The sequence below is a fragment of the Thermobia domestica genome, chromosome 9 (assembly GCF_964235325.1).
Source record: "Thermobia domestica chromosome 9, izTheDome1.hap1.1, whole genome shotgun sequence".
NCBI lineage: Eukaryota > Metazoa > Arthropoda > Insecta > Zygentoma > Lepismatidae > Thermobia > Thermobia domestica.
Window position 1 is genome coordinate 59,927,858 of NC_137462.1, and position 72,089 is coordinate 59,999,946.

At 36.3% G+C, this 72,089-nt stretch overlaps 1 protein-coding gene across 1 annotated transcript; it reads left to right on the forward strand.

Annotated features, from left to right (window-relative positions):
• The first annotated feature begins 11,979 nt into the window (after nucleotides 1–11,979).
• Nucleotides 11,980–59,765, forward strand: LOC145694683 (beta-glucuronidase-like). The gene is made up of 13 exons (XM_081771189.1): nucleotides 11,980–12,385; nucleotides 18,144–18,387; nucleotides 20,450–20,632; nucleotides 26,033–26,208; nucleotides 28,515–28,660; nucleotides 33,806–34,008; nucleotides 34,188–34,328; nucleotides 34,814–34,986; nucleotides 39,996–40,139; nucleotides 44,362–44,446; nucleotides 48,582–48,758; nucleotides 53,824–53,962; nucleotides 59,520–59,765. The coding sequence occupies exons 2-13, from the start codon at nucleotides 18,184–18,186 to the stop codon at nucleotides 59,669–59,671; spliced, it is 1,923 nt and encodes a 640-aa protein (XP_081627315.1). The 5' UTR covers nucleotides 11,980–12,385; nucleotides 18,144–18,183; the 3' UTR covers nucleotides 59,672–59,765.
• The last annotated feature ends 12,324 nt before the right edge of the window (nucleotides 59,766–72,089 follow it).

Sequence of the window (72,089 nt, forward strand, 5' to 3'; positions counted from 1 at the left end):
AGGGCAACTGCATAGGATCGAAACTGCGTACGGTCGAAACTGCGTAGCGTCGAAACTGCGTAGCGTCGAAACTGCGTACGATCGAAACTGCGTAGGATCGAAACAGGTTTTCAGCTGAATTTTTCGATCGTACGCAGTTTCGATGCTACGCAGTTTCGATCCTACGCCGCATTCCCGACTTTGATGACCCTAACAATGTTTGGTAAACCGTATAAATTATGTAGTTCCTCGTTATAAAGTTCCGCCATTCCCCATTCCCGTTCCTCTTGGGTCCGAATATTCGTCTCACGATCTTGTTCTCAAATACTTTCAGTCTATGTTCTTCCTTTAGAGTAAGCGACTATGTTTCGCAACCATACAGAACAACAGGTATGATTATCGTTTTATATATTTTAGACTTCAAATTCCTCGACAGAATTTGCGACGACATGAGATTTGAACCGAATAGTAACACGAATTTCCTGCTTTTAGTCGACATTTAATTTCTTCGTGAATATGATTTTCGTCTGTTAATATTGATCCTAGATATTTCAAACTATCCACTTTATCAAAAGGATTATTTAATATTTTAACGCATCCATAATTTATCGTATTACGGTCCCGACGCACTTCCATGTATTTAGTTTTCTCTGCATTTGCTTCTAAACCCATGCCCCTGCAAGCGTTTAACAATATCTCTGCATTTCTTTCTATTATTCTCCTCTCATCCCCTATTAAATTTACATCAGCATATGCTATAACCTGGTGAATACCGTTCAATTCTAGGCTCTGGTTGCTATCTTTGATTTTCCTATAGGGTATTCCAGCACAAAATTAAATAATAATGGCGACAACGCATCTCCTTGTTTCAGGCCATTTTCTACGTGAAAGCTCGTGGCCAAAAATTTTCCTACCCGGACTTTACCTTGGGATTTATTTAAACATGCCTTAATAGATCTAATTAGCTTTTTCGGTATTCCAAATTCTGTAAGAACGTTGTATAATGTTTCTGTCGTAACCGAGTCGTAAGCCTTTCTAAAAGCAATAAATAGTTGATGTATCGGGGTTTGTATTACCACTTCTTTTCGAGTATTTGGCGAAGGGTAAATATTTGGTCGATAGTTGATCGATTTCGTCTAAATCCACACTGATAATCTCCAATCATTTCATCTGCGTATGGGGTCAATCTTGCTAACAGAATATTTGAAAGGATTTTATAGGATGTTGACAGAAGAGAGATGCCTCGATGATTATTACAGTCAGTTTTGTCGCTTTTCTTGGGGATTGGAACAATGATTGATTCTTTCCACTCTTGTGGCAATTCTTCCTTGTTGTAGAGAAGGAGAATGAGTTTGTGTATCTTGTTCCACAATTTTTCGCCTCCAGCTAAAATTAACTCAGAGGGAATTTCGTTTACACAAGGATATTTGTGTTTCTTTAATTTCTTTATAGCGATTTCTCCTTCTATTCGGTTGGGTTCTGGAATATACGTTTCTGCGGTGTGTATCTCCCTTTCTCCACGCACATTAGTTTTTGCTGCGTGTTAAGTATATCGTTAAAGAAATCTTTTTATCTTTTTTAAAATGCTATCTGTATCAGTGAGAACTGTTCCATCGGTTTTCTTTAATATAAGCACGAGGTTGACAGCCTTTCTTAAATTCGTTGATCCCGTTATACATGTCCAGAATGTTTTTATTTTTAATATTATCTTCAAGTTCCTAAATTTTAACTTTCAAAAAATTGCGTTTCTTTGTTCTAAAAGTTTTGGAAGTTTCCCGCCTGATGTCTACGAAATTTTGTGTGGTTATTTCATTCGGATTTTGTAGCCAACGTAATTTTGCTTGTTTTCTCTTTTCTGCTTGTTCGAACCATGGTTTGTTCTTACGTATTTCCGCGTGTCCCAATTTTTCTTTTGAGAGAGGATGCTTCGTAAGCAAAGAAAAGAATTCAATTACTGAAATATTTTTCTCCAGAATCTTAAGGTTATATCTGTTACCTACAGAGTATATGACATGCGTTAGATTTCTGTAACGATTCCTTTAATATTATTGAAATCAAGGGGGCCGATCCTGGGAAGTCGGAGGCCTCCAAAAGCTCACGTGGATTCCCAGTATTTTTATGAATATGCATTTTTATATATATTTTCTCTTGTTATATGTATTGTTTTATGCATTTTTTATGACCCCCCCCCAAAGTTAAGAGAAATCGGCGTCCTTGATTGAGATTATCATAATTTTGTTTAAAGAGTATTGTTGCGTCATACATAATTGATATTCTTTCTTCATAGTTTTGGGGAAGTCATTATTTATATTATTATAAAACAATTTTAACGTGGATCTTTGTGGATGCCTAATTAGAAACATACCAATAATAAATATGCATGTGTTCAGATTTCAGAATGTGTTCACGGCAGTGATTTGTAATACTGATATGTACTACTACTTCATCTACATCACCTCATATATAATACATTCTACAACAGGTTCACCTCAGAAATCAGATTCATCTACCGTAATATGAGTTTCATCTCCCTTCTCTAAAATAAGCCTCAAATGTGCCCACCTCCCAATGTTGAAGACAACCAATGGCGTATTTAGGATTTTGTTTCGAGGGGCTATGCTCAACACAAGGAAGGAAGTGAGCAATTGCCCACCTGAGTTTGAGAATTAAATATAGTTTAATTTATGCATAAATTGAAGTTATAATGGCAAGAATTGCAGACCGATAAATCCTATGTGATATGATACAAAAATTTAGGAGTGAATCTAACCCTTTATTCTATTCATACAAGAAAAAGGAATCATCCTCTTGGCCTTCCTAATTTCCCGGGCTAATTATTCCCCCGTTTTGATTTTTTTAAATTCAAACATTTCCTTCTTTTAAAAATAACTAAACGATATAATTTTTCCTTTGTTATAATAAATTAAGTCCTGTCATGTTGATATCCGCGCAAGTTGGTGTGGAACACCAGTTTCGCTTATCAATTCCTCTTAGTTTTGGTGTTACTGATGACGGCCGACTTGAATCAGAACTGACAATGGTCGATAAAGTATGATAGACGAAATAAAAGAAACAGGAGCGTCATTTCAGATTTTGTTTGGAGGGGCAAGACCCCTTGATATATGTAAAATTTCGCGTTTTTCACTGATTTACTATTATTCTATTGATAAAATCTATATAGGGTCTATATTTGAAACTCAGGGGGGGGGCAAATGCCCCTTCCTGCCCCCCTGAATGACGCCCCTGGAAAGAAAGTAACGTCAAGAAAAAGAAACAGAAAAGTAGAAAGGACGAAAGAAAGAACAAAAGGACGCAGTTCTTACATGGAATGAAATTTGGCAAACACAGTATTATTTCTGAACAAAGAGCTTAAGAAAATGGAAAGTCAATGACATTCTTAGAAATGGTTAGAAGGATTATTGTTGTACGTGGAATGCGAAAAACTAACAAATTTATTTCAGGGGGAGCTTGAGCCCGATAGCCTCCTAAATACGCCACTGAAGACAATTCTGTCCCTTGATTCTTCACAGCATTGTTTTTCAACTTCATACATATTTTGAACATTGCGTACACACACACAACACACACACACACATACACACACACACACACACACACACACACATATATATATATATATATATATATATATATATATAAATATGGGAACGGTCTTACCCGTCCCCCCCAATGTTGAAGACAGATTTGCGCCGAATTCTATCACTGAGCCACAGTGTTCACCTTTTCATTTAAAACAAACAACTCTTTTGGCAATTGTTGATTTTGACCCAGAAGGAACAAAATAGATGGGATTGGAATTATTATTATTATAATGAGATGTTCTTATCTATCTAATATAAATAAAATAAAGAGTTTGTGTGTCTGTGTTCGGCTTGGGGACCAGATGAGTGGACCGAAAGTTACCAAATGTTGGTCACGGGTACCTTGGTTCAGGCTCCAGACCAAGACGAAGCGTTTTTTTTTTAATTCGAACCAGGAGATCTCAGGGGGGGTCGTTTACCGGGACATACAAAAAGTAGTAGAAAATGACCGATATTAGTGTCGAATCCACACTTTTCGCGGTTGCTCGTATCTATGGTGACACTTCCATTAGCGATGACTTTGAAAAATTCAGCTACCATTGTATGAGGGCCAGGGGTCACCTGCGGGCAAGGGGTACCGAGAGATGTAAAAACAATCCAAAATGGCCGATATTAGTGTCAAATTCATAGTTTTCGCGGTTGCTGAGGTGAATGGTGATACCACCACAGGCGTTGACTTCCAAATACAGCCTACATCGATTGGGGGCTAGATGCGTTTTCTTTTTAAATTTGAACCAGGGGTCTCCGGGGTCGTTTACCGGGATATGTAAAAGTAGTAGAAAATAACCGATACTTTTTCATTTCGTTGTTCAGTTTGTTTACATAGATATTTTTCTGACCCATGCGAAGAATGGATATTTCAGCTAGTATCATATATTCCTGCCCCTAGTCTAGTGGTTAACGCCAGTGCCTTTGGTAGACGAAGTATTGTGTGCGATGCCTTTAAAATTTGAACGTATTACGGTGGTTCGGATTTCACCTTAAAATGTTATTCTCATTTAGCCTCTGTGCTGAACAGATACTAGATTCTAACCAACCAACTAATATCCTTGAGGTTCGATACATGAAGTTTCGTATTAGGACCTTTTAAATAAAGTAATAACTAAGCACTTGTTTAAGCGTTTTTTGCTACTTGACTACAAGGGGAAAAAGGGGTAGGTGAGGGTGGTTCACTTATCTAGGTTAAGTATAAAAAGCTTCAAATAAAAATTTTAAACACCTAATTTTATGGACATATTATTGGGAATTCGATTTTTTTAAGGAATTGGAATTGGGAAGAGCAATTATTATAGTGAGATCTTCATGTGTTGGAGTTTCTGTAAGTCTGCCGATATTGCACGAAGTGTGTATCACGATTATCTACACATGTGAATATCTCCACGTATGAAGAAGGTAACTTCTGCTAGCACTGATAAAATGCGCCCTATAGACACTTTCGACTTCCGCATGTATCCAAATCTTTAACCTGCCTTAAAATACTGCACATCCTTTCTTAAAAGGACAAACAACTGTACTAACTACCACGGGCGCCGAGGAGGCAAGGACTCTGGAAAGTGTGCTTGAATCCTAGTATTTACTAGATATACAATAATTGCAAAGGAGCGAAGCGATCGACATTTATTGATTATTCATGTTTTTCGGTGATTATTTCTCAATGATATCTTCGATCTGGACATGTGACCCCTTACGACAATCAGTGCTCTCTCTCAAAACATCATGTCAAAGGGCATGGGTGGATAAGTATCGTGAAATGTCCTGAGATGAATCTTGGGGCGCCAAGTGGATGATATGTAGGTATTCCCCAGATACATTAATCCCTCACTTTCAAACGTCAACTCTGATTGGTTCATGAGAAATGGGGCAAAATCGGAAAAGTGTAATTAATTTATTTTTCAAGAATGGCTCGATCGATTTTGTTCAAACTTGGATATATGTATAGGAGTATACAAGGGCTTTGCCTGAAAAAAAAATAATAATAATAACAGCTTCAACACCCTCAAAAAATTTGATTCAATATTTTGAGCCCCTTTTGACCTATGATGGTCTGCGAGCACAATTATGAAAAAATAAATTTTAGACATCGCTTTAACCCTACAATCACATTTTCTCCAAAATTGTATCACAGGTATGCCAGGGTCAAAATTAGCCAAAACCAATCATACCACACCCATAAGGGAGCAAATACAAAAAGAACAGCTATTGAAGTAGTTTTAGCATATTTACTACGTGAATGAATGAGAAATCACACCTGATGTGCCATATTCACTGAGACCCTATTTAATGGCCTGTTGCGCCCTTATCCCTAGTTCGGGATACAGTGAAACTATTGATAATTAATAATTTATTTAGGAATAGCTACACACCGTTGTAACTTTAAAACAAACACGAAACACTGAATCTTTGTGATTGTGTGAATTTGTCGCGAAAAAAAGGAATACTGACAGCTAAGAGTGTCTGTTGTGATTTTTCTTGGGGGGGCAAGACCCCCCATCTACATAAGAATTGTACGTTTTATATTGGTAAATTAGTAGTGAATACATTAAAATATAGACCCTGTAAAACTTATATTGAGGATAAAGGTTTTGAAGTTCCTGTGCCTGCATTTAAAGGCAAAAAGTCACAATTGCCCACTGCAGAAACAAATGATACTAGATTTGTTACAAGAATATGTTTGGCAGTTGAAGCTACACATAGAATGCTGAAAGAAAAGTACCGTCTGTTGGATGAAATATTTGATCGAATTGCTAATTCTCCACACAATAAATTCTCGATACGTGTGACAAAAACAAAAACCACTTCGCAATCACTGCAATCATGAATTCTGTGAAAACTTTAGAAAATGAAAACGCCTTTGTTGAACAAAAGAAATTACGAACAAGAGAACTTCCATTTACATCTATTTCTTCACAGGGTCTTGAGGATTTTCCTCAAATGACCGAAAAATATTTGAAAGGATTGTTTGTGGAACCTCCCAATATAAACAAGCAATATATTATTTGCCTGAAATGCTGGATGAAAGTGGTAATATTAATATTCAGTATGTTAAAGATAACGACAAGATATTGAAAACGACAGTGCATTCAAGACATAAGAAAACCAAGACATACAAATGCTTCATCTAAAACCAAACACAGAAGTGTCATTAGCAGTGACGAAGCCAGAGGGGGGCAAGGGGGCGAGCTCCCCCCTAGTAGCTACTTCTGCCCCCCTGACTGACACCTAGACTGCCCCCCCAGACTCCTACAATCTTTAAACATTCTATATGTAGTATTTTATATTAGTATCATAACCAATCTCATTGTCAAGTTGTAGTCTACTTTCCATGCATTTACTATATGGCAGATTAGTCCTCAAGCTTTCTTCTTTGAGCGTCTGGGTATGCACGCATATTTCTGTTTTCTAATTTAGTGCCTTTTGAGGTAGATTTTGGTTATACTTCTTTCTTATAATTTTTAATTATTGTGCCTAGCGAACAATACTAGATTTGGTCGATTTGTTTTCTTCTCATTTGATCAACTTCGATTGGAAACAAAAGAAAGGTAAAACCAGTTACGTAACTTGTTTGTATTTATCCAGGTTTGAAGTTTTCAGTTTCATATTTTGTTTTATTTAAAGGTTCTATACTTCTTTTTTCTGAAACATTATTCTCGGCTTTCAGTATTCAGAGGATGTGTGTATAACAGCTTAGTTTGCAAATACCAGGGCTTAATTTTTTGAAGGTGATAAAAAGAGTTGTGTTTTCTCTTCCTGCAAATGATAATAATAAATTTATGGAATTAAGTTGATTCCCAATAAAACGTATTGTCAGAGTGCTGATCTTTCGTTAGTAATTGGTTTATACTAGTGTTCCCTTACTTATTTTGTTTCAAAGTACTGACGTAAAGTCTGCCATATTGACTAGAAACTGCAGAAAAATTCGTAGCCCAATCCAGGAGTGCACGTGGAATGGTGAAGTTTTACTTCTACACTTCCCTCGAGAGTTAATACACTTCCTTGTACAGTGCTCCAGTTTTTGCAGGGAAGTTAAAAAAATCTGAAGATTTCCTCGCACCACTGTTCGTAGCACTACCCCTATCAGATCTAAAATGGCGTCCTTTCAAGTGTTATTTATGTTTGGGAAATAAGTACACGTAATAGTTAGACGGAGCTAAATCTGCGGAATAAGAATGATGATCTAGACATTGAAATCCTAGATTATGCAATGTCAGTTGTGTTCGCAGGGGCTTGATGGACAGGTGTATTCTCCTGAAGGAACTGAATTCCTTTCTTTTCATTTTCCGCGGCATTGAACTTTGAAGTTTTCTTTCAGTTTTGTAAGTAATGTAAAGATTCTGGATTAGATATCTGACCATTGCGGAGGTAGTCTATGAGTACGATTCCATACTTATCCCAGAAGAATGTTGCAAACAGTTTCTCAACCTATTTCTGTGTCTTGAATTTCTTGGGGCGATGAAGAAATGAGTGCTACTACTCCATTGACTGTTGTTTCGATTCAGGATCATAGTGGTACAACCATATTTCATCTATGGTTACTATTCGTCAGCGAAATTGATCAGCATTACGGTCAAATTGGAAGAAGACTTCTCTTAATGCTGTTACTGTTTTATTCTCCTGACAGATTTTTTGGGAACCCATTATGTCGAGAACTTGAGCATACCCAAGCCATTCTGAATTATGCTACTGACGAGTTCCAAAGAAATGCCCAGAATCTCTGACACAAGTTTTGCTGAGAAGGTAAAAACTGAGAAAGGGGGGTGCAACCAAACCTCAGACTATAATATGTATATCGTGAGTTTATTATACACTTTAAAAACTATATAAATAACAGCTTAAATTATTTTTGTCACTCAAAAACTGGGGTGGCCCTCCGGCCCCGGGCTATATCCACCACTGGCTGAAATGCTGCAATTTTCAAGAATAATATCACAAATTGCATCAATGATTTCGGGAAGAGTCATTGCTTTTAGTCATCCTGGATGTAAAGCATAATTTGTTGAGAAATCGCCACGTTTATACTAAGCCACTTACTTCTTCATCACTGTATATAACGGAGGAGAGTCCGGTGGCGTTTCACTGATTTACTAATTAATTTACTTCGGTGACTTTCCTTGATGGAACAAAAATGTTGTAATAGTTCGTGAAATTATCTGTTTGGGCACGTAAAACGGTTGGCTCTTACTACATTTCATTTCATTTTTTCTGCCAATGGATTGCTAACAGTTGGCTCTTACTACATTGCTGCAGCCATTATTTATTACCTAAGTTATGCAAAATATTTGTCGAGGATCCCAAAACCAGCACAAATATCGAGCAAAATATTCGATCACGACATTTGTGTGGTCATAAATGAAAACAGTGACAAGGACTGAAGTACGTACTACAATGTTCCTTTCATCCTTATCTGTTTTACACATTGAAATACTTGTACTTCTTACATGTAACTTACTTTTCGTTTGCATTATATTTTCTTCTGTTTCTTGGATGAAAATACATTTTATTCAAATGTTTCAGTTTTCCACCACTCTACTTCTTATACCCATCCTCCTTCTCAGGACCTATGGGAGACACTACAACAAACGTTGCAACACATTATGTTGTTGATGGTTGGTTATTCTCTTTCCAGCTGAAGCTATTTCACTTTGATTGGACCTGTAGGTATAGGTAACATTGATTTTTTTATATGAACACTCACACTGAAACTTCAGGCATCCTCAAATCGGATACATACGGGGGTTTAATGGCAATTTTAACCTCATATTCATGTTCAGGCTGATTGATTCATATGAAATACACACCAATATCAAAAATTTTCACTTTCAAAATGGAGATGGGGATGCCACAGGCCATCAAATGGGACCCTGAGTTTGGCACTTTTCAATATGCGATTTTCCATTCATTCGCGTAGCAAATATGCTAAAGCTACATCAATAGCTGTTCTTTTTGCAATTGCTCCTTTATAGGTGTGGTATTACTGGTTTTGGCTAATTTTGACCATGGCGTACCTGGGATACAATTTTGGAAAAAATATATGTGATTGTGGGGTTAAAGTAACATCTAAAGTTTTGCTCCCAGTAGGTCAAAAGGGGCTCAAAATATTGAGTCAAATTTTTTGAGGGGGAAAATGATTGTTTTTTTTTTCAGACAAACCCTTGTATACACCTATACATACACCCAAGTTTGAACCAAATCGATCGAGCCATTCTTGAAAAATAAATTAATCCCACTTTTCCAATTTTGCCCCATTTTTCATGAACTAATGAGAGTTGAGGTTTGAAACGTGAGGTATTAATGTATCTTGGGAGTACCTACATACCACCTACTTGGCGCCATAAGATTCATCTGGGGCCATTTCACTATGCTTATCCAACCACGGCCTTTGGTGAAGAATGATTTAAGCCAGGGATGCAAATAACCACTCGCTCGGAGCGAGTGGTTCATCGGTGCGGGCGAGTATTTAATATAATACCGAAGGTAAGTAAATGTTTTCTATTGTGGGATGTAGGCTAGTAGCTTTTTTTTTTTACCTTGGGCTCGTAAAATTTGGTTGCTTATTTGCATCCGTGGTTCAGGCATTTCAGAGATCCAATTTTTCGGTGATTATTCCTCAGTGATACGTCCGATCGGGAAATGCTACCTCTTATGACACTTAGTGCTTGCTCTCGAATCATCATGTAAAATTTGGTTAAGAATGGTGCATCCGGAGGAGTATCCGGATAACCAAACACCTAAGTCGAATAAATAGGACCTTCGCTCCAATAAGAAAAAATTCTTGTTGATTTCTTGTAGACGATACATGATAACAAAACACATACCTGAATGAGTCTCTCCAAAGTTTTGCTGATTCCGTTTACATCCAAATTCAGCCCCTCAACTTGGGGGAGGAGGAGAGGAAGATACATAAAAATGATGAAAATCACAAACGGATGGAGATGGCCGTTCAGCTGACGATACCGCGGACTAGTCAATGTGTCTTCCAGAACAACCAGAAAGCCCATTCCATGCAAGGAAAATGCACCCCACACCATGACTGATACCCCACCGGCCTGCAGGCATGCAGGATCCATCGCTTCACGCGATCTGCGCCACACACAGTGTCTCCCATCAGCATAGTATAGTTGAAAACGTGACTCGTCGGACTATATGACGTTACGCCACTGTTGCAGTGTCCATCCGTGGTTATTTGTGGCAAATGCACTCCGGAGTGTCCGATGCCGCTGAATTAGCAGTGGCACACGTGTAGGGCAACGGCTTCCATTTTCGGGGACAAGCATGTTCCGACGGATTGTCCACTGTGAGACGTTTCTAGCACGGCCAGCGCTGAATTGGGCCGTGATTTGTTGCACAGTTGCTCTGCTGTCTCTGTTGACCACTCGTCCCAGGTGTCTCCCGTCTCGGTCATTGAGGGCCTATGGACACCCAGTATGGTGTCTGTTGTGGGCTGACACCTTCATTCACCCATTCTCGGTACACCCTGACACGGTTGAACGTGGGAAGCCGAATTCTTGCACCACCTCCGAAATCGAATGTCCCATGCGTCAGGCATCCACCACCATGCTACTTTGGAATACGGTCAACTCACGACGACGTTGCATTTTACTGGATCACTCCCACAGCCAGTTACCACAACGTTTTACACACATCTGAAGCTGTCGCGGAGCCCTGCAGGTAGCGTTGAGCACACGTGGTGTCCATCCGCGAATCAGTGACCTGCTATCCCATGAGTTTTGCTCAATCAGTGTATTTAACGGGTATTAAACACATGAGATAAGAAGATATGCATTTAAATTTTTTATTTTATCCCAGCGAAGCAGGTAATCGATGTTAGTAGTATATTATATAATCTTGTGATAACAAATGAAGAAACAAATTAGAGGACAAACACAAGAAGATTAAAAGTGAAAGAGCAGGGCTTGTAATAGCAGGACCAGAAGTCATTTTCTTTCTCGTGAATCTTTGAACTATTAAAAGTTGACATTCGCAAGGAGGAAGAAGTTAAGAACCACACGTTAAATTTATCCTGCCATTGTAACTTACAGCTAATCTTGACTGGCCATTAACTTCTCTGTATATCAGAAAGTCCATATAAATGGCAAAAAAGCTACAGCTTGCCACAACTAATTTTATAATACCTACTCGCAAAGTTTCTGTTAGCTGCGAATCAACATAAAATGCTGGAATCAGAGCCACTCTTTGCTGTGCTCTGATGACTTAGTGGTCCCAGTAGCAGATCTATGAATGAGGGACGGATTGGACTTCGGTGTTTCTTTCAGCTGCGAGATTTCGTAAGGAATGGATCTACAGCGTAACGTGGGATCCATCTCCGAAGTGACGGATTTCTACACGGAGGTTGGGCTATATTTTTTGCCTTATCTTGGAGTCAGGAATCACCTCCTAAACGTTGTCGCTGATCTTTTGTAACACCCTGTATACAGTTCAAAATATTAGTTTGCCGAATATTCGTGGTTTACCGTTAAATCGTAATATGAAAGAAACGACATGTAAATCAAGCGACATCTTTTGAGCGTGACCCAATCTGTATTACGAGTTTAAAGTTCAATCTCTTCTTTGCCAATAAACAAAAGACGCTCGAATCAAGTAGTCAACGAGAGTGTTGAGATAAGTGAAGCCCACTCCAAGTGTAATCTTATCAACTGAAATGGAAACAAACTACAATGCTACAACAAAGAAGAAATACTGTTTGTGTTTTGATTAGTTAAATTTTGTGTCAAGTGGTTTTAATTTCTGAAAACAATAATCCAATTTTGCTATTAGTATTCACTGAAATTCTCTCGAACACTAAACAGGTAAGTGAAATTGTTCGACGTTAACATACGGCATGAGTAGATTTAGTTCACGTAGAAAACAATATTCATATCTAAAAGATATTAAGATTTTAGGAGATTAATATTCAATGAAGCTGAATGAAATCTAATGAAAATTCTTTGCTAGAGTTGCAGTATTTTTAACATGAAGAGTCGGACACAGTTAGCGCGTAATGGAAAGAGTTACACAAAACAGTGTACGAGTGCATACAGCGGGAAAATACCGTTACTTATTATTTTTATTTAAATTTATATAAATTTCAATTTATAGTTAAATTTATATACATTTAAATTTGTATAAATTTCAAGTGCATACGTAAATTTACATGAATTTAAACTTATACATTTATTTACAGTTTTTATTGCATGTACCAGTTCCTGTTAGTTACGCACAAATCCTAAAATTTGAATACAGATCAGTTGATCATTATCAAGGGCCGCGGTGGTTCAATGGTAGAGCATTCACCTCTGCTACATGGGGTTCTTGCTTCGATTCCAGCTCGCGACAAGTGAGCTTTGTGGGAACAAACACCGCATGTGTGGGTTTTGTCCGGGTTCTCCCGTTTCCTCCCACTTTCATCATTCCACCATTTCATTCATTTCTCATCATCACCGTCTGTTTTAGCCTACACGGCAAAACCGTGGGACGTAAAACTTCTGATCATTATCAATTCATTTTATTACAGTGACCGGAAGTCTATTGCGCTCATCGACCCACAAAATTTGGTAATCGAAAAACGTTTATTCAACTACTATTGCGTTTTATTCCGCAACACAAATTCCACAATTTTAGACAGATTCGTTGCTTTACAAGATTTCGAAAAAAAAAAAAAAAACCGAAAAAGCACTTGTTGAGATCATAAATCCCGCATAAAATAAGATCTTATTCTTTGGATGGCGTTCGTGATGTATATTTTATTTATTATGGAAATTATGTATTTCATATCAAGATTTATCCATAGTAACCCAGGTGATAAATAGAGCAAAAAATGATAGCGAACATTTTAGGACAAGTGAGAATTGTTCCGTTGAAATCAGGTGATTGTTACGCGTTGGCCTTGACATCGAGCACATCGGATTACCTCTGCTTCACTTTTTGTAATTGGCAGGACCGTATTGATGCATGGGCTAAGAAAGGATACTGCACGGGTCGGCAACTTTTTTTCGGACTAGTTTTTTTTTTTCATACTCAACCTCTGGATACTGCAGAAATTTATTATACGCTCACACATTGATATGACACAAAATTTTAAAATTATATTATATATATATATTCATCTCTCGTGTTAATGCACTAATAAGGAACAAAAGCTGTCCAATATTGCCGAAGTTCCGATACTTAGTCTGCAGTGGTTAATTTTCACAATTAGATCACAAAAAAGAGAGAAATAATATAGCATTGCACTTTTAATCAGCTATCTAATCTTGGTTAATATTCATAATTACATCTCGAAAGAAAGAGGTATAATACAGTATTGTCCTTCCAATCAAACACGCTATCCAATCTTGGTTGATATTCACAATTACATCCCGAAAGATAGAGATAATAATACAATATTGTACTTTTAATCAAGCACACTAACCAATCTTGGTTAATATTCACAATTACATACCAAAAGAAAGACGTATAATACAGAATTGTACTTCAACTCAAGCACACTATCCAATCTTGGTTGATATTCACAATTACATCACGAAAGAAAGAGATATAATACAATATTGTACTTTTAATCAAGGACACTATTTAAATTTCGTTAATATTCACAAGTACATTACTAAAGAAAGAGGAATAATGCAGAATTGTACTTCAAATCAACCACACTGTCCAATCTTGGTTAATATTTACAATTACATCCCAAAAGAAAGATGTATAATTCAGTATTTGTACTGCTAATCAACCACGCTATCCAATCTTGGTTAACATTCATAATTACATCACGAAAGAAAGAGGAATAATACAATACTCTACTTTCAATCAAACATGCTATTCAATATGATAATGTATAATACTCGGTATACTGTAAATATACACTATCAACATTTTTATCTTAAAATAAGAACTGTTAAGAGACTTCTAGCTTCTAATAGAGACTTCTCGCTTCTAAGTGGGTGCAATGGGTTTAAAATCTATTGTGCAAATTTCTTTGTAGGAATAGCAATTACATACATATCATTCAGCAACACTGCGAGTAGCTGGTTATCTTAAACGAACTAAACCAAAAGAGGTATTCTTTTATGTAACAAAGTATTGTAAATGTGAAATTTAATTGCACATCTCATATATGCAATGACGTCAGAAAGCTTTGCAGAATCACAAGACCATATCTATTTCTGTGTTTCGTGCGTACGTATGATCATTGTTAGTATTCGAAAGAATGTGTTAAGTTGTTCAGTTCTTCAGTTTAGATTACTTTTTTTTCGCCTTTCGTTAATAAATTGGTACATAGCCTGCTGAATAAGTTAGGTTGACTTGATTGTTTACTAGTAATTGTAATTTACGTAATCGAAGTAGATTGTGTTCGTGGATATTCTCAGAGTTCTCCCGTTTCCTCATGAGACACATAGTGTTGCTCAGGAGAACAGAAATAAGGTAAATTATGTAGATCTGGTTTCGTCTCGATTCTCAAATAATTCTTTCTCGTCTCGATTCTCAAATAATTCTTTCTCGTTTCGATTCTCAAATAATTCTTTCTGGTCTCTTGTCTTGATTCTCAAATAATTCTTTCTCGTCTCATCTTGATTAAATAAGGCTAATTATGTGGATCTGGTCTCGTCTCGATTCTCAAATAATTCTTTCTAATATCGATTCTCAAATTATTCTTTCTAATATCGATTCTCAAATAATTCTTTCTCGTCTCGATCCTCAAATAATTCTTTCTCGTTTCGATTCTCAAATAATTCTTTCTCGTTTCTATTCTCAAATAATTCTTTTTTGTCTCTTGTCTTGATTCTCAAGTAATTCTCTCATCTCATCTTAATTATCAAACAATTCTTTCTCGTCTCGCCTCGTCTCGATCCTAAAATATTTCTTTCTCGTTCCGTCTCGTCTCGATTTTCAAACAATTCTTTCTAGTCTCGATCTTCAAATATTTTTCTCGTTCCTTCTCGTCTCGATTCTCAAATAATTCTTTCTTGTCCCGTGTCGATTTTCAAATAGTTCTTTCTCGTCTCGTCTGGTCTCGCTTCTCAAATAATTCTTTTTTATCTCGTCTCGTCCTAAGGGAGTAATTGGGTGCAAAATGATTAAAGGCATTGTTGATTCACATAAACCCGTGTGAGTGATTGGGTGTAAATGAAGAAAACTCAAGCTTTCATTTGGTGTATATAACTTGTATTCCACTTAAAAACTAATTGTATTATATGGCCTAGAAAAAAAATATACGTTTGTTTGTCCAAAATAAGGACTAAGTTATTTCTAAATCTCAGAGATATGTGAATGCCTTTTCAAGCCTTTCAGTTATTGTCCATAGCATACTATATTGTCCTGCAAACTTAATCCAAACAAACATAGGAGAAGGTAATAAGACATAAGACTAAGACTAACTATAAACTGTTACAATAGAATATATGTTGGAATTCTGGATTGATTAACAAGTCCTATTTACAGCAGCAGCACTATTAGCATACGTAACGGCTACTGGAGGCCTAAGTTGAAGCCACTATTTATAATAGACAATCGAGAAGGCACTATGAAACAAAAGTGTACACCACAAAAGACAAAGATAGCACAACATTCAAATGGATTATAAGCAAAAAATGTTCACTTAAAGCATTCCACCCATTTATCACAACATCATGCGTCCAATTATCCCGTGTGTGTGTGTTTAAGGGGGGGGGGGGTAATTGGGAAGTACACATTTTAACAAAATTTTAACTGACTCACAGTGAGGATTCAAGATTGCTGCTCTTCACAGCGCCATCCTTTTGATGTTTTTAAGCAGCAGTAAAAATCTGGCTCAAAACATTAACAGATGCGAGATTTATTGTGAATCAAACCAAAACACACAGAAAACTTGAAACTCGGTTTCAAACATGTCATTTTTCAAACAAATCAGTTTTTGGCTTTTTATCATTATTACACCCTCTCAAAATTCATCTAAGCCTTTTTTTTTCCTGATCAACATCTATCCACCCAAAATTTGAGTGTAATTAAATGCCATAAAAATATACTGAAATGCAAAATAAAAATATTTAGAAAGTTTTCTGCCCAATTACCCTCTCCAGCCAATTCCCCCTTCTACCCTAGTAATTGATAAATTTGATAGAACAGAACGAAAGGACTTGCTTAAGGATAAATTCTCCTGCATAGTTTAAGATAAAATGGAGGAAAAAACTAATTTTTATGGTTTTTGAAAGTATGTCGATCGTTACCAATCTGATACAATTCATAGCTTCTTCTTCTTCTTCTTCTTCTTCTTTCTTTTTTTTTCAAAATCTGAAATGTAATATTTCAGTTTAGGCTAAGGCAGACGATGATTAAAGCAAGTGAATGATGATGGAAGAATTGGTCGGATGAAAAAGCGAGAGAAATTGGAGAGTAACCCTAGAAAACCCACGGATCCGATGTTTTCCACCATAAATTTACTTGTGTCGGGATCGAGCCATGGACCCCATACATCAGAGATAAGTGCTCTATTAGTGTTCCACCGTGCATCGAGATTTTCATTCTGCCGTAGTAGATCATTTAGTTCTTTATGCAGTGTATATGAAAATATATAGTTTTAAGAAGCAGATTTCATATGTTTAATTTATCCTAACAAAGACACATATACCCCTAACAGTGACACACATGGTTCAAGGAGTAAGGCTCATACTAATCTTAAATAAATAAATAAATCAAAAGTAAGAAAGACAGAGAGAAAAATAGCAAATACGTATGCCCTGTTGGTAATACGTATTTGCTATTTTCAAAACAATACCGACAACGTTTTGGAGGTCTACCTGACACCAAGATAAGACAAAAAGTATTGACCAATCTGGGTACACAAATGCTTCCTTTCGGAGTTATAGGCTGCCGAAAACATGCGAATATGAACTTTAAAGGTCTATAGCACCAATACTATGGGATCTACCGCAGTCGGGCCAAGACTTTCCTTAAGAACTAACATGTGCGTTATCCAAAAATATGTTTCAGAATCCTAAGGTACACACGCAACAATTTTTATAGAACTTGCTACGGGAAGAATATAACTTTAAGTACTCACCAACTATCTCCATTAAAATTGTTGCGGAAGTACCTCAGGATTCTGAAAAATGGATATTTGGATAGGTCATATACTAGTTCCTAAGTGAAGTCTTGACCCGACTACGGTAGGTCCCATAGTTTTGGAGCTATGGGCCTTTAAAGTTTTTTTTTTTTTCATGTTTTTGGCAGCCTATTACTCCGAAAGGAAGCATTTGTGCTCCCAGTTTGGTCTATAGTTTTTATCTTATCTCGGTATCAGAAATCGCCTCCCAAACGTTGTCGGTGTTGTTTAAAACACCCTGTATATATATGTTCACTTATAGCCACTTTAATACGTGAACACTGTATGTAGTTAACAACAAACAAGGCTCTTCATAAATGTGTAGTTCATTGATTTGTTAAGCACAATGACCAAATTACGTCACAATCTCTCTTTCAGAGTGTTCTTTTACTTCTACACAAACTAAACTATCATTTGTATCGTGGAGACAAATTGAACTCTATTGCTTTACAATGCAAAGAAGCCAATTATATGTAACTTTTGTCGTCCAACAGGACACACAAAAGGGGATCAGCGGAAGCGAAACCATTTGCAATGCAGTGCCTCCTCTCTGCCATTCTGTGTTTTGTTCTGTCGTTGACGTCCGCTGGAGTTGCCGCAGAGGGAATACTCTACCCAAGGGAATCAGAAACGAGGGAAATTAAATCTCTGGATGGGATTTGGGACTTCAGGATCGCTTCTACGGAAGACCAGCAAGCTGGATTCACAGAAGAATGGTTCAATCAGGATTTGAAACAGGTAAGAAGAAGAAGGGAAAATAGTATCTTCTCAGTAATTTGATCTATTTCGTATTAAAATGATTGATTTTTATGTATCCCAGAAACAAATGCTCAGAGTTTTAAATGATGACGTTCTGTTTGTGGGAAAGAGAAAAACTACAAGTATAAAGGAAATGAAATTAAAATCAAGAGCTTAATGTTCTACCTTTTAGGAAATAAATTGATTAACTTCACATCATGCATAAAGCTTGGATATTTCTACACCTAGACTCAAAACGCGGGACTCTTCACGAAAGTTTACAGTATATTCATAGTTATGCACTTAACTTCTTGCTGACATATCAGAAAAAATAAATAATAGTTCAACATTCATGAAAATTGAGCGTCAGAGGGTAGATTATTCCTATAACTTGAGTATCGATAACTATAGTCGCGCCTTTGTATTAACCGTCCTCCAATTACGTAGCACTGCTATCTAAAACAGAAGAAGGCGCACTTGTCGTTGGTTACTGATAACTTAATGTCCTTCAAAGCACTCGGCTGTTGTCACGTCACGTTTATAAACAAAAGGTACAACTGGGGAAGTTCAGAGATGTGCGCTACATTGCAACACTGGATTAACTCCACGTGGTTTCAGGTCAGCGAGGATAAACAAATGGGTTTTGCCAAGTCTGGGAATAACAACGGCAGAGGTAGAATAAAAATTCAAGAGAAACCAGGACATAAGATGCTTCGAGCAATTCCCGAGGAGATAGATGATGTTAATCCGAGACTGCCGCTGTTTAGCCGGGACATCTGTGAATACTAACCATGGATGTACTTTCATTAGCCAGTTTGGTCAATAACTCAGTCTCTAAATTCACTTGACATATTTGTCCCCTTCAAAGAGATGAAGTGCCATAACGCCCCGTACAAATGTATAATTCTTGTGCCAGAACGCCCCCTAAGTAACAGCAGATGTTACCTCTTGATAATTACATTCACGTAAAGTGCCAGAAAACCGCTTCCTTGCACAATAGAAGCAGTAACTCTGAACACCACTTCCCTCGCTGTTGATAGTCTAGTATAAAAGACAAACATGGTGATTCGATTACATAGTACTCTTATTATACATAGTTTTATTTTGTGTAATCAATTGATTTAGTGTTAACTTGTTATGTATTTAAATGGGATTAACTAAAGATTTTCATCGTTTACAATAGTTTTGGTAAGCATGAAATGTTCCAACGGTGTGGGGGCATTTCTAGACATAGGAACTTTCAGGTACATAATTAAAGTGGCTATTAACAGATCTACCAAAAATAAAATAGAATATCATAAATAGTAGTTAAACAATGGTTGGTAATACTGTTAGGTAATACACGACTATGTTTTCCCAATATATGAATTTAACTTTGACTCGAATTGCTGTATCGTGTCCATCAAGAAGCTCATTATCTACCCGAGAGCATAACAATAACATATGGAGCATTCAGATCACAACAGAATCAGGATACATTGCCAACGTTGTGAGACAAATACACACAAAATTTGTACGGAACGCTTAATTACATAGAAATGTTAACACTGCATTTTACATTATAAGAATTATTTACTACATCTGAACAATATTCATTCAAGCTCTAAAAGAAGCTTCAGATAGAGTATAGAAATCATAAAGATGCAATATGTCCAAATTGACCAAAAAATGGACTTGATACTCTTGTGTGCTGAACGCGCCATATACACATTGTTTACGTTAGAGAGGTTTCATTCTGGACAACTGTGAATATATTTTAATAAAGAGATTTCATTCCTAAAAGATCGGTCGAGTTCTAGAAGATTATACCCTCTATTTAACCAGCAACACGTAAATACGTAGAAGGAAATACAATATTTACAGGATTTGCTTAGTGGGGCTTAATTTCTGAAGTTAAATATAATCTTATGAAACTCGAATGTAGAAATTGCGTATTTATTTTAGAGAATCCTGATGAATTTGTTTTAATTAGTTTGAGAGATTAATGCTTCTGATAAAATTATTAACTTCGTTATTATAAATCTTGTATTTATTCGTGTTACATTTATCTTTGTGTCATCAGACAGGGAACGTCATACCGATGCCTGTACCATCTAGTTACAATGATATTACTCAAGATAAAAATATAAGAGATCATATTGGATGGGCATGGTACGATAAAAGATTTTTTGTCCCTACAAGATGGCAAAGTCAAAGTCACAAAGTATTCATTCGATTTGGAAGTGTTAATTATGATGCGATAGTGGTAAGTATGTACAGTTATTTACTGGTTTTCCACTGTAATTCTTAATAACACGTTTGTTAAGGAATTTAAGTTTTGTTTTTGTGCTGTAGTTTTAAATTGGACTTTTCTTTTAAGTACAGACATGTGAGAAAGTTATATTTCACAATTTACGTATTATAAAATAAGACGAGTTGAATCATAGGCAGAGGATGCTCCTAACCCTAACAGCGCAAGTACATAGGAGGCATATGCCTATCATGTTTCCTCAGGTACATAGGAATGTGTCCAGTATGTGTCTTATGTACCTATGACAGAGAAATCATATGGATAGCAATGACAGTCACAGTCTATGTCCGCCCCTAGGCATATGCCTGACATGTACCCGCGGAACGTGCCTAGTATGTTCCCCATGCCGTAAGCGTCAATGAACCACAAAATTACTCCCCCAAAATATGTTAAATCGCCTATATGCGTAATGTGTTTACATTAAGGTAAGTCTAAAAACATTTTAAACAAGTGAAAAAATTACCCCAGGGAGGGTGGGCGCGAAGCACCAACCTTTGGATTACTAGCAGCGTGCTCTTCCGTCGTGGCCACGGAGGCGATGAAGATAACGTCGCTTCTTGAGGGATAAATTGTTGAGGTCTTTTGAATTTGACTAATCAGAGTGGTCCTTTAACCGCGTATATTAGACGACAACTGTTTGGGATCAGATAAAATCTGCTCGCCATGTAATTTTGTAACAAAATGACTTTATTTCATAGTTCTTCTATATTCACTTGCATATGATCGGCGACAGTTGTCATCTAATAAAGTTGATGTGTTTGTTGCTTCTAGTACATAATCGCTTAGAAAAAGAAGCAACAAATGCATCAAATGTGGGAGATGAATTTAGAACACCTAAATGCAGCATACCTAGCACATCTTGTGCTGTTAGGGTGTCTGAAACAGTATGTACCTAAAGGACGTACCTAGAACATGACAGATATATGTCTCAAGTGATGACAAAACAAATGACTGTTAGAGTGCGAAAATGAGCCAGGTATATAAATGCTATATTTGTGGTACATAGTTGTAAATATCAATTAGGTATAACAAGTACCTAAAACTGTAGGTAACTGAAGTACATACTTAGCACGTGAATATCATATGTGCCAAGTGTATGGTACCTAAAAAGTAGCTGGGACACCTAAATGGCACATGCTTAGCACATCTCGTTCTGTTAGGGAACGTTAAGCGCAGACCCACTTTAAAATGCTGGTATGCGCATGACATCGCGATAGCGGTAGGTGGATATTCTATAACAAAAATTAAAAGAACGTTATGTGTCGCCTATTTATGAGAAAATGACAACCGATGAAAATGAATTTTTGAATGTACAGAAGCTCAAATGAAGCTCATTACAACAATTAACGAAAGCGATTAATATCATCACGAATTTCTTCTACAAATGCCAAGCATCGTCTGTTTGTGAGTGCGCGCTTCTCTCGCTCTGCTCCTATAGAATAGTGACGTATACCCCCAGCCAATGAGCGTCATGACATATTCGAAGGCATAATACAGCACCTAGACCGCCTACAGACCTTCAAACCTTAATCTTCTCACACTACTTCCCTTCCAGAGGGCGTAACCCTCCCACAGATGGATAGCCTCAGCTAGCATTAGAAAAAAATACATATTTGCCTGAGAAAACTGAAGATAAGCCATGAAAATCCAGTCAGGAAAGCCGGTAACAACATTCGAGTCCGGGAACTACCAAGTGCGAAGTGAGAACGCTAGCTATCCTGCACCCGCTTGGTTTAATTTATTTTGGTACCATACATTTCTTGACAGTCTTTCAGGCGTCAATTGGAGAGCCATTGGGCTGAGTGCGGATTTCAGTTTTCTCCTGAGGGATTTTCAGTACATAGGGTGGAAATAGTACTGTGCATCTACTGGTAATTCACCTTGAGTATGAACGGATATTTGACTCCGGGGGAAATTTTGCAGCCCGGGAACTTTTTTTTCTTGGGTCACTGATTGTCTGTAATATAACAGACTTACATTCAAACTACAGGTAAATATAACTAATAGCATTAATCGTTGCTCTAAATGTTTATTATTTCTGTTCAATTCCAATTGCGCGTCTTATCGGGGCATCGGCCCAACTGTCTCAATCCTGTGTCCTGTAAAATTTGGCATGTTAGTAGCCCTTGATCTGCCATATAAGAGTTAAAATACAGTTAAAATCTTTTAAGTGTACAGGCTTTCGGTTCCTTACTTTATAAGTGGTCAAATTTTAAGTATCATGTTTTAAAAAATAAACAAAGCACACTTAAAAGACTCATCCGATCGAGATAAAACTTGGCATCGTGGTATATGTTGATTTTCTATGTAAGGGTGTCAAATTTTATGTTGTATGCTTTCGGTTCTCAAGTTATTGACACTTAAAATTTGAATCATATTTTCAAAGAAAACTTGTACCGAATTTATTCTATCGGGATCAAATTTGGCATGGTGATATATCTTGACGTACTTATATAGAGGTAACATGAAAGTTGTGTCCCTTTTTCACCTACCACCTTCGAACATCGATATGTCACCTAAGAAGTACCTGGAAGGTGAATAGTTCCCATTAGAATCTACGACCTTCTGCCAATGTTCTGAAGGCCATGGAATCAATTGCGATAGGACTTGGTGGGCCATGAAGCGAATATTGTATCAAGTGCATTTTGCATCTCTACTAGGGATTTGAACTGGCGTCCTGTAAGGTGATTGTCCAAGAAATGGGGCAAGTGATAATCGGAGGGTGCAATGTCCGGGGAATATGGCGGATGCAATAGAGTTTCCATCCAAGACGTGGTCATTCTAGCCACAAGGGGCTTAGCGTTGTTCTGTAACAGCAGGACCCCTTTACGATTCAAAAGTGCTAGCTCCAGAGTTTTGAGTTTTTTCTGTACAGGGTTCAACTGCTGACCGTACACAGTTGCATTGATGCTCTGGCCAGCTGGTAGCAGTTCCCGATGCACTATGCCGCGAACAATCCACTAAACACGCAGGAGAGTCTTCTTTTGGTGCAATGCTGGTTTCGGCTGTTTTGGAACCGGTTCATGGAATGCTAACCAATGATGACGTTGCCGTGGAGCTTCGTACAGGACCTACTTCTCATCACGTGTCAATACCCTGTCCAGAAATGGTTCCGTTCTCAAACGAGACAGCGAAGAAACACAGATATCTTCTCGCGTTGCCTTCTGGTCTGGAGTCGAATCGTATGGGACCAATCGATCTAACTTGTGCTTCTCAAGTAGATGGAGGTGAGGCCGAATAGTTTCTTCACTAACCATGAATTGTAGTCCCAGTTCCTCACATGCCTGGCCACTGTTCGCCTCAATTACTGCCTGAAGATCTTCATCTTGTACATGTATTGTTCTTCTGAGAAGTGGTGCGTCTTCAAGTGTTTCGTTACCATCCTTAAACTTGTTAAACCACCGCTGCACTGTCCGCGTATTCAAGACACCCTCACCAAAGGCCTGGTATATCTTCCGTCCTGCTGCAGCGGCGTTTGACCTCAGTTTGAATTCGTACAGCATACAGTCCCTTATGACGCTCTTTGGAGGTCCCATGTTCACTTTGGCCTTACGCAAGTTCACGATGTAACTGAAGTACCACAACCAGGTAGTATGTTGGATGTACCCACGCGAACAACTGACCTTCGCCTTATCTCCATTCGTATTCAACTCACGGTGGGAGGGCCAATTGAACAAAGACCTCCACAAAAAGCGACAGAATTTTCTTGGTTACCTTTATAAATTTATAACTCCTGAATAATTATGTTGTTAAGCCTTTTGCTTCAGGAGTTACGGGTGGTCAGAGTAGTAAATCAATTCATTGGGTGTAAGAATAAAAAAGTAATAAAAACTGTTTAAATAGCAATTAAAAGTCAGTCTTGTGAAATATCAAAATCAAATGAAGAACGATTTTTTACGAGTATATGTATTTCATTTGTCTTTCTCTCTTACTCTCTCTCTCTCTCTCTCTCTCTCTCTCTGAGTGTGTGTGTGTGTGTCAAATCATTACACTGAAAAATAACTACAAAGGCTATCAGAGGTTGAATGCATTAGTATCACTGAATTAAGTTAGATGTCACATCTCGGATGAAAAACTACCAGAACTCAAATTTTGAGATAATAGCGTTTCAAAGTTTAAACGCGATATTAAAAACCATATCGGCAAGAAGGACAGAATTCAAATATAGCCTCTAAATATTGAGAAAGACTTTGGGTGACCTCAAGTAATAAAAATAGGCCATTTAATTATTATATTTTAAAGAAATGCATTTTACTTTTCCATTTTTTAGTTGTATCGTAATTGATATGTTACTTTACAAGAAATCTGCACGAGTGATCCTCTGAAATTTGTGACGCAGAATATGAGAAATGTACTGAATCCAAAAATTGAGTTTGTTGAATTTTCTTGAATTGTCTGTGTTTAAAACTACTCTATTATTTTTAAGTATTGGAAGACGAATAAATATGAAATCTTATATTTGAAATCTTCCAGGTATACAGTACTATCTTGATTAAACAGTAATGTCATATTGGGAATCCAACAAGTTAATATTTAAAAAAAATGAAATGAAATGAAATCTTTAAGTTTTACGTCCCACAGTTATGCCGGTTAGGCTAAAGGAGACGGTGATGATGAGAGATGAATGAAATGGTGGAATGAAGAAAGTGGGAAGAAACAGGAGAATCCCGAAAAACCCACGAGCACGGTATTTGTCCACCACAAAGTCCACACGGTGCGAGCTGGGATCGAACCAGGGACCCCAAGCACCGGAGGTGAACGCTCTACCACTTAGCCACCGTGCCCCCAAGTTAATATTCAGGTTCAAGTAGTGAACATCATAAAATATTGCACCAATGCTGTGCAGCTTATGTGATTTCGGGTCCTTACGGGCATAGGCGTAACTAGAGGGAACAGGGTGGTAAGACCCCCTAGAGCACTGTTTTCCCCAGAGATATAAACAGGAATTTATTTCGGAGGGAGTCTAAATTCAAAGATGATACAATATATTAAAGTTTGTAAAATTAGACTAAATTTACTGAAAGTCATGATTTCTGTACATTTTTACCTCCCTCCAGCTTATCGTTGAACCACAAGCTGAAACTGAAGGCTCTCTCCATTTTCAGAAGTAAAAAGTCATGCTAATTATGCCCTACCAAACCTGACTTTGTAAGTGATAGCCTAAGACAGACGATTCGCACAAAACTCACGAGCCCTTTAACTCGGGACATCCTAATATATCAAATACCTACCATATATACATACTTACCATGTATATATCATGTCGGGTGAGTTTGTCCCGTTGTGTTGTTTCTATTCAGGGAAAGAAAAGACTACCAATAAAGGAAAATTAAAAATATTTGTTTTTCTATGCAGTGGATAAATGGTGCAGAGGTAACCAGACACAGTGGAGGACACTTACCATTCCAGGCGGAAGTAACAGATTACCTGTTGTTTGGACAGAGAAATAGGGTTACGGTAGCAGTTAATAATACATTAACACAGCAAACTGTACCACAAGGAACAATACAAATTATGAATGATCCAAGCAAGTATGTTAAGAGTTTTAACAAAACAGATAAGTATACAGTATTTGTCTTTGATATAATTCACTCATACTCAAAATGTATTACAATATTCAGAGAGCATTTACTTGGTACGTGTTAAAAATTCTATTGGAAAGGTTTAATGTTACCTATACTAGATATTGTACTTGTGTTGCCAATTTGGGGGAAAAGTCGCTAAATCTAGGGGGATTCAACTTCCAGGATAGCGACAAAAAAAAAATTTTCTGATTAGCGACTTTTTTGGTGATTTTTGAATGACAATTTGGCGACTTAGTTACAAATCTAGCGACTTTTATGCTGCGAAACTAGTTCTGTAGACAAGTAAGCCTATTAGCTCGAATAGTTCAGATATATGTTTATTTCCCTTTTGCCTATTTGAATCAGCGCAAGTGTTGAGGAACTGGCAAAGTACGTAGCATTTATATTCTTTGATTGCCCTCTAACGGGGACCAACTCCAAACTTTAATAACTTTTAGTTTGCAGAGCTTCTGTTTAGAGGTACAAATAATGTATTACCGATAACAAGCTGATTATCTGTAGAAACTTCAGTAAAAGGGGATAGGAAATAAGTTTTTTTTTCTGTGTAGACTTTTACTTTTGTTCATTTTTCTAAACTCATTTTTGATTTCGTTGAAGTGAAATTAATCATAAAGTAATATATATATAGAGTACTAAAAGTGAAATTGTTATTTGTTATATATGAATGATTTACGTTTTTACGTATACGCTTTTCTAGTGTAGATATATTATGTCTTCAACTAATCACATATCTGATATATATGATCACACACTTGATGAGAGAGAACGAGAGAAAGAAAGATAATTTCAGGAATATTTTTTTTAGCGACTTTTCACCCAAAATTGGAGTCATTTCATCTCCCATTTAGCTACTTTTTGTATGAACTTGTTGGCAACTCTGTTCATCACTATAGTTTCAAATCTGCAAATTGAGCGCATGGTAGCTACATCTGTTGCCATCAGGCAGTGCAGAAAGTGATTGTTTACCATTACATATAAACTGTCATGTTTTACTATCATAAATAGCACATGAAGATATTTTAGCGCTAGTTACTGTTAGATTCGGAAAAAGTTAAATCACCTTTAGAAAATGAATTTTTGAATGGCGATTGTGTTGGATATTTGATCTGTATATTAACATATTCATTTGTTTTGTTCGAGATTTTTTTTTTTAACGTTACTCAAATCAGCCGAGTACACACAGCGTATCAAAAACCCTAGACATAAAACGATTAATGACATTTGATAGATCACATATGTAAATTAATACTATTATCTGTTTATATAATCCATGTTAGTAAGATTCTTGTTATTAAAGATGTAATTGAAGATAAATTATATCAATTACAATTAGGGTTGCCACCTTTCAAAAGTTAAAGGGACACTTTATGTAGCTGAAAGGAGAAATGTATCCTACAAGCGTCCTTTTTTCTACAATGATGTAATATACGTTTTGTTTCTTAGTGAAAATTAATAAAAATTATCTAACTGATAAAAAAGTCACACAATTTAAGTCATATAGGACCTATATAGTATAAGTTATAACAAAAATAATTCCAATTTAAGTGAATGGATTCATGTAAAATCGGTCTATCGCTCGAACTATCTAAGATGTAAAATCGATCGATATTTGGTAAATTGTGTTAGGTTAAGTTAAGAAAAATTGGGAAACTCATACTGCATGTTTCCTATACAAAGCCTCTTGTTTCGTAAAAATAGTCCGTACAATAAATTTGGTATCAATAAAATTTTAAATAATGTACCTCAATTAAGGATAATATGTAGGTACAAATCAAATTGACTTTTACACAGGCAAGGAGAATCAAGGAATCATATATTAGAAAAAAATCAATCAAATTAGAATATTATAATCCTAATTTATTCCACTGAAAAAAATAAATAAACAAAATACTTATCCACGGACGTCAAAATATTAAGAATCAATATATCTTAAATATTTAACGCTCTTCCTCATGAATTATATTTCCCTTTTATCAGATTAAATTCAAATAAGTAAATATTTCACAAGTGCAAAGAGAGGGCGTAACCCTGTAATGGCTGGGAGTGAAACATCACTTCCCCAAAATTGGCACTCTAAAAATGATGAATAAAGATATCTATTTTATACCTTTACTCCCTTGCCTTAAAAAATCACAAGCAAGCATGTCCTGTGATTTCAACCAAATCGAACGGTGAAATCTATTTTTAAATATTGTAATGTTGCTCCTGTAGTAGGCCTATATTGTATATTAATTTATTTCTGAATACTGCAGGTACCCTCGTGGATATATAATTCAGAGCTTCAACTTTGATTTTTTCAATTACGCTGGCATCCATAGACCCGTTTATCTATATACAACACCAGAAGTATATATTGATGATATCACAATTGTAACAGATATAATTGATAACACAACAGGTATGTTATAGCTTTTTTTTTTAAATATTTAATTGTATTGTTTCTATAACTCAAAATTTCCTAATACAGTACGCTACAGATCATTGGATAAAAAAAATTGAACCATTTAACAGGGAAGATGATGTATCCAATTGTGCCAGTATTTAATTAATCTGAACTTGCAATATCTAGTTTAATGGCTAATGTTATCTATAAGTCCAGTGGTGTTGTATCACTTTAAATACGAGTAAAGTGCGCTTTATTTGCTTTGTAATATAGGTAGCCACTAGAACTTCCATATTTCTAGACTAAAAAAGGACTAGGACACTGTATGAAACTTATGGTATATTCATTAGGTAGTTATACAGTTGCTTTTTGTTAAAATATCAAAAGTGATAATAGGTCAACACTAACAAAATTGGATGACAGAAACTAGATTATTCTTATTAGTTGAGTATCGAGGACTATTAAAAATGTCTTTTTATTTTAACGTCCCACGTTATCCGAGACCGAGGCTAAAGGAGACAGTGAAGATGAGATAGATGATAATGACGGAATAATACAGGGTAAGCATAGGAACAGTCCCAGGTTTCTAATTAGTGTAAATTTAATATGCGAAAGAACATTTTGCTGAAATTTTGAACAGTGATACATAAACTCAAAAAGTTTTTGTAGCAATAATTGAAATCACAAACACTCGGTAATCTAGCTCCTACCACACGTTGTGAAGCATATCCGGTGTGATGGAGTTGACAGCATCACTGATGCATTCTTGGAGATCGTTCAGAGTTGAGGGTAGTGGAGATGCATACACTTTGTCCTTCACAAATCCCCACAGAAAGAAGTCACAAACAGTAAGGTAAGGTGATATTGGGGGCCACTTGCAAAGAACTTGATCATTGACTCCAGAGCGCCCTATCCACCGGTTTGGGAGGTTCTCGTTTAGAAACCTGCGTACAGCACGATGCCAGTGTGGTGGCGCTCCATCTTGTAGAACGAAGTCGTTTATCTCTGCATTACTAAGTTGCTGAATCAACCAGTTACGTAGCAATGCTAAGTAACTTTCACCTGTAATTGTTTGTTCCTGAAAGAAAAACGGACAGTGCACCCGATGCTCTGATACTGCGCAAAACACATTGATTTTCGGTGAATCACGTTCCACATTTACAGTTGCATGAGGGTCCTGGGTTCCCCATATCCTTACATTGTGTCTATTCACCTTTCTACTTAAGTGAAATGTCGCCTCATCGCTGAAAATGATCTTCGTCAGAAAGTTTTCGTCGTCCTCCATGAAATTTTGCATAGTCTCACAGAACTCATGGCGCTTTACCTTGTCTTGTGGGTATAACTTCTGAACCAACTGCAGTGGGTACGGGTAACACCGCAAACGCTTGCGAAAAATCTTGCTTACTGTTGTTTGTGGCATCTGGAACTCTCTGCTAGCTTTACGTATAGACTTCTGTGGGCTGTGTACGAAGGCTGCTCTTACGCGCTCCACAGTTTCCTCGGAGACTGGACGTCGCCCTGAATGTCCTTTTCTTTGATCACAAATGCACCCCGTCTCAATAAACGTTCTATGCCACTTCACAATGATTTGTGTGTGGGTGGATCAGCATTAAATTGTCGTTTGAAATCACGCTGCACTCTCACAAAACTGCTTGTTTTTGCAAATTGTAAAAAGCCCCAGCTTCGTGCTGTGGGGTGAACGCCATTTTCGATGTTACTGCCCTCTAGCTGCCCTAATCAGAACTAGGATGCTGAAAAATAGATGGGAAAATACTTTGAGTTTACTGAGCTCTGTACAAAATTTCATGTAAATATTCAATTAAATGTTAATTATATGGCACTTTAAAATCAGGTACTGTTTTTGTGCTCACGCTGTATAAGTGGGAGAAAAAGAGAGAATTCTGAGAAAATTCACGCAAATGGTGTTTGTCGACCAGAAAGCCACTTTCATTATTCCGTCATTCACTATGACGACACGCTGTTCTATCGTAAAACACTTCATTCCTACTCGTACAGAAAACGTATGAAAATCACGCGCTATTTGGAGTTCCGTGACTACTAACCACAAAGATAAAAAATAAACATCGTGTAACGTTCAGTGCTGTCAATTTACCAGAACAGAAACGGTGGCCATTTCAAAAGTTGCGTTCTTTATGAGACACCCTATATTATGCAATGGACTTTACCTTTAAGGGAGTATATAATTTACGTAATACAATACCGCAGTAAACAAAAGACATATACTCGCACGTAAATTAAGTCACACTTGCCAGGAAAACACCACATACTTAAGTACAACACCACATGCATTCAATTAATACACAAAACTACATACACAAGTAAAAATCTTAATTATCTGATTTTCACTTAAAGAAATTCATGATCTTCTTTCGTTTGATTTGATTTGATTGCACGATCAACAAAATTTTCAATTTTATTCATTGCGTGAAATAAGTTATTAATAACTTTTCGTTGTCATTCTTTAAAATTCTCAATCATTTCGAAAGATTCAAATGAGGTTGACACAAAGTGTTTCTTTTACTTCATCGCCGATTTTATCCTCTTTTTCATCATCATAAATTAGATTTCGTTCATGTGTCGCTGTTCTTTAAGTCTGCCTTTGGATGACCGAAAACCAGTTGAAACTACATTATTCTATTTGGAATAAGACCTTTTGTACTGTATTACTTCCAGTTATGCGAACAGGAGGCTCAAAAGTTCGAGTTACTCCTAATGTTTACTGTTGTTTTTACTACAGCTTTCAAGTAGAATGAAATTTTATTCGAACTATCCAAGTTCGAGTTAACGAGAGTCCGCTATAGTTTAATCTTTTACATCTTTTTATGTTTTGTGCATATTTTTAGACTTATTAATCATGTCGTGCATAAAGTATTGGAAATTTTAGGGAAGAGTTATGTCCATCCTTCTTTTTGGCGATGGGCGTAGGAACAAAAACGGTACAAAATACCGAAAAGTTTTTTTAATCGATTCATCATCTCAACAATACTTTCATCTACTGAACCACTCATAGCTTCAATTACCAGTAATGATGTCGATGCTCTCCGTAATCACCATGATACAACTGAAGCAGATACTATATACTGTTATAGTATCTAACAATCAAATTCGGCAGGTACCAGCGGCGTCATCGGCAATAGACAGGTAAATACTGTCCTAGCACTGTTCTATATTGCTATTCTCACTACGGTTTTTTTTTCTATCGAATCTTGCCAAAATACTGATATTCATAAAGCCAAACAAAAATATTACCAAAATTGGCTCCTATCTACCAATTTTATAATTATAACTGTTCGATCAATGATATTTCTTATGTTCTCAGATAGGCTACTGCAGAAAATTAGGAACGTAATAGAATTAGTAGTAGGCCTCAAATATACCAGCTTAGAGCTTCATTAGTTATAATGTGGAAATTGCCACAATTTATTGGCATTTTGTAACTTTTCCCTGTTTTTTTATGGCCCGAATTACTGTCGATGCATTACTTAACTACATTGAACCTGGTTCTTGGATCATTAAATATAACGTAAAAATAGAGGTACTTGTATTAATAGACGAAATACTATTATGTTAGTATGTGAAGCAATCGTGAAATAGGGATGTTTGGTGCTTGTTCATTTTGAGTTCAATGTTTCTTTTCAGCAACGAGGCTATGTGAGACGGAATTCTCTCAATCCTCATATATTGCCTCAGGTATACAGGGTGCGGAAAAAGTCCCGGAACGGTCCAATATCTCGCGAAGTATAAAAATCATCAAAACAAAAATAACACGTGTTAAATAGTTCTGAAAAAGCTATCCAATGATACCAAACGCAACTCCCTATCTCCACCCCCTTCGGTGATACGGGGGGTAACTTTAAAATTTTAAATAGGAACCCCTATTTTTTATTGCATATTTGAATTCTCCAGAAAAAGTGACAGAGATTTGACCCAAAATTGAAAACAGTGTCTTCGCAGATGGCACTTAAATTGACACACAATAAAAGGTAATGCAGCAAAAGATTATGAAAATGCGTACTGTAAGTCCCGTGCTCTCTGGCCATACGGTTAGTGTACTGGACTACGGGTTCGGAGTTCGGTCCCCGTTCAAGGCAATCTTTCTTCTCTTTTATTTCCCCAAATAAATTCTGCATGTTTTAACTTCAATTAGTACTTTTTTGAAGTTACATAGAATACAAATTTCGATAATTGTTTTGCAAATAGCTTTATGAAATTGTTCTTAGTAATAGGGTTACTTACAACAAAAATAAACCGTTTTTGTCGCCATTTGTATTTTCTTGCAAATTAATAAATATGGACCAATATATATATTTTTTTTATCGAAGTTAAAATGTATGAATTCATTATTTGGGTGTAAAAAATCACATAAAAATGCTACTCTGCGCAGGAATCGAACTCACGATGTCTGATTCCACAGTTCCATACGCTATGGCCACAGAGTACGATACTGAGATGTCGCATTTTCATAACGTTTTGCGTTTCTTTCTTTCTTTCTCTCTCTCTCTCTCTCTTTATTTATTTATTTATTTTGTGTGTGTGTCGATTCAAGTGCGATCCGTGAGGGCACTGTTTTCAATTTTGGGTCAAATCACTGTCATTTTTTCTAGAGAATTTAAATATGCAATAAAATATTGGGGATTCCATTTAAAATTTTAAAGTTAACCCCCGTATCCCCGAAGGGGATGGGGATAGGGGTTGTGTTTCGTATCATTGGATAGCTTTTTCAAAACTATTTAACACGTGTTATTTTTGTTTTGCTGATCTTTATACTTCGCGAGATATTGGACCGTTCCGGGACTTTTTCCGCACCCTGTATATCAGTTTTGATGATAAACCAGATCTGATAAATCTGTAGTGAAAGTACTTTGGCAAATACTACTAAAATTGAGTACTTGAAATCGGGGCTGTGGCAAAATGCATCATATTCATAATATAAACAAATTAGATCCTATATCCATCCGGAAGAAATGTCAATTTTTTACTGGTGAAACATTCCAAATCGGTTAAGATTTACGGAGTTTACCGAGAACAAATATATACTCACAAGTCCACAAATTCAATAGCTTTTGTATCTCTATGTAACATCTACAGCACTACAAGGTTATTTTCCCAAACATTTAATTCTCTATCTCTTTCTTACAGGAGTAATACAATATAGCGTTACATACAGTGGTGAGTATAATTCTGTGTTACAAACTCCAGTCATCAATGTAACTGTTATTGATAAGGACGGCAACGAAGTAGGAAGAGCTACGGATTTTGCAGGGATTATTGAGATTGAAAACGCGGAGCTGTGGTGGCCATATCTAATGCGTCCCAACCCAGCGTACCTGTACACTTTAGAGGTAATAATATCAATATTTTTGGTCAACATTCAGTATTCCTAATGTAGATTATACTAAAACATATAACATGAACATTAAAATAATGGGGACTAAATCTTGTTAAGAGATGCTTAAAATTGATCATTTCTTTGAAAAATAATAATAATAATAAAGTAATAAATAAGTATATTTCTTTACAGGTGTCTATAGATGCAGATGGTGTGAGAGACACTTACCGACTTCCTGTAGGAATTAGAACTGTCAAATGGACAAATACTACATTTTATATTAATAACGAACCTTTCTATTTTAGAGGATTTGGAAGACACGAAGATTATGACGTGAGTTTCATTTTGCAATTTTTTAGTATTACACAAAACTGAAAACTGAAACATGTGGTACAGATTAAAATTCAGGGTGATAGTATTAGAAAATGTACTGTACTTAGAAAAACTATTACTTCACAAAGGAAGAGTAAATATCTTTGCTAAAATAATTTATAAACTTTACAAAATAGAGTGAAATATTTTTCCTCAAAAATAAGTGTACGTGAAATGAAAAGTGTTTTATACGTAGACGGATACAGTAAAATGTGTGTTGTCATTGAAATTATTTCAGAAAATTCTATAGGCCTATATACTAGGAATGGTTTTCTAGGTTTCAATGTATTAATTAATATCTGCAGTTTTAATAATAAACACCCTCTTAACTTGTCACAAAACGAATATTACAGATTTTCAAACTATTTTAGTTATTTTCAATAAAATATATTTAGAAAACTTTATTTAAATTGCAAGTTTATAAATTTAACGATATTAATATCTAGATTCGAGGACGAGGACTGGACTATCCTCTGGTAGTGAAAGACTACAACTTAATCAAGTGGGTTGGAGCCAATTCATACCGAACTTCCCACTACCCTTATGCTGAAGAAATACTCGACTTTGCTGATCGGGAAGGCATTGTTATCATAGATGAGTGCCCCGCTGTAGGAGTAGAGTAAGTATTTTAGATAACATTGTGTAGTTAAATTATAATGGTGGTATTGTTGGAGACATGAAACAAGCTGAAATTGGAAGGAAGCTCATTTATAAAACACTAAAGCTGCAATGGCCCTTCTTCATAAGGGGAGAATATTTATGGAAAATATTTTAACTCCTCTCCCCATAGGATACGCATTTCAAAATGTGTATAGTGAGAACAATCCGTAATGTCATCTTCTTCTCAACCTAGGGCTGTTCCGATAATCGGGTAATCGATAACAATTTGATAAATTTCAAAACTGTTTCGTCGATAAAGAATTTTAATTTTATCGAATTATACAACCTTCGAGACTCTCAAAATGTTCGAGGTACTCAAAGTGTTCGAGACTCTCGAAATATTCGAGACACTTGAAGTGCTCCGGACTCTCGAAATGTTCGATGATACCCGAAGTTTCGAGAATACCAGAAATTTTGTTAATATTCGAAGTTTGCAGTATACCCGAAATGTCTGTAATATAAAATCTTCAAGATTACTCGAAATGTTGATAATACTAGAACTTTCAAATACCCGAAAATTCGATAATATTCGAACTTTCGATAATACCCGAAACTTCAATAATTTCAAATACTCGAACGGTTTCGAGTAACCGAAGACAACTCGATAAATTTTCACTCCCGAAATTCGATAGGTTCTCAGCCTTATGGAACACCCCTATCTCAATCTATTCTTGTCACTCTTTATCCCGATATAGGCTGAACTTGCACTTAATAGGCATTGGGGTTGTCACTATTCGTCTCAGCAACCCCAGGAACTATGCATTCGGCACTATATCACCAGATTACAATTATTTTTACACTCTACACTCTGCCTACCTCCTTCATCCCTTCTTAGCCCCAATGACGAAAATTATTAATGAAATAAAAGATTATTGGGAGGCCTAATGATGATAATCATGTTCATATGGTATGGCTGTTTAAATGGTTCATTAGGTATTGAGTGATGAGGTAACATACATACTTACATTCGATTTTATATAAATTTTATGAAAACCTCCACACTCATACAACACATGACATTGAGTGTCCCAGGTTTAAATGGGTAGTGCATAATCTGCTGGTTAAAAATTTGTGAGGTATTAGGTAGGATGTTGTAAATAACTGGAGAGCGTTAGAGTGGTTTAACAAATTCAAGAACGACCTTTAATCTTTTCAAGATGCATCTTCTACGGAACGTCCACAATTAATATACAGCGAGATGCACACATGCACTCAAGACGACAATTGATCTCGGGAATGGTCGAATATGTGACGCATTGTGAGGAGCATTAAATTGCAAAGGAGAAATTGTTTGGCATCAATGTCGACAGCCTATGTTTTAAAATTCTATCAAAGTCGATTGAATTAAGTTGCATAAACTTTTTTTCAATATTTACAGTACAAACTGCAACCAAAATGGCACGGACATGAGTTTGAGATTGCCTATGTTAAAGTAGTATGTTTAAAATTTTGAATCTTATAAAAAAGGATCCTGACGCCGATTTTATTTTACTTATAATACAAAGTATCAAAAATCATATTAAAAGACAAAAGATCTAAAGAAAAAATGTTTTAAAGTAGAAAAAAAGTATTCAAGGTGAGTAATTAACTCCGCTACCATTCTTCGAGAATCCTCATTTCTTCTTAAATATCAGCATTACAATAACAACAAATGAATAACTGAAATCTTATTGAAAACTCTTCCCTTTTACTTAAGAAGCATTATCCGGATTACTTTAATAATAGTAATACTGACACGAACAACGATGAATCTAGCCACTTTTGAATTATGTTTCTAATTATAATATTGTTCTTTGGAATTGTGCAATTTGCTACGATTTTGTGACACTCCTTTGTTTTGCTAAGTTGATACTGATCTTCACAAGAGAGCCACATTCTATCTAAGCATCATGAACAGAGCTTGTAAATTAATGGAAATTTGTGGATCATCTTGATGCTTTCCTTTACAGTACATGCAGGGGCTCACCCACGGAGGGGGAGATCTACCGGGTTCGAATACCCTCCAAACTTCCCAACTCAATATACCTTTGTACACTTTCTCAATAAAACTATACTTGTTTAATAAGAAATGATTGATGTTGCATGAAAATTTGAATTTACACTTTATTCGTATTCTTTCTGTTGTAAAAACAATCTAGTTCTATCATTTTTTCCCCTGAAAATATACATGAAAGTATTTTACAACTACTTATTGTCTTTTTTCCCTGAAAATATACATGAAAGTTTTTTACAACTACTTATTGTCTTTTTTTCCATAGAAATATACATGAAAGTATTTTACAACTACTTATTGTCTTTTTTCCATAGAAATATACATGAAAGTATTTTACAACTACTTATTGTCTTTTTTTCTTCAAAATATACATGAGAGTATTTTACAACTACTTATTGTCTTTTTTCCATGAAAATATACATGAAAGTATTTTACAACTACTTATTGTCTTTTTTTTATGAAAATATACATGAAAGTATTTTACAATTACTTATTGTCTTTTTTCCCTGAAAATATACATGAAAGTATTTTACAATTACTTATTGTCCTTTTTCCCCTGAAAATATACATGGAAGTATTTTACAACTACTTATTGTCTTTTTTCCATGAAAATATACATGAGAGCATTTTACAACTACTTATTATCTTTTTTCCCTGAAAATATACATGAAAGTATTTTACAACTACTTATTGTCCTTTTTTCCTGAAAATATTCATGAAAGTATATTACAACTACTTATTGTCTTTATTCCCCTGAAAATATACATGAAAGTATTTTACAACTACTTATTGTCTTTATTCCCCTGAAAATATACATGAAAGTATTTTACAATTACTTATGATCTTTTTTCCCCTGACAATATACATGGAAGTATTTTACAACTACTTATTGTCTTTTTCCCCCTGAAAATATACATGAAAGTATTTTACAACTACTTATTGTCTTTTTTCCCTGAAAATATTCATGAAAGTATTTTACAATTACTTATGATCTTTTTTCCCCTGACAATATACATGGAAGTATTTTACAACTACTTATTGTCTTTATTCCCCTGAAAATATACATGAAAGTATTTTACAATTACTTATGATCTTTTTTCCCCTGACAATATACATGGAAGTATTTTACAACTACTTATTGTCTTTATTCCCCTGAAAATATACATGAAAGTATTTTACAATTACTTATGATCTTTTTTCCCCTGACAATATACATGGAAGTATTTTACAACTACTTATTGTCTTTTTCCCCCTGAAAATATACATGGAAGTATTTTACAACTACTTATTGTCTTTTTTCCCTGAAAATATTCATGAAAGTATTTTACAACTAATTGTCTTTCCCCCCTGAAAATATACATGGAAGTATTTTACAACTACTTATTGTCTTTTTTCCATGAAAATATACATGAGAGCATTTTACAACTACTTATTATCTTTTTTCCCTGAAAATATACATGAAAGTATTTTACAACTACTTATTGTCCTTTTTTCCTGAAAATATTCATGAAAGTATATTACAACTACTTATTGTCTTTATTCCCCTGAAAATATACATGAAAGTATTTTACAACTACTTATTGTCTTTATTCCCCTGAAAATATACATGAAAGTATTTTACAATTACTTATGATCTTTTTTCCCCTGACAATATACATGGAAGTATTTTACAACTACTTATTGTCTTTTTCCCCCTGAAAATATACATGAAAGTATTTTACAACTACTTATTGTCTTTTTTCCCTGAAAATATTCATGAAAGTATTTTACAACTAATTGTCTTTCCCCCCTGAAAATATACATGGAAGTATTTTACAACTACTTATTGTCTTTTTTCCCCTGAAAATATACATGAAAGAATTTTACAACTGCTTATTGTCTTTTTTCCATGAAAATATACATGAAAGTATATTACAACTACTTATTGTCTTTTTTCCCTGAAACTATACATGAAAGTATTTTACAACTACTTATTGTCTTTTTTCCCCTGAAAATATACATGAAAGAATTTTACAACTGTTTATTGTCTTTTTTCCATGAAAATATACATGAAAGTATATTACAACTACTTCTTGTCTTTTTTCCCTGAAACTATACATCAAAGTATTTTACAACTACTTATTGTCTTTTTTCCCCTGAAAATATACTTGAAAGAATTTTACAACTACTTATTGTCTTTTTTCCCCTGAAAATGTAATTGAAAGAATTTTACAACTACTTATTTTCTTTTTGCGTGCAGAATAATGCCCCTTAAATACGACAAAGACTTAGTGGTTTGTAGTATTGAACCTTCCGCCAACAAAAAATTCTGAGTGGGCGCCTGAGTATATGAACCTATCAATACATATGAAATATCGGTTCAATTATGTTATTTTAACATTAAAATATAAAGGAAATATTTGTAAGTTCTTAAATATGTATTTCAATACAACGAGGAAACAAAGTGAAATACTAAAAATTTGAGCTTAATAATGTTTTCTTAAAAATATTTTTTTCGTTTTTTTATAATAGTGCAGAGTTTGCAACTTCAGATTTTTCCTCTAAATTCTGAGCTACAGGTAACAGTTAAGGAACGAGAAGACTATTTTTAGGGGGAAGTTCTAGGAATAGACTACATTCCTACCACACATTCGTATATCATACTTCAATTAAACCCATATATTTGTAAGTTAGGGTTGTAGTTTAAACTAAGAATGCAATATTAGTTTAACTACCCCCAGTTTCCTCGTCACCCGTATCCAAAATTTATCTTTCACACATGGTTTTTAAAAATAGACATATAGATAAAATATCATGTTATAAACATTTAATGCACCCCAATAAAATTTAATTGGATTTAGAGATGTAATCTAAGAGACATTTCCTTTCCTAAGTTCAAATCACTGGCAATTTAACTTCCTGTCAAATGATACTTCAGTATTGTTTGTTCTCATTAATATGAAAACTTCGTGATCTTATTTTTTTTTATTTCACAGTAATTTTGACGACGTTTTACTGGAAAAACACAAATCCGTTCTTTCGGAGCTTGTTCAAAGAGATAAGAACCGTCCAAGTGTTGTGATGTGGTCACTGAGCAATGAACCTCAGTCCCAGAAAACAGCAGCAGGACCATACTTCAGGTAGGTTAACTCTGGTTGAACTTAGTTTATATTAATGATTTATCGCTAACAACTGTCTGTAGACGTTGGGGGGCGCTGTGGCTCAGTGGTAGAGCGTTCACCTCCTGTTCGATCCCAGCTCGCGCCGTGTGAACTTTGTGGTGAACAAACAAACAACGTCGTCTCCTTTATCCTAACCGGCATAATCGTGGGACGTGGGACGTAAAACTTAAAGGTTTCATTTTCTCTGTAGACGCACTCACTTCCTATATCTTTAACGACATCGTTTTCTACCATAAAGTACAAATAAACGAACAATTTGAAGTGGGAAATTACGTAAAGTGTTTATGAGCCAGCGAAGATGACACTCGACCTTGTTTCTTGAATATATTTTTCATTTTGCTAATCTGTAATTTTCTTTCTTTCAAAAGCAACCCAATGAGAGTATCTGTTTCTTGAGTCGATATTTACAAAATCAGTGCATTATTGTATAGTTCGTGGCATTGACATACAATCTATGTATAGCCACATAAAATTTGTAATAATATTGTGGTAAAGTAATAACAAGCAATAGTAAAAATAATATATTACGATACAAACTAAGCAGATAATGAAATAAATACAACTACCATAACGACATGGAAATTTGAGGCATTTGGTGCATTAGAGATTCAAGTCCAATTTTCCTGTCATTTGGGACGTATTTCATATTGAAGATCTCTAATTAAAATACCTTTCACTGCTTAAAATTAACTCTTATAATCTAAAACCACATATTCCAAATAACTCTTATAATGTAAAAAAAAAAGACAATGTTTTATAATTACGAGGCGCGTTCGGAAAGTAATTTCCGATTGGTCGCTGTGCGTGAAGTAGTGGGGCCACCGCTACCATCTTTGCACAGACGCTCGCAGTAGATCAATCTGCATCCAGTCATAGTAGAGTGAAGGTTGTCTGATCACCAGTTTCACTTTTGTAGCACCTCAAAATGTGTGCTGCAATAGAAAACCCCGCTAAATGCGAGGTGCGAGCTATTATACGTTTTCTTACGGCAAAATAATATTCGGCATCAGTTACTCATCGGGAACTTTGTGCTGTGTATGGACCAAGTGTGATGAGTGAAGCAGTTAGTCGTGAATGGGTTCATTCATTTAAAAGTACACGAACAAAAATGCATGACGAAGAGAGGATTGGCAGACCATCAGTGGTCAACGATGAACTCGTTCAGAAAATTGATGGAAACGTTCGTGAAAATCGTGATTATCATCTCTTCATGCATATGAAGACGTGACTTTTGATCTCAGCGCTTTGATGATGATAAGGAACTGAAAGATGCGGTCACAGGCTGTTTCAAGGCACAGGCGGGAGATTTTTTTTATGCTGATGGAATTTCTAAGCTAGTACAGAGATATGATAAGTGATTGAATGTTTATGGAGACTATGTCGAAAAATATAGCAAAGAAGTAGTTTTCAGTAGTTTATATAATAATTATTCTTATTTACTTTGGTGTTTCTATTCTAACCGATCAGAGGCTACTTTCAGAACGGCCCTTGTAAAAAACAGTGTTTACTTTTCCATATATTTCAACGGGACATAAAAACTTCTTTTTCTTACAAGTTTAGTAATTGGAGTTAAATCTCTTTTGCTTTGAACGTACCATTTGTAAAAATTCTTTAAGAGCAGACTAATTTACTACTTACCGACAAACGTTATACTTCAATAAAAAGTGTACTATTGTTAAACTAACCATAGATTTGAAAAACTAATCATAGTCTTCGAAAAACTAACCATAGTCTTCGAAAAACTAACCATAGTCTTCGAAAACTAACCATAGTCTTCGAAAAACTTACCATAGTTTTCGAAAACTAATCATAGTCTTCGAAAAACTAACATCAGCTAATGATATTAGTTCGATGAAAATTGATTATGGTCTGATTTCACACTTGGCGGACAATTTTATCTTCCGAATAACAAGCGAATGTTTTCAAAACTAACGACAGTTTTAGCAAAATTAACGTAAACTTATAGTAAACTAACGATGTAAAAGGTGCGAAATTATGAAAATTGTTTATGGGCGGGCTAACTTCACATTATGTGGTGGGAAACTTTCTTTCTCCAACAAAAAGTGTATTACTACGAAACTAACGGTACCGGTAGTATTAGCACAACTAACATAAACTAACGATGAGTGGAAATTCGTTTTTGGGTGGGGAACCGTGAGGTTGGCCTGCTCAATTATTTTTACAACAAAAAGATATATTTTTTGGAACCTAATGATAGTTCTAGCACAACTAGTGTAAACTAATGATAAACTAATGATAAAAAGTGGAAAATTATGAATATCTTTTATGAGTAGGCGAACTTCGCACTTGGCGGGATACTTTATTTATCGAATAAAAGGTGTATTTTTCCGACACTAACGATAGTTTTGGCAAAACTTACATAAAAAATCGGTATGAGATGAAAAATTATGAAAATCGTTTATGGGCGGTGTAACTTCGCATTTGGCGGGAAACCTTATTTCTTCAATAAAAAAGTATATTTCGGCAAAACTAACGATAGTTTTACCAAACCTACTATAAAGAAACGTTAACCTAACGATATGAGTGGAAGAATGTTGAAATTCATTTGTGGGTGAATGAATTGAATGTGAAGTTGGCTTGCCAATTTATTTTTTCAATAAAAGGTGTATTTTCCGATACTGTCGGTAGTTTTAGCCAAACTAACGTAAACCAACGATATGCGTTCGAAAGTTATGAACTCCACACTTGGCGGGAAACGTTATTTCTAAAAAAAAATAATGTAATTTTGCGAAATTAACAATAGTTTTAGCAAAACTAATGTTAACTAACGATATGTGGTGGGAAAATTATGATTTCTTTTATTGGCAGATTAACTTCTCACTTAGTGAGAAATTTTATTTCTCGAATAAAAACTGTATTTTGGAAAACTTAAGAATAGTTTTAGCAGAACTAACCTAAAGTAATGATAAACTAACGATAAGGGGTGGAACAATATTGGCATTTCTTTGTGGGTGGGGAACTGTGAAGCTAAGTAATAATAGTAGTTTTTGTGAAACTAATAATAGTTTTGCAAAAATAACGTAAACTCACGATAAACTAACGAAATAGATATAAAAAAGGTACATTCATAAGGTGAACGGGACATTTTCATAGACGTCTATAGAGACTATTGTTATCGCTAGACAAGCAAACAAAAAAAAATCCTTATTAACACTGTGGTTGCAGATGCGCAGTGGCGGATTTAGCCCAAGGTGGGGGCTAGGTCTCCTCAGTGACAAAAATACAGTATATTGTTTAAAGTTTAGAGTAAACTCATGATATACTTATCATAGTGTGGGTTCTGGCTGGCCCTCCAGTTTTTACCTTCTAGATCCACCACTGTGTATACGGCTAGTACAACCAAGGATGTTCTAAAATACGGTGTAGGATGTTATGTTATAACATCCTTGAGTACAACGTATTTTTCTTTCTCCCATCCTCTGCTTCAAATAAAATCAATCTAAGTGTTTGCTCTTCTGGTGTGGGTGGGTGGATGTGAAGAACTGTGTGCAAAGTAACATGAAAAGTGATCGTGATCCGCAAACGCCGGAATAGAAACGGAAACGTTTATGCTCTTTCCAGTATGAATGATTAAACGTGACGGAGTTCAGAATTTGTCGTCTGAAAATTACATTTGAGGAAGCTGGTAACCCTAGCAGCGATAACTTCGGAAACAATTGATTAATTTGTGCATTTATCTATTCCACTTAATACCTGTTTTACTTTGTACTTTTCTACTTATCATTTCTTGGCTTTATGCAGATCAAGCATGTCACAAGTTAAATTTGTATCAATGGACACATGTTTACTGCAGTTTGTAAACCTACTCCTAAGGTAGAAAAGGAAGCGTGAATTACAAGCCTAAGTAATGATTGGGCCTATGTAGAGTCGTTCTAACGCATAATTAGTGCCATACTAAAGAGTTCGACTAACATATGTTTCCTGTAGTAGGCAGGCGTTTAGTATGACCCTAATTATAGTTCAAATCGACTCTGCATAAGGTGGGATACGTTTACAAGTAACTCAACGTAAACATGGATTATAAGCTCGTATTTGATACTTCGTATTAACTAGAAGTATTGTCAAGTGTATCTCAATTTTCTGCGTAACTTCGATAATTTCTCGGTATCTATCTTGAATTATGATTACTTAATTATACAATTATTGTTATTCTTTGCAGTGAAGTAGCTTTCCATACTAAAGTGCTAGATCCAACACGTCCTGTGACCATTGTAACTGCACAATCTTATTCGACAGATAAAGCAGTAAGTACATGCTTTTTCTTTGGCGAATTTACTTTCATTCTTTGGACTCTGCTAAAATTGTTCTGTATGCTGACGATACAAATATATTAGTAACTGGAGAAACTTACGTTGAGTTATGTAATGCAGTAGATTCCACCATGTCTGCCATCAGTGACTGGATGGATAGAAATAAACTAATACTAAACACAACAAAAGTCTTCGTGCATGTGCTTTCACGTAGCAAAAAACGAGATAAGAAAACGCCCTTGTGTAACAATTAACGGCAAAACGTTGAATTACGTCTCGGATATCAAATTTCTTGGTCTTTGGGTGTCAGATACATTAGATTGGAAAATTCACATTCAAAAATTATCTAGTAAATTGGCTCAAACCTGTTACATGTTAAAGCTTTTACGAAATAGTCAGTCAACATGTTCTGCTCACAACTTACTTTGGACTTTTTCATTCTAAATTGAAATATGGTATTATATTCTGGGGATCTACTGCACTGCTAAATTCCATATTCGTTTTACAAAAGAGAGCTTTAAGGTTTATGACCGGAAGTAAACCTCGAACTTCTTGTAAACCTCTATTTAAATTTCTTGAAATCTTACCTCTTCCATGTTTATATATATATGAAATTCTAAAATTTGTAAGAAAAGATATACAGATAGACACAAGCACCTTCCGGTTTAACTCAGATATTCATATGCATAATACAAGACAAGCGTCTGACCTTCATGTAGAGTCCTCACGTTTAAAAGTACATAAGAATAGTACATTTCCTATGGCAGTGAATATTTATAACAAGCTTCCTTCCACTTTAAAAAACAAAACATCTGGTTTCAATAAAGCAGTCAAGTCCTACCTACTCGAGCACTGTTTCTATTCTGTAGAAGAATATCTCGCCTGTAGTGAATAATGTTTAAAGTATATATATTTTGTATATCTTTAATGTAAGGTTTTATTAACTGTTATGTTGTTTTATATCGATGTATGTAAATTAGAATAATGAAAAATTGTACCTTTTTGTTTTATATAAATTCATACTATTTTAATATTGCATGTAGATTTAAATCTATACATATGTACACATTCAGTGTTCTTATGACGTGTCCAACTCATACGTTCACGTTGTGAACAATTTGTATGAAAAAGGATGAAAATAAATACAACACAATACAATACTTGTATAAGATAAATTACAGGTTTGTTCATCATGTAGGTAGGCCTATTCCAATTTCCGTGTACTGAGATAACAATGTACAGTTTAGAACTAAGGCTACAGTGGCTCAATTGTAGAGCTCTCACTTTCCTCTCATTGTTTTTATTTCACCATTGCGTCCATTATGGTCAGTGCCGTGCCATAAGCACGTGCCGTGCCGTGTCAGCGCCGTGCATATGTTGTTGTAAATATGTTGTTGTAAGAATATAATTTGATAACGAATTCCTCCGGTATTTCTTATAATGTTAGTATGTATATAATCGGCATGTATGTGGCAAATTTCATGTCAAAAGAGGAGTAAATAAGAACAATAAAACGAAAATAAAACTTTCTTGTCCATTTAGCAAAATTTTGTTTTACTCATTCTAATTTTCGTATTTATAATTCTTTTCCTACGAAATTTACCACAAATATACATTTCCCGATTATACACATAGTATCAGTATTAAAAGTACCGTGCAAAATCATTATCAAATTATATTCTAACAAGAAGACATTTATAGATATGCGACAATCATTTTGGACATGAGTGTACATATACTTTGTACTTAGGACGTTAAATAAAGAAAAAAAATGAATTGAAATATTAGTTAAAGGTTAATTTAACTGTAGAAAAAGAAGTGCTGCGTAAGTTTTTTTCTTATTTATTTTCTCTAAAACCAAGCGAACGTAGATTAGTGGTAACGATATGCTTTAAGATTGAGATGTTACTACGGATTGAGGTTTGTATTTTAGATGTCATTAAATTCGGTATTGACAAAATGTGTTTTCATATCTATAATGACTTGAGTAAGAAAATGAACATCTATACAGTCTACTGGCTGGAAAAATTTATCTTGATACGCCCTTATAACTTTTAAACTTATTGGTACTAAACATTGACATACTTTCCAATACAACCAAACGAACAGTGTTGCCAATCCAACATAAAATTTTATTTTTTAAATGGCATTACATCAGGTTATTACATATTTTAAATTCACATTTAAAACAAAAACGTACAATACCACCAGTGTTGCAAACTACGGACCTTACAGTATCACAAAAATCGAAAAACAAACAAATTTGTGAGGGTTCTGCAAAAGCAATAACGCAGTGACAAGAACGGGATAATGCACATCCAAAGAACTTTAGTATCAAATGCGACAGTAATCATGTGACATACTTCGAACAAGTAGGAACAAAGTTACAAGGAATCGAACTTTATTTCGAAAACGTGTTGAGATACGTATGCCATTTACAGCAATTTGGTATCTCAAACTATTGAAAAAAAAAAATGATTAAATTTGACACTTTGCTTAAAATGGCGTATTAGCAGGAACTTTTTTGAAACAATTTTTGATTTATTTTTCTTCTATAACATTACAACAATAGTTTTCGATAGATTTATTTGCGACACTTTTAAGGGACCCATACACTATCAGTTGTAACTCATCAATCCAACTGAGCTAGAAACTGACTTAATCGATCGTACGTTGAACTGAACCGATAGCGTGTGGAGTACCGTCAGTTAATCGAGTTCAGTCCTTCAGTTCAGTTGCTTCAATTTCATCAGATGTTCTGTGGAATGCACTTGTAAGTTCCTTGAAATACCACAGCTTTGGAATGTAAACTTCCTCACCTCCAGTCCCCGATTTCTTGGATTCGTTCACTTTCCGCAGATGATTCCTAAATTCCGACCGTAGGTTGGTTTATTTTTTTAATAACAGTATCGCGTGTCGCCTGAGGTTCCAACTCTTTTAATTTTGTAAGTAACACACCATACGCCTCCTCTCTTTTTATATCTCTTCACATAATACACATCTTGTATGTCCCAGCGTTCGAGAAGAACATGGTATGTTTCAATAACAGCCAGGCAAGTAGCCAAGGGAGGGGGGCTGGGGAGTCCGGACCCCCCCCCCCGAAGCTGAAATATGCAATAACCTGACGTAATGCTATTTGAAAAATACAGAGTGTATCAAAAGGACTTTACAATTTTGAAAACTTATATTGATTTATTCATTTATCTCACAGACATGGTTTTGTTGTCATTTTGTAGCAAGATACATCAAGTTTTGACTCACGTAGTACACTAGTTCAGAAACAAACCACCGCAAGCGCCAGCGGCAGTTGGAGCACAGATAGCTACCTTTATTGGTTCCGAGCGTGCTAGCTGTGTGTTTTGTTTTGAAGAATCCAAGTCTGCGAAACTATGCAATGTAATTTTCGTACAACATATGATAAAGCAATGCTAGTAGACGTACTATTTATCGGTGTCATAAGTGTCTTCTTGAAATTGGATGTTCGATAAGACACAACAAATCTTTAGGTCATCCCCGTAAGTCTGAAGACGTTATAGAGCAAGTGAGACAAAGTTTTGTGAACAGTCTTACAAAATCAACCCAGCGTGCTTCTCGACAGCTGGGCGTTCCACACATGACAGTTCGGCGGTATTGAGAAAACGATTGTATCTCAAATCATACAAATTACAAATGGTTCAAAAATTACAAGACACTGATAGAATTGCTCGTAAGGAATTTTGTGCAGAAATACTACAAGAAATAGATTTCAGATGGGATGTGGTATATCACCAATGGAAGCTACATTCAACCTCTTCAGGTATCAGGTAAAATACTTGATATATTTTGCTACAAAATGACACCAAAAGCATGTCTGGAAGCTAAAGAAATAAATCAATACGAGTTTATAAAGTTGTAAAGTCCTTTCTGATACACGCGGTATAGGTTTACGTTAGGTTTAGCAACATTATTAACTGGATGCTATCACAGGACACGTCAAATATTGTCCCCTTGCTGATGTTTGCATAGTACATGATTTCAACATTTTTTTGTGTATTAGTTTAGAATTACAAGCTCTTATCCAGATAAATGTTCCATCTTATATATTTTTGAAACCACTACGCACGTTATTTGATTATTTTTATATATGTAGGTTCAATACGTTGATGTTATTTGTGTAAACCGATACAGTGCATGGTATGGTGATACAGGCAGAACAGAACTAATACAACTTCAAACAGAGGCCGAGTTCAGAAACTGGCACAAGCAATTCAATAAACCAGTTCTCATGAGTGAGTATGGTGCTGGATCTATCGCCGGACTTCACATGGTGAGTTAAAGCCTTCGGTAAGTTTTAGACGAAAGCATTTATCGTAGCATTTCTTGTAGAGATAGACGTACCATCGATATTCTACCGTGTAAAGTAGCAAATGGAAAATTTCCTATGTCATGGCATATTCTATGGCATTTCTTGTCGATAGAACCTGCTCTATTTTCTAGCATTTTCCTCATTTTCCCCAGCATTTCTGGTTCGATTGCAGAGCCGTGGTGTGTTAACAGGAAGCGAAAGATTTTGTGCCAAATGTCCATGCTTTTTGATTTGTGTGGAAAATTGAATTATAGTAAAGAAAAATGAGTTGGAGTAGGGATTCCCTTTGCCCACATACTTCTTTGTGGTTTTCGTTTTTTAATATAACCAGCAAGAACTGTTGTTACAACCACTGTAGCTTTAGCTACCTCACGCTTTAGTTTCGGAGCCATAATTGCGCTCTTCTCCAATGATTTCTTTGCTACGTCACGACAAGATGCTTATCAAAATGCTACCAAGTAAAAGCACCATATACTGTCGATGCCATAGAATATTATACGAGATTTTTGGCAGCACATCTGCTACGAGAAATGCTACGATAAATGGTTCCGTCTAAAACTAGCCTTAGAGGTACACAGTACTTGAATAATATAGATAACAAATGAGTTTCGGTTTACAATGAAATTACGGTATACTTTCAAACTATGAGTCTATGCTGAAACTGGATGCTGTACAGTTTGTCTATAGCTTCCAATTACAGCAAACAAGTAAGAGGAAAGGTAGAATCTGTTCTCGGAAGCTGAATCCATATCAAAGAGCCATTAGTCACTATGTCTTACTATTTTTGATGTAAGGAAATTAATATCGCAACCAGAGGTGATAGTTGATGTCTGTCACTTCTGGTTGCAATAGAGAAATGAAGGCAGAAATGAAATAAGTTTTTACGGCACTGAATCCAGATTAAAAAAAAAAAACTGCTTCCGCTATCTATTTCCGGCTTTTGTGATCAGTATTGATGTTTGAAGTATACGATATCCATCATTTCTGGTTTGATATAGGTAGATATAAAAAGTAGAAACAAAAGTCGTTCCTGGGAAGTTAAATCCACATCAAAAGCCGTTTTTCGCTATTAATACTGAAACCAGAAGTAGTTGTAAATTTGTAGCACCTGCAGTTTTAGTAGAAGGATAAGATAGAAATGGAATCTACTCATAGGACGGCAAAATCGATTTCAAGGAACCGCTTCTTACTATTTATTGTCATTCATGTTCTGTGAACGTAATATTGAAACTGAAATTAGCTTATTTGTATTATTTATGGTTTGAACAGAGGATTAATGGAGGATATGAAACCTGTTGCTAAAGCACCAAATCGATTCCAAAAGACCGGTTTTCATTATCTCTTACCGTTTTGTTCTATGTCGATTAATGTTCCAACCAGAATCGGATCAACATTGATAAAGTTTTACTACATCTGGTTTGTATAGGGGGTTAAAAGAGTAGATGATGCTATTGTCGAGACGTTGAAACGATTCCATGAAATCACTTATCGTTATCTATTACCATTTTTGCTTTTTAAAAGAATCAGACTGGAATAGGGTAAATTTTTACCACGCCCGATTTTAGTAGAAGGATACGGATGAAGATAGTATCTTTTCTTGAGACGTTGAGTTAATTCGAAAAAGCAGCTGTTGCCGTTTCTGTTCTATGGCGATCAATGTTGATTCCTAATCCTGTTGTTAATTCCTACCACTTCCGATTTGAATAGAGGATTAGCTGATGAGATGGAGCCTCTTCTAGTGACGTTGAATCGGATCTAAGAACAGCTTTTTGATAACTTTTACAGTTTTCGCTCTGGACAATACGGATAGACAGGTAGATTGATACACATAGCCAGCTTATAAGCATAGCATAGTTTGAAACTTTACTAATTATTTATTTTATTGCTTTAAGAGGTTTGACAGAAAAGTAAAGATACAAATACATTTGCATTTTAGGGGGAAAATGTGTACCGTAGTTGGCAACACGGGCAGAAATCTTGATCCATATGACCAGAATTGAGAGCGAGTCGTTTTGTGAGTGCTTCGCTGAATCTTGAGCGAGGAGCACACGTTGGAAATGGCAGCTACAATACCGAATCCAGCCAGGTGTGAAGTGTGGGGGGAGATTAAGTTTTTGCACGAACAAAGGAAGTGTTTATCGAGAAATAGTGTTTGTGAATCAGCAAAATGTGCTAAATGATGCCGTGCCTTCTAGAAGACTGGTGTGTCGTTTACGGTGAAAAGATGTGCGTCCTTGAATGACACATCGTTGAACATTCTCCATACAACCCTCATCTTAGCTGACACCTGTTCTTGTACCTAAATAAACATCTTCGTGGAAAACACGTTGACAACGACGATGACGTCAGGGAAAATGTCCAAATGTGGCTTCAATATTCAGATGTAGGCACAGGATTTTTGCGATTCTGGGATACAAGAACTTGTTCCATATTTGAACAAGTGTTTAGGCAGTGGTGCTAATTATGTAGAGCTTCTGTATAAGTGTATCCAGGGTAGTGTTTTTTTTGCGTCAATTATATTTCTTGTATATCTTATTTTTCGTTTGAATCTTCACTTCGCTTACATTATCTTTACTTTTCTGACAGCCCTCATATAATCAAAAATATTTTACAAAGTTATTTGAAACTTTCAGTCCTTTATTTATCCAATAGCTAATAACTACATAATTACATGTTGTAAAGACGCATAATTACATGTTGTTCATTGATATACATAGCTGTTGATGAACGTTAACAATATATCGAATGCTTGGAATTATTAGAGAAGTTTTTAGAGAAAAATAGCAATTTCCGTTTCTGAGTAAACTGCTCTTCTTTAAGTCTGTAAGAAGAAAGAAACGAGTCTTTCATATATAAACTTCTCATTATTGGGTACAAATATCTTGTAAAGCATTTTAGAGTTAGATCTATCAGACACGTGGCCAAGGGGTGGGTCCGGAGGGTCCGGACTCCCCTTCGAAACCAGAAATTAAAACAAATTAAGGATGAAATAATACAGGGTGACAAGAAATAACCCGTACGAATGTTTGTTGCCATACATTTATTGAACCGAAAGCATTTAGCAAAGCAATACGAAATACTAAGATCATGGGTATTTGGGAACAATATGTTCAGCCGGTTTCGAATTGACCGCCCTTGGCGGCGGTACAGACGTCCAAATGTGCTTTGAAATGTTCAGTGATGAGCCGCAGATCCTCGGGCGACAATTCGTTCCATTTACGACGCAGCGATTGCTTCAGCAACTCCAAACTTTTGTGGCGTTTAGTGCATACCCTGGCCTCTAAAATTGATCATACACAGTAGTCCATGGGATTGAGTACGCGAAGTAGTGCGGCTATTCCACAGACGAGATGAAGCCCGGAAAATGGGTTTAGTACCAGTCTTGGGGCCGTTTCGCCCTGTGGGCCAGAGCAGAGTCCTGTTGGAAAATCCATTCCCTATCGCCGAAGTGCTGATTGGCCCACGGAAGTATTACGGTCTCGAGAATGTCGCGGCAGTACACCTTGCAGTTGATCTTTACCCTTTGTTTCACGAATACCAAGAGGGTCTCGCCGCTTGCGCAAATTCCGCCCCAGAACATGTCGACTGCGAATTTTGTCGGTGTTCGACGATGTCTGAGGTAACGGGAGCCTCTGCGGAGCAGGTCCTGTCGTGTTGGTGGTTGTGCGCCTGCTACACGGTGAACAGCTTCTCCTCGGTGAAGAGAATTACCTCCTATCGCTGACCTGCGGCCCACGCTTGAGAAGGTGGCATCATTCGAGTCGCACGCGTCCTCCATGAGCAGCTGAACTTTCTGGAGCTTGTTCGCCTTGAGGTTGAGCCTCCTTTTAGCCATTTGCCGCACCTATTCGTGGTTGATCCTGATATCACGAGCGATTATTCTCATGAAGTCTCTCGGATTTTTGCACTCGCTTTTTGATGATCTTGCGGCTCTTGGAGTGTTGATGGTGCGCTTTCTTCCTCTTCCGGGTCGACTTTATGGGCGAGATCCTCGAATCACCGAACTACGTCTGAGGCTGTCGTTTTCGGAACACCAAGCAAACGAACAATTTCACATTGTCACTTTCCTTGATGAAACAGTTCCAAAATTGCTCTGCGTTTGGATGATATTGCGAAACGATAAAGAAAATCCTGGTAAGGAAGCCGAAAAAGCATGTATAGGTACACAAGTATCCAACCGAACAGCATTTATTTTGGCTACTATATTCCTGGCTGAGTATGCGGAACTTTGTACGGGTTATTTTTTGTCACCCTGTAAAAAGAAAATAGAAAAAGAAAAATCAGTGTTAAAAAGCTATAGCAAGCGTTTTATTACTCTTTCTTATGAGAAACTTTCTGTGGAGGAAAGAGGGAGGGTTCAAGTTAAAAATGGAAATTAATGGAACAGAGCATTCCGAACTCCATCTAGCTCCATGTTAGTCCTATGGACTATAAATGACAATCGATAAACCGGTTCGATCAGATAGACTCTCACGTAGAACTTAAGAAATGCCCAGAATCACCAATAATAGAGTCGTTTTCAATTTCGCGGCAACACTAATCCATTTTATAGGATGTCTTTACTGCCAAAAGGGATCTCATTGCTATCCTTGACGGCATTAAACGAAGATAAAAGAAAGAAGAAAGAAGACAAGAAGAACCGAGTTCGAATAACCTCGGAAGACTATATCTTTTTCAATAAATTTTTTAAAATATACTTTTACTCGAGACTTCTTCATAGTTTGTTATTAAAATACTTACTAACTTATACTCAATTTATTGCCCTAACAAACTAATATGGGTATGCCAGCAAAATAGTTTAGATTGATCGAGCCCTTGGTGTGATAACCACAATATCTCGTCATGGACTCCCTATTACGAAATTCTGGTTACGTCCGTGGACCTATGATCAATAGCTTGCGTGCTGTCTAATAAGTATTTTTGAAGATGTCATATTAATAAGTGTATAGTCGAATTTATGAATCGTTAAAATCAGCACTTGTTTTGTACTTAATACAGCTTTTATCTTTTTTTATTTTCCTTATAGGATCCAGTTTTTGTGTGGACAGAAGATTACCAGGTGGAGACAATGAGGGAACATTTTAAAGCTTTCCATACTTTAAGAAACGAGGGTTTCTTCATCGGCGAGATGATTTGGAATTTTGCTGATTTTGCAACACCTCAGGGTAAATAACTATTAAACTTTAAGTTAAATTTGTACCTACCATTTTACCATATCAATAACTTAAATTAGCAGATATATTCTGTTGAAGTTAAATTTTAAACTGAGAAAGTTTGGTTAAATTTTAAGTGATGAAAATACGGCTGAAAATACAAGCGCTGCAAGTAAGTTTTATTTGTATTTTTTTTGTTAAATCGAGAGTAGGCAAATTATAGGCTACATCAAAATATTCAGTACGATTACTGAACTCGTCAGATACCCAAAGTATCTGAGGTACTTCCAGTGGTAATTTCAGAAGATTTTATACAGAGGCAGACATGTACGTAGGAATTTATATCGGGAGAGGTTCAAAACTATTTTAGAGGGTTCGGATCTCCAGTCATGACTCCCTTCGTACATCCCTGGCGATGGCCTCTTCGGGACTACATATCCTTTAATGCGCAATGTAAATTCCCAAAATTTTCTTACTACTATTTTTTAATCCAAGTGCACTGCAATTTCGGGACGATCAGTGGGCACTAGTTGCTAACTGGGACGTGATGGGTATCGTTTGATTCATATTAACAAGTAGATGAATAATTGGTATGACATTTTCCAGGAAAATCAATTTTTACCCGGGAAATTAATAAAAATTCGGGATTTTTGGAAATGAGGACCAGTTATCGACTGGGGTACGTCATGGGTAGCATTCGATTCATATTGACAAGTAGATCACTAATTTATATGACATTTTTTTTAGAAAATTGCATTTTTATTTTGGAAATTAATAAAAATTCGGCAACTGATACAATTGTCCAAAATCTCGAATATTTATTAATTTCTTGGGTAAAAGTATAATTTTCAGAGAAATGTCATATCAATTGTTAATCTATTTCTCAATACGAATCAAATGATCCCCGTAACTTCCCAGTCGGCAACTGGTTTCCTTTGACCAAAACTCAGAATTTTTATTAACTTCCCGGGTAAAAATTCAATTTCGGGAAAATGTCATACTATTTATTGATCACCTATGTACTTGTCAATATCTATTTCAATCAAATGATACCATCACGTCCCAGTCAACTAGTCCCTATTGCCCAAGTTGTTTCGAAATTCCCCTTGGAGATAACCTTCCTAAATCATCATTGACCATGTGGCACTAACACTTGTTTGAGATCTACTGTTGACCACTTGTGTGAACTAGTATTGACAACGATGAAATTTCTCATCTCATCTGATTTTGTTTAAAAAAATGTCTCTCTTATCTCGTCCCAAATAAAAAAAATGTATTTATCATCTTGATTCTCCTCACATCTTCGAGACGAGATTAGACGAGAAATTTGTCGTTTCGTGGATAACACTATCATATCCGAACGTTTCATCCACCTGCAACAGGGATGTATTTCTGCAGGGGCGTACTGCGACCCAGAGACTCACCGGGAAAATACTTTCTAAGGGCCCCACTCACATGTACGTACTACCCCTCCTCCGACAAGAAAAGGAGTCTGGGAGTGTCATTCGGATCAAGTATGCTGAAAAAGTATTAAAATGCAGATTTAAAACTTTTTTAAATGCAGTAATTTCTCTCCTGATACTGACTGATCTGACGCAATGCTCAATCCTCCATTCTTCTCTTGCAACTGTACAATCATCTGCACAAGCTCGATTACTTCATATCTCCCCCTAAAATAATAATACCGCACTTGCGCCATAAACCTTTCATAGGTGCCCCTGCTACAGTTCGCATCTAAAGAACTGCGACAGCTAATGCCGTGCACCTAGGCCACCCAATATACACCTTCTTATCCCATAATCGTGTCTAGTAAAGAGACTCCCTCCCTCTCCTACTTTTCTCTCTCTCATACTAAAATCAGCTAACAACATGAGCCCAATTCTAATTTCAAACTACCCATATATCGATATCAGTAAAATGAAAGAATAAAACCGAGACGAAACAAGATTCATATCTTGATGTAAGGAGAAACTTAAACACACACAATGAAAAATTGAAACCAATGGATGTTTATTACACAGAGGTTCAGAGAGAGAGAGAGAGAGAGAGAGAGAGAGAGAGAGAGAGAAAGGGGAGAAGAAGAAAAAGAAAAGGGAGAAGAGATAAAAATGTGGAATTGAAACGAATTAAAAAAAACCGTACTATAAAGTTCCGTTTCCAGAAATCCAACAGCAATATAGAAGTAACGTTTGTTTTTATATACTTTTTAGAGCTATTCAAATATATAGAGGATGATTGAAACACTCATTAAGTCACTTCCAAAAATAATAGCATTCTCAATTTCCAGTAGAACTGCAGATCTCCGAGACACATCTAGGATAATGTCAAAAGTTTAACACACAAGCTTTGTTTTCGCCTGGTTCGGTTGCAAATTCGGTAGTGTTCATTGGACATACTGATCCAAAGTACATTCTAATAAACCCAGTAGGTAGCGTACGTCTTATCTTCCATTCCAGATGACTAATGTAAACTGAAAAAAAAATGAATGAGTGCTATTTTACTGCTAAATTTCTATCAGTAAAACCTATATTAAAAGTTAAAATTGTATCATAATGAAAAGTTACAAATGTTCAAAATTAAAATTGGATGTTCCTTATAGATGTAGGACACCTTGCATGTTTAAATTTCAAACGTGGACAAAACACACTGAATTATAGAATGGAAACAAATTTTGTGTCGAACTAGTATAAATAAAATCTTATATTCAAATAACCAAAGAGGGGTCCATTTTCTACACTTCTCCGAAGATTTATCTGTTCCGAACATCCAGTGTCGATTTAATCTAATATAGATATAACGTTGTAATTCACCCCCCCCCACATATATATATATATATATATATATATATATATATATATATATATATATAATGAACATGCTAGAGCTCAAACGGGTCATCGCGTCAGTCGGATGATATTTATTAACTTATGGACCACTACTGGGTCGAGAATTCGAACCCGTTGACCCAGTGATTCGATTGAGACTCGGTGAGCCAGAGGATAGAAAAAAGAGATATTACTTATTCCCTTGCGTTTAAACAATATTTCTTTCAGAGACGACCAAGACTGGAGATGTTACCCTCAGAGCACGAAAAACATGACGCCGATGTTCCCAGTTAATTAGATTCTCGATTCCGAGTCGATCGTCGGGCTTTTGCTTCGTTTTAACTCTGGAACACACACAGGCACGTAAAGTGTGTGTGAGGGAGAGAATGGGGAGAAGAGAAAGATACAAAGACAAGATAGGGAAACGTAATATTTATCACTGCACACCAGTTATCAGTTAAATTTTCCACACCAATATTCACTGATATTGATAGGGCGCAGGGGCGCACCTACCCATGTGTTCCACCGTATCCGGACCGCTCCTAAAACTTCGTAATTCGACTAAGATTTGTACCGTTTCTTAATATAGCTATATTTGGTAAACGGAGAAATGATTGATGTAGCCTAAAAATTGATTTCATACCTTACGCGTACCTGTACTTTCTTCTCTTATTTGAAGCAATCTAGTTCTTTAATTTTTTTCTGGGAATATAGGTGGTAGGAATCAACAATTACTTTTGTCTTTTTGGATGAAGAGTAACAGAGGTTTCATAGTACAAAAACGTATAGTACCTCCCTTCTCCCCCCCCCCAAAAAAAACATTTGACCTCACCCAACAAAAGTTTCTGGATGCAAACCTGAGGAGGCCAGTGGCGGATGTAGCCTGGAACCGGGACCGGGCATAGCCCCCCTGTTTTTTGAGTGACAAAATAACTTAACTTATTTACATATTTTTATGTTTATAGTAAACTCATGATATACCGGTATCTATCACAGTATGGGTTCTGGCTGCCTCCCAGTTTTCAACATCTAGATCCGCGACTGGAGGGAGCGTCATTTTTTAATGGCTTAAGGAGGCAAGAATGTTAAATATGGCCCAAATATGTAACAGAACTAAGTATGACAAGTCGTGACTTGACTTTCTACAATTTCACAGGATTTTGAAACAAAATAATTGTTGTAGACTTAATAGAGATGTATTTAAACATCATATTGTATAATACTAGAACTCGAACTGCTTTGTGTATATTTGTCTCGGCACAAGGTTATAACTATCATATCTATTTTAATTTTATAAACGTAGTATCGGGTACTTTTTTCTTTTTGCATTTGTTGAGTTGTTGAATCCAAGCTTTCTCTCTTTAACTGTATTTCGAGGGTCGCTACGAAAGTTTTGAGATGTGAAATAACTTACATACTTAAAATCAATTTAACACTTACATTTTCTCAAAGTATTCACCATTACACTGTACACACTTTTGTATCCTCGAAAACCACTTTTCCATGCAGTGTTGCCAGTCTTTTTCTTCAAGTGTTGAAAGTTCATTGTCGTAAGCCTCTACAGCTTCTTCAGGGCTGCAAAATCTCTTCTCACGCAGATCTTTCATCCTGGGGAACAGAAAAAATCATACGGGGCCAGGTCAGAGCTATACGGCGGATGAGTCATAAGTTTGACCTCCGTAGATTCTAAAAACTAAATTGTGATGTTGGCCGTGTGTGCGGACGCGTTGTCATGATGAAGCAGGATCCCACGCAATCCAGTTCTTGGACGCCGTTCTCGAAGCTTCTGCAACACTTTTGTTAGGCAAACAGTAGGGACCACTGAGTAGTAACAGTCCTTTGTTCTTCAAGTGGAACAGTTGCAACATGGCCAGATTTGGAGAAGAAAGTTGCGACCATCTTCTTCCTCACACTTCGCGGTCGCTTCACTTTCGTGGGTGGATTTTCGTCTGGAAAGATCCAAACTGTAGACTGGCGTTTATTTTCAGGGTCAAATTGACAGGTACAAGTCTCATCACCAGTAACAATGTCAGAGACGCGTCGAGAATTGCCTCCATCAAATCTTGCAAGCATCTCTTCACACCATTCTACACGCATGCACTTCTGCTGTTCAGTCAAAGTGTGAGGCACCCAACGAGATGAAACTTTCCTGAGCCGAAGATGATCATGAAGAACTTTTGTTACTGCTGGCGATCCAATGTTCACTGGAGATTCAATGTCCTTGAAAGTTGTTAGAGGATTTTCTCGAATCATTTGTTCCACAGCGGCAATATTTTCATCTGACACAGCTGTTGCCGGACGTCCATCTCTATCTTCATCTTTAAGCGATGTCTGGCCTCTTCTGAATTCACCAAACCACCAAAGAATTGTAGCACGGGAAGGAGCAAGGTCCCCAAATGCCCCCTGCAAACGGTCAAGGCTTTGTATTTCGTTCAAACCACTTTTGAAATCGTAAAGGATCATTGTCCAAAAATGTTCCCTTTCGAGCTCCATTCTAGACAGCCGAATACTGCTCACAGCAACAAACAAGCGAAGGCGATACGGCCACGCCGATAAGCGAGGCGAGTTGAAACTTGCTTCGCTTCTTAGCTCTGGATACCACTACCGAACGCAATTGTTGGAATTCAAATACTGTGCCACAACAATGCGTATCTCAAAACTTTCGTATTGACCCTCATATGATCTAATTTTTGTTACTTTACGATCTTTTGATGTATTTATTTTGATTTTGTTTCTATTTGAAGAATATTTTCGACCAACTGGTTGCATGAAGGGAATTTTTACAAGACAAAGACAACCAAAAGCTGCAGCACATTTTATGAGAAGGCATTATTGGAGTTTGGCCAATGAGACTACAGGAGTTCCTTTACCCAAAGACTTACATGTTGTTTATTAAGAAAGAAGAAGAAGAAGAAAAAAAGGATCATAATGTTTAATTTTGAACTGAAAAATATTTTAAGTAATAAAAATATTTTAATTTATATACAGAAGTTTTTTTTTCTTCATTCTAATCAGACTCAAATATTTCAGTTTTGGGAGTTGTGTGGGTGAGATAAAAGATTGGATTCTCTTCTCGCTTTGTTTTTTCCGACCACTCTTCGTAAATTTTTTGTTTAGCACGATTGTCATTTGAGCTACCCCGGGTTCGATTCCCGGTAGGGATACTCGATCAAAAAGAGTGTAAAAGCTTTTTTCAGGCCAGCCATCTTGAATGAAGTTTTCCAGGTTTTCCTCTATTATACTAGATAAATGTCGGGATGGTACCTAATATATAAGTCCCAGGTCATTTATTTCCTTTCCCAATCCTTTCTTCCATTCCTTTCCTCGGATAGTGTGATTTCTGAGAGACGTCACACCTCATATGTGACGAACTAATATTGCCATAGATGCCAAAAGCTCAGAAACCTAATTCCTAACGATTGTCGTATTCAGCATCAAACGATAAAAGTACAATGAACTACTGCCAGATAAATATTACACTCTATATCTAAAATTGCAGTCCTCTGAGCATTGATGGAACAGATCTCGAAATTTGTGACCCGTTAGCATGAAGACCCAGAGGTAAGACTCATGACACAGCAGACACGGGTGAGTCAGGCAGAGCTATGACCCACAGTGACACAGTCTGTCCTGTTATCCCGGAGTGACCTGGACAGACCCACGATCCAATTTGATCCAGAGAAATCCAGCATGACCCAGAATGGACGAAACATCTCATACACATTGGGAAAATATGTGAGACTGCTAATACACGAAATTTTAACAAACACGATTCTCTTCTGAGTTGGGCCGCGGTGGCTCAGTGGTAGAGCGTTCACCTCTGGTGATTGGGGTCCCGGGTTCGATTCCAGCTCCCGCCAAGTGGATTTTGTGGTGAACAAACACCGTGTGCGTGGGTTTCCCCGGGGTTCTCCCGTTTCCTCCCACTTTCTTCACTCCACCATTTCATTCATTACTCATCATCACCGTCTCCTTTAGCCTAACCGGCATAACCGTGGGACGTAAAACTCAAAGATTTCATTTCATTTCATTTTTTCTCTTCTGAGTTTCCTAACTAGGGGAGGTCGCGAGGTGTTACTCTGACTTTATATCTATACTATACTAAGTCGACTCCTTTTTACATATGAAACAATTAGGCAACCAAAGAAATCCTCGATCGCAAGCGTGTTCGAATTATGAGGGTTAAAGGTTCAAAATTGAACAGATTTTACAAAAAGTTTGAAGTCACAATTTGTGTAGATAGACGAATAACTTTTGGTATTAGGGTGTTTTCTTGAATAACGGAACTTATTGGGGAGGGAGTGAAGGGTAAATGTAGAATTTCCTCCTGTTTGGCACACCGGGTCAATAGGGTAATAAAATGTATTTGTCACTTCAATTCAACTGTATTGTCATTCAAATGTCTTCAAATATTTCCTGGAGTTTTCCCACTTAAAAGTAACTCGTAACTTCCGTTACGTTACTTCCCAGGACTGAAATGGACCGTTAGACGTGGTTTTCTCCTTCGAATGGACGAATAGACGTACTTTCTACCTTCAAATGGACCGAGAGATATGCTTTTGTCCTTCGAATGCACAAACAGGTTTCGTTTTGACCTCCCGCTTCCGTCCTTTGCATGCAAGAACAGAGGTGGTTTTCACCTTCTAAAGGACCCAGAGATGTCTTTCAAACGGAGGAACAGAGATGGTTTTGATCTTGGAATGGACCGACTGACGTGGTTTTTATTTTCAAGTGGGCCGAAACACGTGGTTTTGGCGTTCAAACCGACAGATGTATGTAGTTTTCTTTTTCCCTGGAATGGACAAACAGAAATGATTTTGAGCTTCAGATGGACCGACAGACGTGGTTTTGTCCTTGAAATGACCGAACTGGCGTCGCTTTGACCTTGAAGTGACGCGGGAGGTGCGGTTTTCACCTTGAAGTGAACGGGGAGATTTGGTTTTGACCTTTCAATGAAAAGACACACGCGGTTTATTTCTTGAAATGAACAGACATGTTTTGATCTTCAAATAAACCGAGAAACGTGGTTTTGTTCTCGGGTGATAATCAAATGAGCCCGAAATAACCCCGAATTACAGAAACTTATTAATTAACGCAAAATTGTATTTTTGTTTACAGTGATTAGAGGTTTAATTTTGCAGTTGTGCTTTTAAAGTTCTCCAGAGGGAATGGTGCAATATATATCTTGTTCAGTATATTTACAAAGTTAAGCCCGAAAAGACCGAGAAATATGGTTCTATATTTAAAAATTCTCGGCCCGAGGTCGGCCCGGGTCCAAAGTGATATATGTTTTGTAGGCCCCAGCACGTGCAGATCCCTCTTTCTAGTGAGCCGGAATATACAGTTTTCACTTTCAGATGAATCAATCTTAGGTAAGTTACTTGTGAAAATGTAACGTGTTAAAAGTTACTTTACTTTCCCTTAAAATGCAACGCGTTACGAACGCGTTATTTGCCCCAGAATAGTAACTGTTACCCTACTTTGAGAGTAACGCTTTACTTTTAGGTCTGAAACTTTGAATATGTAAAAATATATATATTCTTATTTCAATTTTCTGTACTACTACTACCACCATTATTATTGTTATTATTATTATTATTATTATTATTGCAAATTCTTATTGCCCCCGATCATCGTAGATGTTTAGAACTGTAGGTTGACAATAGTAGCACTGCTATATCCTTTCATGCGGATAGTTACTTTATTGGAAAACTCATAGGCTTCGCTGACTTTACGAACATAATATTGCATGTTGTGAATTTCCTTATGAAGATGTAAAAACAAATCCTAACTTGACAGGTACAGGAAAGAAATATTTGTTTCCGAAAAAAGTATCTATATATTGTAGTTACTCGCCCGAAATTTAAGGCAAAATAGTAACTTCAAAACTAGGTACGTTACTTAAAAATTTGTAACGGGTTAGCGTTACAGTTACTTTGAAAAATATAACGCGTTACTAAGAGTTACTTCAGAGTAACGCATTACTTCCGTTACTTTACTTTCGAAGACTATAAGTGTACGCCTGCAACCCTGGAAACACTAATTTCTCTGCAACTGTAGTATGTACCACGTACCGAAGTAATTGGTTGGAAGTGGAAGATTTTATTACTGACAGCTTCCTTAAATCAAGACGAGTTGATTGATACGTAAACACCCCTCCCCTGAAACTGTATTATGTACGGTGTACCGGAAGTGGTTGACCAGTAGTTACCAATCCCACCACAATCTTCTTTCGTCAATAAAAGTTGATTGATATAAGTTGCATGCCTGGAATCTTTGGAAAATCTCCAAACCACAAACACTAAACCCCACCTCTGTCACTATAAAATAAGTATCGAAACGGAAAATAGTTGTAAATTTCCGATTTTAGGCAGAGTGTTGTGTGCGGTGATGACATGTTATCTTCAAAGGCTCAGCGATTGTTGAAAACCGTTGATTGCTACTGCCGTTCTTGCTCTATAGCCATCAACGTTTTAACCAGAATTGACTGATTTCTGATTTGGGCTCAGGTTTAACAAAGGGAAACGCCCTATTCTTGGAACGCAGAATTGAACGCAAAAAACAATTTTCGATTTTATTTTCACAGCCTTTGCCTTATGTAAATGAATATTGAAACCGGAAGTACTAGCAAATATTAAAAACTTCCGGTTTCAGTAGATCGTTTTAGGCGGTATTGGGTGTTTGCTGGAGACGCTGAATCGACGCTGAAAAATTCGCTTGTCGCTATCTGTTACCATTTATTTTCATGGGAATCAATATTGAAAACAGAAAATGTTGATTTTCATCATTCGCAATCTAGGGAGAAACACATGTATTTTAATAAATGAGAGTTTTCGAATAGCTGTTGCGTTACGGTTGGGAGCAAATATATGTGAACCTCATAAATGTCAGTCATGTAGGAATCCAGTAGATAAAAAAGGATTGCATGGACTGTCTTGCAGAAAAAGCACAGGTAGATATCCCCGACACTCGAATGTCAATGACATTATAATGAGAGTACTCATTTCAGCAGGTATATATTTCTACCGGCAATAAGGGAGCCAAATGGATGTAGTAGAACTGATGATAAAAGACCAGATGGGCAAATCATTGATTTGGGATTTTACATGCACAGATACTTTCGCCCCTTCCAACCTTCCTTTCTCCTCACTCCAAGCGGGCAATGTAGCCAGTCGAAAGGAAACAGAAAAAAGAAGAAAATACAGTAACCTAACAGAGAAATACCAATTTGTGCCCATTGCCATTGAATCCTGTGGATCCTGGGGCAAAGAAGGTTCCAGCTTTATAGAGGAAGGGGTAAACGCATCACTCAATTATCTGGTGACGACAGAGCAATCACTTCCTAATTCAGAGAATAAGTATGGCAGTGCAAAGAGGTAATGTAACCTCTATATTAGGAACCATACCACCAGGTAAAGAGATAGAGGAGATTTTTCTTCTTTAAAACACCTTTCATTATGTTATCTGATTTTTTATGCTAGAAGAAGAAGAAATTTGATTTGTATATAAAGTTATCTCTACCAAAGCAAACGCCAAAAATATAGGCGGGTTGCGCGCGCACCTTACAGCTCGCTGTTGTCAACTCTCTCTTGTCATGTGCCACCTCCTCCCCCTCCTGTTGCAGGAGTAAGCAGACGACAGCCGTTTACCTAGCCCCAGCTCAAAGCCTGTGTTCTGCCGCAACCAATCTTCAACACGCGTGCGAAACATGAAACCTTGACAGTGACTGAGCAAGACAAATGTAAATGTGGCAAGTGCGTAAGTTGCTAGTTGGCTGTTGCTCTCTCTACCCACTTTTTGTTGCGCGCGCAGCCCGCCTATATTTTTGGCGTTTGCTTTATGTGATTTGATTTAGGATTGTTCTGTTTATGTACATGCTATTTATTCTTGTAATTGTTAAAGTTTATTTTTTAATAATGTAGTCAAACTTAGAACTAGATCTTATAAATTGTATACTAATATACTAAAGAAAAACTTAGAACTCTTTATATCGGTGTACAATCTTGCTTCTCCTTGATAAACTCTAACATGACGCTACTGATTGTTACTTATACATAAACTGTCGCAAATGTTACTTTCTGTGACATGCGACTTGTCAAAAGTTGTGTTTTTCTATGGTTCACCCCTGCTCATATGTTTTTTCTTCAGAGGTCGAGTGTTCTTTTATGTTGCTACTATCTCAAATAATCATTCTTTGCACTTTGAAAATAACTATATAGAAAGTATTTGCATTCCTTTTCCTCTTAGATATGTATTTCAATGAAAGTAACTATAAAAATTCGTAAATCTCAACCGTTCCACCTCTTTCAATCTGATTTTCTCCAATCATCGTAAATATTTAGAACTGTAGGGTAATAATAGGAACACTGGTATATCCCTTTGATGCGGGTAGTTATTGGAAATTTGATAGATTTCGCCGACTTTATAAATACAAAATTGCAATTCTGAATCGTTTCTTGAGATGGAAGAGCAAATTCTTACTCGACAGCTACTTGGTTCTGAAAAAAATATATATATTACTTACGCGAAATTTAACACAAAAAATAGTAAAGGGAAACCACCTACGTTATTTAAAGTTTGTACTGGGTTACTGTTACAGTTACTTTGAAAAGGTAACACGTTACTAAGAAAAGTTACTTAAAAGTAACGCCTAACTTCCATTACGTTACTTCCCAGGACTAGAATGGGCCGTAGGACGTGATTATGTTCTTCAAATGGTCGAGTAGACGTGGTTTTGAAATTCAAATGGACCGAGAGACATCCTTTTGTCCTTTGAATGCACGAACAGACGTTGTTTAACCTCCACATGGATCGTCAGATGTTTGAATGTACGAACTTTGGTGGATTTCACCTTCTAATGGACCAACAGACCTCCTTTGAATGGACGAACAGGGGTGGTTTTGACATTAAATGGACAGACTGACGTGGTTTCGTCTTAGGAATAGACTAATCACCGTCGTTTAGCTTTCAAATGGAGTAATAGACGTGATTTTCACCTTCAAGTAGGCCAACGCACGCGGTATTCACCTACAAATCGACAGGCGTCTGTAGTTTTGTCCTTAGAATGGACAAACAGAAATTGTTCTGAGTTTCAAATGGACCGACGAACGTACGTTTTCCTTTGGAATGGAAGAAGAGGAGCTGTTTTCAGTAGATTGTTATAGACGGTATTGGCAGTTTTTTCCAGACACTGAATTGATTTGAAAAGTCCGCTTCTCGCTATCACTTACAATTTATTTCTATGGGGATCAACGTTGAAATCAGGATATGTTGATATCTACCATTTCCAATACTAGGGGGAAATACATGTATTTTAATAAATTGTATACTAATTTACTAAAGATAAACGTAGTACTCTTTATGTCAGTCTACAATCTTGCATCCCCTTGGTAAATTTTAAAATAGTGCTACTGCTTGTTACTTATGCGTGGACTGTTTGAAAGGTTGCTTTCTGAGACATGTGACTTGTCAAAAGTTGTGTTTTTCTAAGGTCCACTCCTGCTCATACGTTTTGCCTTTAGAGGTCGAGTGTTCTTCAAAGTTGTGACTATCTGAAATAAATATTCTTTGCACGTTGAGAATAGATATATAGAAAGTATATGAACTCCTCCCCTTAAATAAACATTTAACATAAAATAATTATAAAAATTTGTAAATCTCGCCCGTTCCATCTCGCTCATTCTGATTTTTCAATCATCATAAATGTTTATAACTGTAGGTTGATAATAGTAACACTGCTATACAAGGGCGCCCATGTTGTGGTTTCCAAGGGCGGCAAATATAAGTGACGTTTCAAAAATAGTTTCAAATTTTGTTGTAACTAATGTAAAAATTCTATTGGATTTTCGATATTCTGAAGTACAATTTCCTTTAGGGGGCGAGCGCCTCACCTTGCCCCCCCTGATGGGCGCCCTTGCTGCTATATCCTTTCCTGAAGAAAGTCACTTTATTAGAAACTGATAGGCTTCGCTGACTTCATATACGCAATATTGATTTCTGAATCGTTTCATGTAGATGCAAGAACAAATTTTTAATCGGCAGCTACGTTAAAGAAGTATTTATTTCTGGAAAATATATACAGACATTCTAGTAACTTGCCCGAAATTTAAAGCAAAAACAGTAACGGCAAATTAGGTACGTCACTTAAAAATTTGTAACGCATAACCGTTACAGTTACTTTTAAGAAAATAACGCATTAGTGGGAAAAGTTACTTAAAAGTAACGAGAAATTTCCGCTGTGTTACTTCCCAGGAGTGAAATGGACCGTCAGACGTGGTTTTGACCTTCAAATGGACTGAGAGACATGCTTTTGTTGTTTGAATGCACGAACATATGGTGTTTTCACCTTCTAATGTCGAACAGTCGTCCATTGAATGAACGAGTAAAGGTAGTTTTGACCTTCAAATGTACCGAGTGTTGTGGTTTTCACCTTCAAATGGTCCAAAAGAGACGTGGTTTTGACCTTCAAATGGACAGACGTATGTGGTTTTGTCCTTGGAATGAATAAGTAGAAATGGTTTTGAGCTTCAGATGGAATTACAGGCGTGGTTTTGTCCTTGAAAAGGACGAACTGGCACCGGTTTGACCTTGAAGTAACAATGAAGATGTGGTCTTGACCTTGAAGGTAACGGGAAGACTGGTTTTGACCTTGAAGTGAACCGGGAGATGTGGTTTTGACCCTGAAGTGAACAGGGAGACGTGATTTTGACCTTGAAGTGAACGGGAGACGTGGTTTTGACCTTCAAATGTACCAACAGCCATATTTCTCTCCATGGAATAGACGAACAGATGTGGTTCTGACCTTGAAATGTACTGGCAGACGTAAGTTTGACCCTGAAATGGGCAAACAGACTGGTTAAAATTGACCGACAGACGAGGCTTTGTCCTTGGAATGGACAAGCAGAAGTCCTTTTGACCGTGAAGTGGACGGGGAGATTTGGGACCACCTTCAAATGTACCAACAGACGTGGTTTTCTCTTTGGAACGGAGAAAAAGACCAAGGGTGGATAACTGAACTAAGGGTGCAATATTTGCAATTCGTTATCTCTTTTGGGTACCGTTTTGTAACCCATTTCTGCACAAGGTTAATAACGTTATTAGTCAGTGTAATTTTTAAAATGGTATGCTCTGAATTACGTTATTCTGAATAACGTTACTCACTGGAACATTCTGCAGTTTGATTGTGTAGTTACAGTCATCAAGGGATTAACGTTACTCGAAATACTCAACTGTGTCGTACGGTTCCAATAAATACCAGTTCTGTCTCGAACCCAACATGTTTTATTCTTTGATTTTAGCGATATAAAACGTATTGAAATTTTGCAGATTTTTTTTTTGTAAGCAGACACACTTTCGATATGATGAATATTATTGCTATGTCTTTCTTTTCTTTCTCGGTTACCTTATGCACCTGTATTTCTTCTTATTCAATTCTGATGGTCTTGGTGTTATGCTTCAATAATGTTATAAACATCCTTTGCGACAGGGGGTCTAATGTGGCGTTAAAAAGAATCTCCATTATACTACTAGTAAATGAATTCCAGGCTTTTCAGTCTGCTTTTTCCCCCTCATACTTAAGATTGAGTAAATATCTTAGACCCCGGGCACATATCCTATTCCTTTGGGAATAGAATTGATTGTTCTGTATTAAAAAAAGGAAAAAGAAAAAAGATCAAACAGTGAAACAATGAAATCTTTTAATTCAGGTTTATATTGATAAGACTTTTCTTCTTTTGAAGACACTGCTGGTAGTCGCCAGATATGTCTATTTACAACAGACTTGAACTGACTAATATCATTGTGGCTCGAGCTCACTTCCCACCAAGGAACGAACCTGGTACTGCATGCACCAACTGGCCACTAGGAAAGCGGGAAGGACATTTTATTTGTTTGTTCATTTGCTTGCTAGCAATTTAGTTTCTTTCAAATACTGTCGATATATCAGACATGATCTACACCTACCCATCATCGGAGGCTTCAGAATCTCCATAAGATAACGTAAAAATTTAATTCGTAAATATCTTACAAAATACTGTATTTAGGATCTTGTAATTTTGTACACAAATGCCAAAATGAAAGACGATTTAGACGACTGTCGCAGTTTGGCACTTAAGGCCGTGTCTAACGTTTTTAGCTCAGATCATCTATCTCTATATAATAACATGGTGAACTTCTTTCCAAAATATTATGAAAACTATTTCTTTTATGCAGTTCAAACTTTCTCCAGATGTTAACCTACCCCAATACTACATGTTCACTTTTTTATTTTAAAACTAGCTCTTGTAGTTCATTAATATTACTTTTTACAAGGAAATATGACAGCACTGGAAATCACATAAGCAGGGTTTCTTTTCTGTTCTTGGAGGTGCTGATACCTGATCGATTCACACCATTCTTAATCACTGATCATCAAAAAGTTGGTAGGGAAGGGAAACAAGTTACAAAATGAGATAAGACCGTCCATCTAAAAATGCGGAGAATGGATATCTTCGAAGTTGTGTTAGTTGATCACCTGATCCTATGGTCGGAAGAAGAAAAGGTTGCGGGAGGCAAGACTGGCTGTTGTTAGAAATGAGACAACCTTATCTACCTATACATCTTTTTACTTGTATTTTGTGACAAACCTTCTTGTCAAACAGCGTGTCCCTATTTTCCTATTTTGACCATAAATCTTGGTTCTTTGTGCCGTGAAAAAAAGGAGACACGTCAGAGGAAACGCAAAATTAAAAGCATTTTCATAACTATTTTGCTTCCCAAAATAAGGAATGTAACTTTAAAAAATAAAACGTTAAAAGAAATATTTAGGAAAATGAAAGAACAAATCATGGCATTTCATGCGTGTGCATAACAGCAATATACTAAATAAATAAATATTATAATATTTCTGAGGATCTAGATCATTTGGACCCGATATTGATATTCCAAGGATAAGCAAGTGAAATATTTTTCACTTGATTTTGACTGAAAAACTGATTTACAGAATTATATAGATATTCCGAAACAATTTCGTTATTGTTTTTTTTCGACAATTATATGTACAACACAAATGCATCTTACTGGTTCTCAAACCTCCCCTTCCGAAACAATATCCTAAATACGCCACTGGTTTTGATAACGTTTAAATCGGTATTATAAGTAGAAATATTTGAAAGGAAGTTCAAACCTGAATTATCACAGAAATAAAAACACTTAAGATGTTCGTAACTGTAGTCGTATTGCCGAACGAACTCCCAAAGGATTGACCTCTTGAATGTAAGTGTAAGAGATACTTGTTAATTTGCATTTGAAACTAACATCTCTGCAGGTGCTTTGGCAGTTTATATTGGAAAATATTTTAGTATGGCGTAAGAAAAACTAAAACTGGATATTGGTCGGTATTCGTGGTGTATTTAAATTTTAGCAATTCGAAACGTACATTTTTTTTATTTCTAGTTCACATAATAATTGGATAAACTTGTAGTCTACGCGCATACCCACCATTGCTAACTCACCTGCTCCCTACAGACACCCCCCCCCGCGCAAGTTCACCAGTTCATCCTATTCTGAACGTAATGTTCTCCACAAGACCAGAAATTTCTAATCTCGTCTTGATTATAATCTCGAAAACGACCCAAGAAGTACCTTTCTAAATTCGAGACGAGGCAAGAAACACAAGTATTGTCTCGTTTTCGAGACGAGAAATTTCAAGAGTCCCGTGGGAAAAACTAATTCACCCAAGTCTTGAATCTCAAACACTGTTTTAGTATTAGTATACACGATATGTAAAAAACTTCAAATTGATAAAATGATGATACGAAAGCAATGAAGAGCATTTATCTACGTTCAAAGTACGCAAATCATTACACAATTTACTCCAATAATAAGTATGGTTTAAATGTTGTTATATCACACTATTCGTGGACCAAATCGTGACGCTTAACGGTTGTGATAAGTTCCAGATGAAATTAAGGAAAAAAATAGGGAATAAGTTTTTTTTAAACATAAATTACCAAAACAGAACAATAAAATTTCGAGACAAGAGCGAAAGAAGTCTTCGAGAATCGGGACGAGACGAGACCTTTCAAATTTAGGAGACGAGACAAGAAAACCTTACTTCTCGTCTCGTCTCGTCTCGTGGGGAACATTATCTGAACGAAATAGATATAATTCTTGCTTATAGAGACTATCTGGCAGATATCGGTGCATCTTTTTGGCATGATTAATCGATTTTATGACACATCAATTTGCAAGCGTATCATCAATCTGTAACACATTTATTGGGTATTAGCTAAGAACAGAACACTGTAGAATGAATTAGGTTATTATTTTGTAATGAGATGAAATCTTCGTATTTTACGCCCCACGATTATGCCGGCTAGGCTAAAGGAGACGGTGATGAATGAATGAAATGGTGGAATGAAGCAAGTGGGAGGAAACGAGAGAACCCCGAAAAAGAACACGAACATTTTGGTTATCCACCACAACGATCAATGGGTGCGATCTGGGATCGAACCTGGAACCCCACACACCAAAGGTGAGCACTCTACCACTGAGTGAGCCACCGCGGTCCCCGTTATTCTTTAGGGCATAATAACTTATGTAAAAGAATTCTTGAAATAACCATATACTTAATCTGAACAAAAACAGATTTGATGAATACTATTTCTTCTACTTTTTTAATTAAACTTCTCAACTATTCTATGCATAAGTATCAAAAGTCTAATAGAACGGCTATTGAGGTTGAGATCGAAAACTGTAATATGTATCCGGGTTTATGTTTCATAAGAACATATTTACTTTCTATTATTAACTCTCTACTAAAACCGGAAGTGGTTCATTCAACTATAATTTCTCGTTTCAATAAATACTGATCTACATAGAACAAAAACGGTAAAAGATAGATGAAAGCGGTTTAATGTTTCTGGCATATATATGTAACTTTCTTTTACAAAAGTAGCAACCAGGGCCAGAGTTGAACGGTATTCACCAGGTTATGGCATATGCTCATGATGTAAATTTAATAGGGGATGATAGGAGAACAATAGGAAGAAATGCAGAGATCTTATTAAACGCTTGCAGGGACATGGGTTTAGAAGTAAATGCAGAGAAAACTAAATACATGGAAGGGCGTCGGGACCGTAATACGGCAAATTGTGGATGCGTTAAAATATTAAATAATACTTTTGATAAAGTGGATACTTTAAGATATTTAGGATCGATATTAACAGACGAAAATCATATTCACGAAGAAATTAAATGTCGAATAAAAGCAGGGAATTCGTGTTACTATTCGGTTCAAAATCTCTTGTCGCGAATTCTGTCGAGGAATTTGAAGC

What these genes read in the sequence shown, in the direction of transcription:
- LOC145694683 (XM_081771189.1), top strand. Translation starts at nt 18,184, where the DNA reads ATGCAGTGCCTCCTCTCTGCCATTCTGTGTTTTGTTCTGTCGTTGACG. An exon ending in ATTATGAATGATCCAAGCAA is followed by an intron (nt 26,209 to 28,514) that starts GTATGTTAAGAG and finishes TGAATACTGCAG; the next exon opens with GTACCCTCGTGGATATATAA. An exon ending in TGATTTTGCAACACCTCAGG is followed by an intron (nt 53,963 to 59,519) that starts GTAAATAACTAT and finishes TTCTATTTGAAG; the next exon opens with AATATTTTCGACCAACTGGT.